The sequence below is a fragment of the Arvicanthis niloticus genome, chromosome 27 (genome assembly GCF_011762505.2).
Source record: "Arvicanthis niloticus isolate mArvNil1 chromosome 27, mArvNil1.pat.X, whole genome shotgun sequence".
NCBI classification, from domain to species: domain Eukaryota; kingdom Metazoa; phylum Chordata; class Mammalia; order Rodentia; family Muridae; genus Arvicanthis; species Arvicanthis niloticus.
The window spans coordinates 16,959,015-17,031,103 of record NC_133435.1 but is presented as its reverse complement, the minus strand read 5'-3'; the positions used below and the strand labels follow the sequence as shown (position 1 = coordinate 17,031,103).

Sequence of the window (72,089 nt, the reverse complement as noted above, 5' to 3'; positions counted from 1 at the left end):
CTTGGTTCTAAAATTTCTGCAACATCACATGAGAGGGAGGACTATTGATAAAAGCTGCCGATGGTTGGAGAGGAGCCAGTAAGGTGGCTTAGTGGGTAAAAGAACTTACTGTTAAGACTGATGACCAAGTTTGATCCCTAGGACCCACATGATAAAGTACTGGTTCCTGCAAGTTATCCCCTGACCTTCACACCTGCACTGTGGCACTCACACCATCCCCAAAACACAAACAAACAATCAAGTAAATAAATAGTTCAAATAATAATGATGATAAAGAGTTCAAGGGGGCTGGAGAGATGGCTCAGTGGTTAAGAGCACTGACTGCTTTTCCAGAGGTCCTGAGTTCAATTCCCAGCAACCACATGGCTGCTCACAGTCATCTGTAATGGGATCTGATGCCCTCTTCTGGTGTGTCTGAAGACAGCGACAATAACAGTGATGGTGTTCATATACATTTTAAAAAAAGAGCTGTGCTGAGTTCAAGAGACACTAGACACACACACACACCATCTGCACAGGCAGGAGAGCTGGCCCTGCAACTTGTCCTCCTTGTGGTGGCATGGGCAAGGGAGTGATGCCCTCTCCTCCTTCACCCTTTGTCACCTGCAGCAGGTGGTAGAGGTATCCCCAGGGTCATGAGAGTAGAAGAGGTGTTCCTTGTCCCTCATTAGCTGCAGCACTTGGGAGAGTAGGCCCTGCACCTCTCTGGTCACTACAGTGGAGCAGAAGGTAGGTACCAGGGGATGGGAAGATGAGTGGGATTGGGATATTTAGTGTAAAATTCACAAAGAATCAATAAAAAGTTAAATTGTATGTGTGTGTGTGTGTGGGGGAGAAAGACTCTAGACTGTCCAGAGATCGCCTTTCATAATTTTAAAAATTATTTACAAACTAAACCCAAATAAAATAGGAGAATTCTGAAACTTATTTGAATATAAAATAAACATATTGAGAAAGTTAACAAAACTACAAGTTGACTCTGAAAAGACTAATTAGAATCAGCAAACTATTGATAAACATAAGAAAAAGAGAAGAAAATCTGATATCAGGAATGAAAAAAAAACTATCTCCCAGGGCTGGAGGGATGGCTCAGTGGTTAAGAGCACTGGCTACTCTTAAAGAGGACCTGGGTTTTGAAAAGGGGGCTGATTTGGTTCCCAGGACCCACATGGAGGCTCACAACCACTTTTAACGCTAGTTATAGAAGACAGTCCCCTGCCAGCCTCCTCATACACGGCACTCACTGAAGCACTGCAGATGCTGCACAGACACACAAGCAGGCAAAACACCCAGAAACATAAAACAAAAATATATTAAACCTGTTTTTAAAAGTTTTGTGCCTTCAGTTGCTGTAGGTTTTAAAGAAGAGATGATATCCTGGACAATTTTATTGCAATACACTTGAGAATTAAGGCAAAGCAGTAACTACATAGAAAATATAACTGACCCAAGAAGAAATAGAAATTTTCTTTACTATTAAAGAAATAAGATCAGAGTTATAAAACTCCAATTTGTGTCAAAACAAAACAAAACTCCCTGCCTGTTACTAGCTCCACCCAAATATTCAAGGCAGACACTCTTTCTGGAAAACAGATAATTCATGTTCTAAACTTGCCCTAATATTGATATCAAAGCCACACTACAAAAGAGCAAAGTTATAGGTCAACCTCACCATTTGAAAAATACAGTTTTGAAAAAAAAATCGTACATGCAATATTCTAAGGATCGTCAGTAAGATGAGCTTTTCCAGGAAAGCAGGACCCACGTAAAATTAGGAAATCAGATCATGAGAGACACAACATGAGCAGATCACAGTAAAGATCATGACCATCTCAGGAAGTACAGAAGTACTTAATAAATGTCAACACCCATTCATCATAGGAAAAAAAAGCAAATGCCTAAGAAAAGGGAAGTTCCTTAATCACAAATGATTGTCTTTCTCTTCAAAAGTACATAGAGTAATCATGACATTTAAGATAAAAAGATGCTTTGTATGGTCCAGAGAATGACCATACTTTTGGTTTGAGATGTGTGAGTTTACTAATATATAGCAAGTCAAAAGCAAAAGAATAAATAGCAAGCACAAGGAAGTAGACAGACAGACAGACAGACAGACAGACAGAGATGATAGCAAATTAACATCAAATTGGATTCTCAAAACAACTAGCAGAAGCTACCTGAAAAACCCTACAAAGGTAGCCAGGGTGTCTGACAGAGACAGTCCAGTCCTGCAGTGTGACTTCCAAGAAAAAGAACAGATAACATTAGCAAAATCAAGCAAGGGCTTAGAAATATCCAGTAGAAACTGACTGGGGAACTGGGGGCAATGGGTTGATGTTCCTGATAGACAGGGCCCTTTCCACTCCCCACAGATGAGCTTCCCATGGCTGAATGTCCAACTTATTTTTCTTTTAATTATAGCCCCCTTAATGTCATGGGGTAAACAATAGTTCCCTGTATTGGAAATGGTTTACCTTCTAGGGACTGGCTTTCAAGGACAGGATGTTTACGTTTGGGCTGTTTTGCTATTTTTTCCCTCTCTATTACTGAGTTAGGGGGAGCCAGCCCACCTCTAGACAAGGGTCCTTGAAGGACACTTGAGACAAAGATGCTAAAAATATGGAGAGAAAGACCAACCCTACTTCCAGAGCCAGCTTCTCAGTGAGTTCAAACAGCACATGATGATTTACCAAAATGGTGTAATCTAAATACTTTATACATATAAAGTTAAACAATGCATTTTTATATATCTGTAGTCATTTATATATGCTATATCTGTTCAGATATACATGCATAACTTAATAAGATAAATATTATGAAATAGCCAAGTGTGAAGGGTCATACTTGTAGTTATAGTACTCAGGTGGTGAAGGCAGGAGGATCGTAAATTTGAGGGCGATACTTACCAAGAACTCGCCTCAGAAAAAGTAATTTTAAAAGTTGTGTGTGCAGCCATGCACAGTGGTGTAGGATTTTAATCTGGCAATCAGGAGCCAGAGGCAGATGGATCTCAGTGAGTTTGTGGCCAGCCAGGTCTGCGTATTGAGTGCCAGAACAGCCAGTCCTACATTCTGAAACCTTGTCTCAAATACATACATACATACATACATACATACATACATGCAAACATACATACATACATACATACATATAAAATGTAATAATCATTTATATTAATTGCATAAGCAATTATATAAGCATTTTTACATCATTTATGACACAAAGTAATGACATATACACATAACTAATTATACACTTTTATTATAGATGCAAATCTCAACAGATTTCTTTTGGTGTACTTGAGTAATTCTTCAACTAACTAGAACTGTCCTCTGGTCTTATTTTATTGGTGTTTCATTTATCATTTCAATGTGAAGGTTCAGTTTTCCACTTATGGAATTTTTAAAAATTCTACCTCTGAATTTTTCTTTTGGTTTCATTTCTTGGGCTTTCTACCATCCAGAGAGCAATCAGACTTATTTTGAATTGTCCTTTTGATTTCCTACTAATTGCTTTCATGCCATATGTGTATGTGTGTGTGTTTGTGTGTATGTTTGTATGTGCACAAACTCTAATTGCTTTCATACCATATGTGTGTGTTTGTGTATTTGTATGTGTGTGTTTCTGTGTGTGTGTATGTTTGTGTGTGCACAAACTCACTATGACTTTTATCCATGCAACCAGTTAGAGTTCTGTTTGGTTCTTTTCATTTCTAATTTACTTGTAAAGACTGCAATGACATTGTTCTGCTCTCCATTTGTGAATTTTTAAATTAATTTATTATTTGATACACATGTTTGTGTGCCTGTGTGAATTTGTGTGTACCACGTATGTGCAAGAGCCCTCAGAGGCCAGAAGAGAGCATCAGATTGCCTGAAAATGGAGTTACAGGCGGCTGTGAGCTACTGTGTGTGTGTATTGGATACTGAACTCTGGTCTTCTGTCAGAGCAATAAGCACTTTTAACCACTGAGCTATTTCTCCAGCCTCTGTTCTTTAATTCTTGAACATCTCATTTGAACCCCTACCATTTTCAAAAGTCATTTCTTCTCTGAATGCTTGTCTTATTAAACTTATTAACCTAGCTTTTAATTTTTTTCTTTTATTTGTTAACAATTACACACACGGGCATGTTGATCACATCCACGCCCCATTTACTAAGTTCTGCTTGAAGCAGTCACGAACCAGCGTCTCTGACTGACTGCACATTCTTCTGAAAAGATTTAGCCTTAGATCCTTGACCTCTGGGGTGTAAAAGTGATCTCAGAGCTGCTGCAGACTTCTTTTCTTTTTTGATATTTCTTCACCCTTGCTACCTCAGTGCAAGAAATGGCACTTAACCCACTTTATGTTTTGCAAGACAGTCCACATGGGGGCGAAAGAGAGCTTGGCTGAGGCCGAATACAGCTTTGCAGAGACTAGCTTGCTCTCTCCCCAGAAATATCATTACATTTAGTTGTAGACAGAATAATAGTTCCTGGAGATACCCCTATCCAATCTCCTAATTTGTAAGTATTGCATGGCAAAGGGGGCTTTGTTGGTGTTATTAAGGTAAAGATTCTGAGGTGGAGAAGGTGCCTGAAGCACCCAGCAGGAATCTTAGAAGATCCTCATGAGGGAGGAATCAGAGGCGGAGGGCCGCGGGGGAGGGATAATCTTGGAGCCATATGCTTTGAAGATGGAGGGAAGGAGAGACCAAGAGTCAAGAGAAGGCAAGTGGCTTCCAGCAGCTGAAGAGGCAAAAGAATTCAGCGTTCCTTGGGTCACCAGAGGGAGTAAGGCTCTGTAGAAACCTTGATTTTAGATTGAGAAGATACATTTTTGGACCATTTCACCCAGAACTGTAAGAAAAAACAATTATGCTGTTTTCAAACCACAAAGTGTGTGAAAGCAGCAAGAACTGTACGCACACAGCTGCTGCTCTGTCTCTTACACCGAATAGTAGTGATGAAAAAATTTTAGGCAGGGTTCCCTGCTCTATGAAGTGAGCTGCTGAGAAGCAGGGCAGGGCTGGGTGCCATTCTGAAATGCCCTAGACTCAAATTTTTGCATATTTTCTTCCTTACCATGAAAACGTTTTTTTAAAAATGTTTTTTTAAGTTAAAGCATAAGGTTATGCTTTCTTCCCTGACTTGTTACTATTGAATATTTTATTCGTCCATCTAATTTTTATTCACATCTTAAAGTATTGGGGGATTTAATGACATAGTTTCTCAAGCTACTATATTTACCCAGAATTCCTTATTGTCTGTTTTTTTTTCTTGAACTCATATTTTTTCTTTTGTTCTTGACTCTCTTTGAAATCATGAATTAGGAATTATTCAAAATTATTTTTTAAAAAATATATCCACATTTTTTTTCTATTTTTACATGTGTGTGCTGTGCATGTGTTATATATGTTTACATGTGTGTGTGGATAAGCAGGTACATACATGGGTGCATATGTATGTGGAGGCCCAGATATGATGTTGGCAAGCATCCTCGTTCACTCTTCCATCTTATGCAATGAAGTAGGGGTATTTTAATCAAATTCAGAGCTTACTAATATGAAAATATGGTATGAACCTCCTTCTTTGCCTTCTGAGGTTGATACAGAGGTGGGTGTCAAGTGGGCTTACATACCCACTTGACATTTACATAGATTCTGGGGAATATGATTCACACCCTGATCTTCAAACTTCATGACAAGTACTTTAACTATTAATTTATCTCCTAAGACTCCCCAAGTCAGCCAGTGTTTACTCTGACAAAAAGAACAATTCTTGTTCTTTTTAAATTAGTAAAATATATTCACAGGACTCTTGTTTTTTTTTAAATATTACTTTTGTTTAAGAGACCTACATTTCCTCACACTTAAAATTTTCAATACAAAGATTTATTTTTATTATTTTTAATAATACCCATGGAGTAGTGTGTATGTATGTGTGTGTGTGTGTGTGTGTGTGTGTGTGTGTGTAGTTATATGCAAGCCTGGCCCAACTGTCCACACTAGGCTCAGTTTACTGTATTGCCTTGATTCTGTAATGGAGACATGAACCAATTCAACCAGTAGTGGGGATCTGTGAGGGGAAACTGGTAGAAAGAGGCATTGGATACAGGATAATTCTGGACATCAAATCTTGAGACAGTGTGGAGAATGGGGTTGGAGTAGGACAAGGCTAGAAGAAGGCTAGACCCATCAGAAGACTCAATTGTCCAAGTAGGAAAGGGAGGAATCCTGGGTTTAACCCTTCACAATGAAGCTAGAGAGAACAGGACAAATTTTAGACAAATAAAGGAGACATACACCACACTCCACAGGCACTATTAAAAATAATAAAAATAAATTTTGTATTGAAAAATTTAAAAGGATAAGAAAATGTATGCCTCTTAAGCAAAAATAATGTTTAAAAAAGCCAGGAGTCCTATGACTATATTTTTAAAAGAGAAAGAATTGTGTAATTATACACTGTGTTTGCTGGAGAGATGAATAATATTAACAGTGTTTTTGTTGAAGCCCCTAGTGACAGCACTCATGGATATGGGGGCACTTGGGGAAGATAACTTCTAAGAAGATGAACTTAGTCTGGGTCGCAGGAGGTTAAAGCATCCTTAGGACATATGTGTAAAGATGTGACCACAGTATCACAGAAGTAAAAAGTAGAGGATATAAGTGATACTGGTGGCTCTCTGTGTTGCCTTGGCTGACCTAGAATTCAGAGATCTGTCTGTCTCTGCTCTCAAATGTTGAGATTAAGGACAGATATCTACCATCATGCCCATCCAACTCAAGAATTAGAATAAGAAGTGTCAAGAGTACAGGAAGTAGCAACAACTCTGCAAAGTCAGTCCTCCCTGTCACAGAGAGGTGGGTAAGAAAGGGGGTACGGAAAAAATCATACACGAAATATTATTTCTAGAGGAAAGATAAATGCAGCTAATACCAAAAGGAGAATTAAGTGGAGGAGAAGACCGTGGAAGGGCTTCCTGTCAATCACAAGCTCCACTGGAGATTCTGAAGAGGAACTTGCGAGGACTTGCCTGAGCACTTTGACCAAAGCCATTCCCAATACAGGGAAAGAAGATTTCCAACTCAACATAAACAAACAACAGCACCCTCTTCTCTGCGAATTACCACTTTCCCCTCTTTGAATATTCCTACATTAGGTTTGGAGAGATCGCTCAGTGGTTAAGAGCACTGGCTGCTCTTCCAGAGAGCCCAGGTTCGATACTCAGCACCCACCAGAGGCTCTAGTTCCAGGGGACTTGGGGTCCTCTCTTGCCTCTGCAAGCAGTGCATATATGTGATACACATACACACATGCAGGCAAATATCCATACGCATAAAAAAGAAATTGATATTTGTAGTAGGAATTCTAGTAGAATGATTGCATCCAGAGTAAACATTAGAATGAAGTGTTTGTTTTCCCATTGTATTTAGTGTAGACATCGGCATGAGTAGTTGTTTTCTACAAGGATTTTGATTTTGAAGAAATCATTGTAGAAAATTGTGATTGTTTTCTGTTATCTATAGAGCTGTTTTTCTAAAGGAGCCTTACCGCCTTTGCATCATGACTTTGGTCACAAGATGTTCCAGGCACAACCTGGAATGTCTTGCATTACTGAGTATTGCAAATAGTGGGCAATAAGGACTAAAGCTACGGGTGTGTTTTTTCTTCACAAAACACATAGATTAGATTAGGGGCTTTGGTATGAGGAACTTGTTTTAAACCCCCCCCCCCATCCAACTTTTGTGTAACAATTAGTAAATATGCTTTTTGCATGGCAGTTTGAGATTCAGACTGCAGAGGCTGGATCTCCCTGCTGTTAGCAATCCTTGATTGACCCTCTTTCTTCGATCAACCCACAAGACTCAACACTGACAAATATTAAGATTTTCTATATTGCTCCTCTTTTTAGTCTTTTCTATAAATGAAAATATCTTTGTTGCCTTGAAGTGATTGAAATAAAAATATTTTTTATCAAGTAAAAGAATTATTCTCCTCCATACATTTTTCTTCTGTGACACAATAGAACACATTCCATAACAGCTGCTGTTGGATGGCAGACAAAGTACAGGCATGAAGGCCACAGTACCTTTAAAAGGTCCAGAATTGGTTTCTGGGTAAAGACATAAGAGAGAATGATCCATTTGGGAGCTCTGTCAAACACTGGGAGCTGTTTATAAGAAACTTTGTTCTCGGAATGTTTACTCCTCTTCTACCAAAGGAGGAATAGAAATAATACATGACATACTCTGAATCAAAGTGACTAAAGTCTTCTTTAAGGAAAATCCTGTAGATGATAAATGATGGGGATTCAATATTACTGGACTGTCTTGATCTGCCAGCTTCCAAATAAGGACATAGAGATTTCTATTTATTTATGAAGCCTAGGCCTTATAGCTTATGTTTGTTCCAGACTGGCTTGTATAACTTAATAACCCACTTACTCTAATCTAAGTTTGCCATGTGGGCTGTTACCTCTCCTTCAGCCCTGGCACCTGTTCCTTCCTCTGTTTGGCTGGTGAATCTCCCACACCTAATTCTTTCCCAGAATTCCTATCTATGCCTGGGTGTCCCACTTTTCCTCTCCTTCCCTGCTATAGGTTATCAGCTCTTTGTTGAATCAATTTGAAGATGATGAAGAAGAATATTTACGAAACACAGAGACAAGTGATGCTTCATAAAAATAACAATACCAAGGTCAGACCTGTACTCAACTCTCTGCGAGCATACAGAAATCAACCTTTGAGTAATACAAATACAATCTTCACATGGTGTACAAGAGTATCCCATTACTTCATACTAGGGAGGGGACTCCAGCAATAGGGAGGCGTGAGGTGAAATAAGAGGATATTCTTGACCCGGCAGCAGTGTGAAGGATGTAGAGTTAGAAGGTGCAGTGTATTAGTAGTGACTTAGCGTGCCCAAACTGGGAGAGACTAGAAATGAGATGAGAGAGATAAACTGAATTTTTTGTTGGCCCAAAGCCTTCAAGGCTGGATGCAGATAATGCACTGAACTGATACGCAACTGATAAGCAAGAGGAAGTCCTCATAAATTTACCAGGAGATTGGCTAGGCAAGAGTGCTGACTAAGAAATAATTGCCTGGATTGTTGGAGAAGACTGTTAAAGACAGAGGCTCTTCACAAATTTGAGGCACGAATTCATGAATTGCCATGGTAAATTGAACAATGGCTCCTCAAATATCTCAGCTTCTAATTTATAGAGTCCATAAATGGTATTTTATAAAATAATAAACTAATAATAATAATGGGGAGTTGCAAATATAGTTAAGTAAAGGAAGCTGGGGAAAGTGTCCTGGATTACCTGAGAGGGGCCAGAGAGATCTCAAGGGTTCCCAGGATAGATATAGTACTCGTCATGGGATATATGACAACATAAGGTTCAAGTCCTGCAGGAGACAGGACATAAGCCAATGAATGTAGCTGCCCTCTAGAGGTTGAAAAAGGTAAGGAGCTTGGATAACTCAAGGGTATGCGGCCTTCTAAAGACCATGGTTTCAGAACTGTAGTGACAATTTTGGTTTCCTTAAAAATAACACAGAAATATCATAAGAATGTGCTTTGGCTTTAATACCAGGTGTGGAATATGGGGCTGCTTCAGAGTGTCTGTCCACAGCAGCTGACTATGATTTTCCTTGCACTCTAGCAGAGGCGTGATTTTGCCAGCTGCAGATAATTTCTGCAAGTGTGTGACATTTGGAATTCTGGGGAGTTTTCAGAGGGTATATAAATGCTAGGGCCCTGAGAGGTGTGGTGGGTGGTTGGTTGTTATTGGTCGCAGTTTGTTAATAGTCAGATGCAAAGACGAAACTACAAGGAATTAGATATCCTGATGGCCAAGGTCAAACTTTCCCCTAAAGAACTCAATGCCCTTAATCAACAGGAACTAGTCTAATGATAATGTTGCTCCATTTATGACCCTTGGCTTTATTCAGGGATCTCTTTCCTTTCCTCTCTCTTTTTTTTCTCTCTTATCAAGTGTTATGGGGTTGAAAGGGTAGAAGAAGAGAGAAGGGTGGAAGAAAAAGGAACCCACCAAATAGCCAAAAAGACTAGTAACAACTGGTGCCTAGATGTGGGGCTAGGCAGAATGGGAAATTTGATTTCAAATGCCATATTAAAAAAAAATGCCAGGGGATGAAGGAATGGATTTTTTTCTTTTTCTTCAAGAGGCCAGCAAAAATTTATCTCTGTTGCAACTGCTGGGATGTCACTCACTTTGTTGCCAGAGGGGATTTTCTGGGTTTTTTCCTTGTTCTTCTTCCTATATTCTGTTTCAAAAAATGGTTGCAGAATTGGTTGTAAGACTGGGAATATTTCGGGTAGAGGAGGAAGGTCTGGGGAGGTGAGGAGCGCTGGAAAAGGGAGAACAAAAAGGCTCAGTCCTGTAACAGAGCAAAAGAACAGGAGTTTCTCGAAGGAAGGAAGAATAAGAAATTTTGCTGGAGAGCCTCAGGTCAGAGATAAAGCAGGACAATCTGATGAAACAGATTAGTTTCAAACCAACCATGATGCCAGAGTGGGAGGAGGGGTAGCCCAGGGTGGGAGAAGGGGTAGCCCAGGGTAATGAGATCACTACCACCAACTTTCCCAGTAGTTGTACAGCTTATGCCTGCTAAAGGTGTGGAACAAAATTATGACAAGATAAGATGGTGTTCTATAGAAATAATAGATCTAAGGCATTTTAAAGAGGCCATAATCTCATATAGGATGCACTTGCCTTATGTGAAACAAACTCTAAATAAGTGGGCTACTCAAAATAGAATTTTGACTGGAAGGGATTAATAACAGTCCACAGTTGCAATGGTTAACATGATGGAGAGAAGAAGCCATGGACATAGAACAGTGAAATAGAGCAAAGGGGATGAATATAGGAAAAGGTCAGTTGCTGGGTAAAAGGCAGTACTCTGATATACAAGAGCAGATTCAATGTGATAACACCACTTAGCAGCTTGGGACAAAGTTGAAAAAAAAATCCACCTTGTTTACAAAGATTATACAAGGCTCTGGAGAAGCCTTCACTGATTTTTTTTTTTTAAAAACAAAGATTAGTCTCAGCAGTAAACAAAGCCACATCAGACCCTGACATAAGATGGATGTTGCTAGAGACAAAGGCATATGAAAATTTGAATATCAAATATAAAAAAGATACTAGACCATTAAAGGCACAGGCAATACCCATGTATGAGTAGATATGAAATATGGACAGTATTGGTTCTAACTTGTACTGCAGATATCATAGGTCAAGATATAGCAAGAGGTCTCCAATATAAAAAATTCCTTTGCTTCAATTTTGGGAAATAGGTAATTGCAGAAAGACTGTAACCAAGCTACTAAAGGTCTTAGATCTCAAAACACTCGGTGCTATAATTGTGGAAAATATGGTCATTTGCCACAAAATTGTGAACAAAGCATCTTTTTCTAACTATAAACCAGAAAGAAGACCTAGGCTCCCAGGAGTGTGCAGGTGATGTGACAAGGGTTGCCATTGGACCAATGAATTTCAGTTCAAGAGAGATAACAGAGAAAATTTCTTACCATCAGGAAACAGCCTTGGAGGCCTGGCTTGAAGCCCCAAAGCAAAAAAAAAAAAAAAAAAAAAAAGCTTTTTGCCTCTTCTCAGCCAGGAAATAACAAGCAGCAGAAAACCCTCAATGAAGTATTGGAGATCTAATTCATGCTACTGCAGGCAGTGCTGCTCTAGACGTAACCACTGATAAGCATCTAACTCTGTCCCCAAAAGTTCAGTGTTATAAATTAACTGGAGTTTATAGTCCTTTGCCCACAGGGACAGTAGAGATAATATTGGGAAGGAGTGGATTGACTTCCCAAGGATTCATTGTGTATCCAGGAGTTATAGATGAAGATTTCAAAGGGGAAATTAAAATTATGGCTTATATAAAAAGAGAAATTCAACCCAACAGGGATGACATTAGCTGAAATACTCACCCAATAAAGGGGAGAGAGAACCTGTAGAGACCATATCCAGAGGTTAGGCACAGCCCCGGGTTGAGGGAGGAACCACCCACTCATCTCAATAAGTTTAACCCAGAATTGCTCCTGTCTAAAGGAAATACAGGGACAAAGAGTGGAGCAGAGACTGAAGGAAAGGTCATTCAGAAACTGCCCCACCTGGGGATCCATCTCATATACAGTCACCAAACCCAGACACTATTGTTGATGCCAATAAGTGCTTGCTGACAGGAACCTGGTATGGTTGTCCCCTGAGAGGCTCTGCCAGATCCTGACCAATCTATATGTGGATGCTTGCACCCAACCATCAGACTGAGCACAGGGACCCCAATGAAGAGAAGTTAGGGGAAGGACTGAAGGAACTGAAGGGGTTTGCAATCCCATAGGAAGAACAATATTATCAACCAACCAGATGCCCCCACCCCCACCCCGAGATCCCAGGGACTAAACCACCAACCAAAGAATACACATGGAGGCACCCATGGCTCCAGTTGCATATGTAGCAGAGGATGGTCTTATCTGGCATCAATGGGAGGGGAGGCCCTTGGTTCTGTGAAGGCTCGATGCCCCAGTGTAGGGAAATGCTAGGAGATGAGGCAGAAGTGGGTGAGTGGGGAAGCAGGGGAGGGGGGATGGGATGAGGGTTTGTGGAGGGGAAACCTGGAAAGGGAATAACATTTGAAATGTTATTTGAAATGAAATAAATAACCAATAAAAAGTAAATAAATAAAAAAGAGATTCGATTTAAAGCAAGTGATAGAAATTTGTAATAAAATAATGTATATTACTTAAAAAAAAAAAAAAAGCAAGTGATAGGGTTGCTTGGCTGCTACTATTTCCCCATTGCAGAGCCAAAGCCACACCAGTAGACAGAGCAAGAGAGGTCTCCTAAAAACCCTGGCCAATGATCCAAACAGTGCTTATTTCATTGAAAATGTCTCTGTTTATAGTTTCCTTCTACACTCAGCACTGTTGATGGCTTGAACAGAAGGGGGGGGGATGTAGTGAGAATTTTAGACACTCAGTTTTCTTAAAAACACAGAAATATTGTAAGAATGTGCTTTTGCTTTTGTTTAATCTCAGGTATGGAATATGGGGCTGCTTCAGATTGTCCACAGCAGCTGACTATGATTTGCCTTGTGCTCTATCAGGGGCATGATTTTGCCAGCTGCAGATTGTTTCTGTGAGTGTGTGATATTTGGAATTCTGGGGAGTTTTCAGAGGGGATATAAATGCTTGGACCCTGAGAGGTGTGGTGAATTGTTGGTTGGTTGTTGTTGGTCATGGTTTGTTAAGTAGTCATGTGTTGGGGTAAATCTCAGACTCAAATAGGACCGATCAAACAAAACACAACTCAATAATTCTGAATACAAACTACTTGCCTAGATTGGGCAGATTTACCACTACCCCATTTTATTCCCTACCTATGAGACCCCCTATAACTTGTGGTTTTTCTAGGCCATGTCCTTCTCCTCCATTGTCCTTCACCTCTCTCTCTCCTCCAGTTGTCTCTCACTCCTCCTCTCCAGTTGTCTCCTCCCTTTCCTTTTTTCTCTCCCCCTTCCTCTTTTTCTCTCCTCCCCTTCCTCTCTTTTTCTCCCAGCTCCACCTCCTCTTCTACTACTGTGAATACAATGTAGCAGAATAAGTATGTCTACAGTCATGTGCAAAGAAGAAATAACATCAAGAAGAAATTAGATAGCATGACGGCAAAGATCAAACTTGCCCCAAGGAACTCATGCCTCTAATCAGCAGGATGTTGTCGAATGGTAATGTTGCTCCCTTTCCGACCCCTGACTTTAGTCAGGAATTTCTTTCTTTTCCTCTATATCTTTTCTTCTTTCTTATCTAGTGTTAGGGAGTTGAAAGAGTAGAAAAAGGGTGAAGGGTAGAAGAAAGACAAACCAAGTATCCAAAGAACCAGATACACAGAATACTTGAAGATACTGATGAAAACAGTTTAAAAGAAAATTGTATTGTATAAATGCATAATGTGTTAGAAATAATAGTAGACATTTTATAAGTCCATTCGCAGTCATCTGTGGGGGCCTTCTAGAGGATATTTGGATCCCATGTTAAAAACGCCTTGGAGCTGATAGGTTGTTTTTAATGTATACTTAATGCACGTAACAAAAAGTCTAGACAGTAGTGATAAGGTGGGGGAAATGGTGTAAATCTGAGTTACTCTAGCAGAGGCTCAATGTGTAGCATGAGAACAAAGTTCTCAGTATTAACTCCAAATTTTAAACCCAGAACAAGAGAACAGGATTGTCAGCCAGAAATGGGTAAGGCGGGGACGGGGGAGAAGGCTCAGTCAGAGAAGGTAAGCACAAGAACCTGAGTTCCAATCCCCAGAATGCACACACAAAAAGGAAAAGCTAAACATGGTGGAGTGTGCTTATTACCCAACCACTAGGAAAGCAGAGACAACGGATTACTGGAGTTCAGTGGCCGGCTGGCTTAGCTACCTGACAGGTTCTATGATAGTAAGAGACCCTGTCTATAAACAAACAAACAGGTAAATAATGGAAGATGATGGACAGCTTATTGGGAACAACACTTGAGGGACAACACTGCCTCCCACATGCATGTACACACATGCGAATAAGAACTTTTACACAAATCCACACCTCCATATATGTGCACTCACCTTCACAAGGAACACCCACATAAATGGAGAAGACAGAAAGACAGACTGGCAAGCTTTCAGGGAAAAGATGGGTTAGAATCCCTGGTATGGCACATGGTATGGCAGCTGCTGTGTGAGATCAGAATCAAATTCCAGGATCTTCCAGCCTTCAAGATCACAGAGGCAGGGTTGGGGTGCGGTTGAATATGAGGAAACCCAGAGACCAGAGGTGAGGCTCAAAGAGAAACTTAAGAGTAGCCAAAGAAGCTAAGGGACCCGCTTTCTCACAGAATGCTTGAAGATACTGATGAAAACTATTAGTTTCAAAGAAAATTAAGTTGTTTAAATGCATAATGTCTTAGAAGCAATAGTAGAAGTTTTATAAGTCCCCTGGTAGTTGTCTATGAGTGTGGCCAAATGTCAGGAGCTACTTTGCTAGCAAGGAAGAAAGTGGAGCCAAAGGGCCTGAGGTTGCATTTCACAGATCCATCAGAAGAGGGTGGAGCAAGCATTCTAAAGGAAAGCATGGATCCAGGTCCTGTAAAACCTTGCCAGAGAGCAAGACTCCTCCAGTATTCTTCATTCCAGGCAAGCACCAAGAAGCCACTTTCCAAGTCTTTAAATACAATGACAAGGCTTGAAACAGGACTCAGCTGTTAAAAACCCAGAGGATGTGAGTTTGAATGTAGATCTTTTGGTGATAACATGGCAAGGCATGTTTCCAGTTTCTAGGAGCTGTGCATGTAACTTTTTTTTTTTTGAGTCTCTTTAATGCCTCCTTTCACGGCATGATTTACCCGACTATAAAGGAACACAGAATGATACTTATGAAATTATTTCTGTGGTGCCTCATCACGCTGAGTGGTGTCTGCATGGGGCTAAAGTAAAACAAGCTTGTCCTATCTAATCTCATCTGCCCTGCATTGTGTATCAAGAGGGCGTTATTCGGAAACTATAATCACTCACTTGCGTGTTGAAACATCTGAGGTCACAATGTTGTCATCCATGATAACACAGAGGGCTGTTTAGAATCTAGAAAAGGTATTGATGGAAAGAAACACAATCATGTGATAGGTACTAAGTATTTATGAATGGTGAGTATATAATTAACCTACTACACAGAGCTGACCTGTAGGGTTTGCATTGTGATAATGTCTTTTGTGCAAATGGGGAAACTGAGGGGCAAAGCTGGTTTCCCTATTGAAAATTTCATAGCTGCTAAGCACTAGAAGAGAAATAGAAAACCAAGGTCTCTAACTCTGGGGTCTTTAAGATCAACACTGAGGGCTGGAGAGATGGCCCAATGGTTAAGAGCACTGACTGCTCTTCCAAAGGTCCTGAGTTCAAGTCCCAGCAACCACATGGTGGCTCACAACCATCTGTAATGGGAACTGATGCCTTCTTCTGGTGTGTCTGAAGACAGCTATAGTATACTTATATACATAAAATAAATAAATAAATAAATCTTGAAAAAAATCAACACTGAACTCTAATCTCTCTCAAAAACAAGGAACAGATCTCCATCACTGCTTGCCCTGAGTGCCAAGTCATGACAAGGAAACTGGTTCCTTTCTTGGGAAGATCCCCAAAATTAATGCTTCAATTGAGCCAAGGTCTGGATCCCCTCCAAAGCAAAGTGATTTGCATGCACAAGTGCCAACAGGAGTAAAACAGGGCTAGAATGCTGAACTGTGCGTTACAAAGGATTTCTGGCGTCTGGGTTATATATGCGAAGGCATAGTTACTGCCAAGATTTATCTGGAAGACAGTCAAGTGTGAGGATCAGGACTAACTATCTAAAGCAATGGTTCTCAATTAGTGGGTCACAGTCCCTTTGGCGAGGGATCGAATGACCCTTTAACAGAGGTCAAATATCAGATATCCTACATACCAGATGCTTACATTATGATCCATAATAGTAGCAAAATTACAGTTGTAGAAGTAGCAATTAAATAATTTCATGGTTGGGAGTCATTACAACATGAGGAACTGTACTTAAGGGCCGCAGCATTAAGAAAAATGATAACCACTGATCTAAAGTAAGAAAAGATTCATAAGGTGAAAACCTGGTTTAGGAAAGAAGAGTATAAAATAGAATTCCAAGATGGAAGGTATCAACTTTGGGAAGACGTATTTTGGACCAGGAAGGAGAACCACAGGTATGGAATATGAAGTAACTCCTTTTTGAAGGGAGTAACCTTTAGGTACAGAAGAAGTTTGGTTGTAAGGTTTTGAGGAGTTGGTAAAGGCAGCCAGTTCCCTGTTCCAGTCCATGTTATCTAAGATTCTAAGATTCCACATGTGTAGAATTTGATGCCAAGGAGGCATGCACAAGTGCCAACAGGAGTAAAACAGCCTCCGTTCACACTGTAAACTGAAAAGCAGGTATCTGGTTATAAGCGAGAGTGAACTTGGAATGTGAGTCATCTTCTAGGACCTTTGTTTCTCATCCTCCCCTCCTCCATTTTTCCCTCCTTCCCTTCCTCCTCTTCCTGCTTTTTTCTCTTCTCTCTTCTTCTCTATTCCCTCCCCTCCCCTTCTCTTCCTTTCCCTCTCATTCCTTTCCCTTCCCCTCCTTCCCCCCTTTTCTTATTTTTTTACTTTGAGTCAGGGTCTCACTATGGACCACAAGGTGTCTTGGAACTTACCCTGTAGACCAGGTTGACTTTGAACTTTCAACCTTCCTGTCTCAGACTTTTGAGAGTCAGGATTACTAAAGTGCCACTTGCCAAGCATGAAGACAACATATTGAGTCTCAATAAACTCCACTTGATTAAAAAAATCTACTTCAGAGGAGAGTCAAATATTTGGTGTGCAGTATTTCTATTTATTCTTTTTGTAAGTTTAATTTGGTTTGATGTACACTCATCAATGCACTTTGGTCACATCCCACCTTTCCCATCCTTTCCCCAAACCCTCCCCTACAAATGTCCTCTCAACTTCACCTTTACACCTCCGTCTTCTTCACCCACTGAGTCCAGTTAGTGCTGCTTGTATGTGAGGGGCTGTGGGGCCATCTATGAGAGCTTGGGCAACCTGATAGTAACCACACCTCCAAGTAAAACTTACTCTTCTTTCCCCAGCTGCCATCAACTGCCAATAGCTACTCTGGTGGTGATGGAGCCCTGTGAGCCCCTCTTCCAGCCCATGCTGGAATGTGGACTGCCTCAGTCAGATTGCGGGCAACCACAGCTGCTGTGAGTTAACGTGTGCAATACCCATGGCATGTGCAGAAGTCCACGTTTCACTCAATACACCTCTCCATCCTTTGACTCTCACATTCTTTCTGCCCCCTCTTTCCTAAAGTTTGCTCAGCCTTGTGTGTATGGGATGCTATTGGTCCTACTTAGAACTGAGAGCTGATTGTAACTAAGAGAATTTTTTTCAGACTTGTAATTAAACTTTTTGTTTTGTTTTGTTTTGTTTTTCGAGACAGGGTTTCTCTGTGTAGTCCTGGCTGTCCTGGAACTCATGCTGTAGACCAGGCTGGCCTCGAACTCAGAAATCCGCCTGCCTCCGCCTCCCAAGTGCTGGGATTAAAGGCGTGAGCCACCACTGCCCAGCGTAATTAAACTCTTGATTACAATGTTTATCATATGTTTGCTGAACTGAACTAAATCAATGGAAAAGACAAAAATAATAAATCACACTACATAAACAACAGAGGCAATACTTCCAGTCGATACATTTGAAGATAGCAGGTCAAAACACTTTTAAGATATTGCTTACAGTTTTCCATGTACCAAATAGAAGTCAGACTTAAAGCTGCAGACAAAAATACTCATGCAAGGATATTTTGTTTACCATTTTGAAGCAAATCGATTATGTTTTCCTTATTGTCCTTCAAAAACACAGCCAACTGTCAACAGTCAAAGGCTTTGATACCATGGAACAAACATGCACTGGAGAACCTTGCTTCATTTTGTCAACATACTTTCCCTTAAACAAATTTTCACTGAGCAAATATTCATCATCTTTGGACCCAAAAGATCAATGATTGAAGCCTGGGGAGAACATGAAAGGCCTGGATCCAAGGATGCCCTATCTGTATGCACAGCAGCTCTGACCGTTCCCCTCAGATGCCTCACTCAAAATGATTTGACTTTTTAAATAGCTTCTTTACTGCTAATATGATCATTAATCAGTGATCTTTCTCTTCATCAATCCAGCTGGGAAATCAGCTAAGTGGGGATTTGATTAATTATTGAGAAATAAATATACCTAGAGTCAGCAGATAAAACCTCCAGCAGCTAAAAATCCTCAAACCTGAGATCCAAGTTCAATCCCCAGGACCCATGTGATAGGAGGAAAAAAACGGACAATGAACGTTGTCCTCTGACCTTCACATGAGCATCATGGTGCATGCTCACACACTCACATCCACATGGACACTAAATCAATAAAATGGTTAAAGAAAAGATGAAAGAAAAATAGACAGAACTGGAGTCTTCAGATTCTGTGGATTAAATGGAAAGATGCAGAGGGGTGTTTTACACAGCATCTGTCCATCAGAAATATGGCATTTAAAGATACACCTTTGACTCTCTCCCAAGGACACAGGTTTTGCTGTCAGTGGTGCGCTAACGTTTAAAAGCTTGTGTTCTGGGATTGTATAAGTGGTTCTTGGGTAAAACGAGCTACATCATATTCTCCTACAGCCACGGTGATCCTAGCAAGGGACAGCCCCTGGAAAATGGGAACATCACAGTAACTGTTATAAGCCACAGGTATTCCATATCTTAGCAATAGAGTTGGCTTTGAAAACCATTCCCAAGTTTGATTTGGGTCCCAGTTATTGTGAAAACATCTCACGCTGTTGTGGTGGTAAAGTTCGTAAGCTCCCACAGTGCAGGTCCACCTGAGTTCTTTAGGTCATACCAAGAAATATCTAAAACAACACTGTTATTTTTGAAGAAACTCAGATCTGAGTGCATTATACACACTGCCTGTATGTACTTGTGCACATGTGGGGCAATAAGGGGCTGGACCTAAGAGCTTCGTGAGTAATACAACTTAAATAAAATTCAGTGTGGGTAACACAGTGGTGAGGCTCTGACGCACAAATAGGTTTGGAAGGCTGGAGAGATGGACGGCCTAGTGGCAAAGAGCCCTAATGCCCAGCTTCAGGTCTGAGCACCCACACCCGGCAGCCCACAACCCTCTGTAACTCCAGCTCCAGGTCATCTCACCATCCCTTATGTCCTCTGTGGGCACCACACTCACAGGCATGCACACCCCAGCACACAGACAGACAGACGTAGCTAAAGATAAAATCATACTTTAAAAAGGCAGGAAATGGCTACACTTCTCAAAAGGTGAAGTGACTAGGGTTTAGACTAGCAGGAAGCTAAGATTCTAGATGAAAAGATATAGCACAGGCACGAGCTTGTAGGCAGAAGTGAGCAAGGCATATTGTGAAATCGATGAGTCCTCTCGGGTGAAATCAAATTTCATATTGAGAATATTGAGATGCGTATTTGTAAAGTTACAGAGGGCTTAGACATGTTGGGTGCCTTTGCCCATATTTTTTGCTGCTCTAACAAAAATATCTGAAAATGAATAATATATAAAGAAAAGGGGTGTGTTTAGCTCACGTTACTGGTGAGAGGCGCCTTACTGCATGATCAGACAGAGCAAGTACGTCACTTTCCCCATAGCCCATTAGTCCATAGCTGGATTCGTTCATTCACCAGGGAAGGCTTGCCATAAACCAGATGCCAGTCTCAGCTCTCAGCATTGCTGCACTGGGGACCACATTCCCAGCGAATGAACTTTGTAGGGACTATCACAGTGGGACATTGTCAGTATGGATGTAGGGATTCTGGTCTTTACCTTATACATAATGGGGAACTACTGAGTTTTACAAAAGGAAAAGGTATAAATAACAGTGTTTTTAAAAGGTTTGTCCTTCAAGCAATAGGATCTACAAGGTGACACTGAGCAGGTTTAGTCCTCAGTGTTATTTCTTCTTTTCAATTAAAAACTAAGGGACTAGAGAGATGACTCAGTTTTTAAGAGCACTTGCTGCCTTCCCAGAGGATCAGAGTCTGTCTCCCAGCGCCCACAATGTTCACCACACAGTCACGTGTAACTCTAGCTACAGGAGAATCTGATGCTCTGCTGACTCCCATGGGCACCTGGGTGAAAATGCACACACCAACACACAGACATGTACATATGTACATAAATTAAAAAATTATAAAAATAAATCCATTTAAAAAATTATTTCTCTAAATATTGACATTTAAAGGGTGGGCTTTGCTTAGTAAAAAGGACAAGACCTTTCCTGTAATGTGTGAGAAGCCACTGAAGTTTCAAGATCTGTTGGCTTGTAACATTGATAACATAAATCATTGTGAAAGAGTAAGAATTTATTAAAAAAATGGTTTTTGTGTGCAAAACTGTATTTACACATTAAGGCTGTACATTATAATGGCAAAAGAGGGTTTTGTTTACTGTGTGCTCACTAACCAGCTTAGCAGAACTCATGCACCTACCTCGAGTTAAACTAAGCTGACTGCAAAAATTCAAAGAGTCTGGAAGATTTCAAATGCATCTATGTTTCTAAAATGACCTTGTACTTATAAATTAAATAACTCTACAAGAGTTATGACCATAAACATATAATGTAGCTCTAATTTTTATTCAACATATTGAAAACTGAGGGGCAAGCAGAAATATAGCAAACAAACACAAAAAATGGGAGTGATAATTATTGTGTGAAGTAGAAGACATAAAATATTTCTTGTTTAAAGGAGAAAATTTACTTTGACAAAAAGCACAGCTTACTGGGAAGTTGTAATGATGATGAAAATTCATACAAAGACAGCTTAGGGTGTAGTGAAGCAAAGTTACCTACAGTGATTTCTCATGTATATAGCTATATATGCAGATATATAGATATATTGGTGTATGTATATATTTATACACATGGACATACAAGTATGCATATCCATACTTATATATGAAGGAATATATTTCAGGAATTGGCCTTACATCAATTTAGGAGGTAAGTTAAGCTGCCTCTGACAGATATATTGCTTCATACCTGAAACTTGAAGTTGGTAGAAAGATCAGGAAGAGGAGATGTGTGGGAGGTGGGGCACATCAAGAGTGGTCTGGAACCTGCCATTGTCACCTGGGGCTTATGAGAACAGACTGATACCCACTGAAACTCATTAGTCCCAATTGCCTCTGACCTTGATGACACAGACAGCCTACTGAAGGTAGGAGGCTTCATTGTGAAGTTCCATATGCTCACACCTCATGTAGGAGTTGAGAAAGCTGAAGGAAGGTGCAGGCAAGGTGGAGAGGCTGCAGGTGTGGATGTGGCCTCATACCAGCAAGGTGAGCCAGCAGGTGAGTGACAACACATGAGCTACAAACAGGTGGTGCTTCAGTCCTGTCCTCCAGAGCTGTTGCAAGCATCTCTCTTGGGATCCACCCTAACAAGAGATCTAGAGAAGGGGAATTGGGAAAAATACGCTTGGCTTAGGCAACACAGCATTGACATAGACAAAAAGTTTACACTGAAGCCAGAAGCACAGCCACCATCTTGGAAGTTTTGAGAATTCTTTCCCTAGAATTGGACAGGTAAAGAGGGGCAAGCAGAATTCAAGATGGCCCCTTGGTTTCACAACCTACTGTACTGTACGTATGTACACACAATTGTTCAACTGGGTATGAGCCTGATTTGGTGAGTCGAATGAGAGCTTGCCTGTGATTGAGTTATAGGAAAAGGCCCAGGGGCAATCCAGATGCAAGGTTCCCAAATCTGTTGACTGTAGTTGATAAGATAATTATTCCCAATGGATCTGGCTAATTAGATGAGCCCTTAAAGTGGACTGAAACCTCCTGGAAGTAAGTAATCATGGTCTGAAAAGATCTGTGGAGGGGTCACATTTTAAGAACCAAAGGACAGCTGCTAGCAACCCACAGTCAATGCTGGCCACACGATGAAAACCTTAGTCTTTCAACAAGAAAAGAAAGTTTGACAATGCCCTGAGGGTGCCCACACACTGACCTTTCTCTGTTCAAGCCTTCCAATAAAGATACAAGCTGGCCAACACCTTGATCTCAGCCTTGTCAGGTCCTGAGCAGAGGAGCAGCTGCACCAGGCAGGATTGCTGGCCCCTTGAATCTGTGCCATGATACATTAGTGCAGATTGGAATTAAGCTTAAAATAATGTTTGGGTACAGATAATTTTGTTATGCAACAAAGAAACTACCATACTAATTATAATAAAGTGGCCCAAATATAAATAATCATGAACTTTGACTATATGAATATATCACTTTGTGCAATGCAAAAATAGACTTTGGACCTTCCTCTTTCCGCCATCTTGGTGCCTGTGGAGGCCTGCTGGGATCAGGGCTTCTAAAAGCAAGCATGTCTGGAAGGCTGTGGTGCAAGGCCACTTTTGCTGGCTACAAGCGAGGTGTCCGGAACCAGAGAGAGCACACGGCTCTTCTTAAAATTGAAGGCGTTTATGCCCGAGATGAAACTGAGTTCTACTTAGGCAAGATATGTGCTTATGTGTACCAAGCAAAAAACAATACAGTGACTCCTGGAGGCAAACCAAACAAAACCAGAGTGATCTGGGGCAAGGTAACTCGGGCCCACGGAAACAGTGGTATGGTTCCTGGCAAATTCCGAAGCAACCTTCCTGCAAAGGCCATTGGACACAGAATCCACGTGATGCTGTACCCATCCCGGATTTAAACTAATGGAGAGTAAATAAAAGTAGATTTGTTCTCTTATTTAAAAAAAAAAAGACTTTGGAAGTTTCCAGAATATTAAAAGCTTTGATCCTATATTAACCCCCAATGACTTTTAAAAGATATTTCAAAAAGCTGAAATCTTAGACAGCACATTTCCTAAATATTCATAAATAAAACTTGGTATTAGCAGTAAAATTTTTTGAATGACTGTTCAAGAAATCACAATGTAGACAGCCGTTTGATCTTGCCCATTTACATGTATGGTATGCAAAGCTATTCAATAGCGAGACATAGAACATCTAATATCTACATTTTAAAATTATATCATATGGGAGCTGGAGCCATGGCTTGGAGGTTAAGAGTTCATTCTGGAAGAATAACAAAAATAATTAGGTTCCTAAAACGTAAATGGTAAATGAGTTGTTATTTGTTCTATACCTGATTTCTCAACTTCTTTTATGTGCCTTGTTTTTAAGAACAATTTCAGAGATTAAATGCTGCTTTAAACTTTGGTACTTTGATTTTGTTAGATTGACAAATATGTTAATGTAGTTAAATTCAGTTTTAAGATACACATTAGTGTATCTACACTAGAGCCAAAAATAATGACTTAATTTAAGTAATGACCACATGTTGAGACTGATTTGACATTTGAAATGATCATCTAATTTTACAATCATTCACAGTGACAGTGTTCCAGTTAACTTTAGGAGTTATACAGTGCTAATTAGTAAAATATTGAGGCCAATATTTACTGCTAACTTGCAAAATTGCAAGTGTTTGTAAATAATAAAGTACATAAAATATGGCTTTAAAAAAAAAAAAAAGAGTTTGTTCTGCCTTTTCAGAGGACCTGAGTTTGATTCCCCAAACCCATTTCAGGCGATTCACAACTGCCTGTGACTACCTGACACTTTTTTTTTTTTTTTTTTTTTTTTTTTGCTTTCAGGGCCATGCCTGTCTCCTGGGATTAAAAGTTTGTACCACCATGTCTGGATTTAAGCTTTTCTTCACCTATAATTTCCACTGTCTCGGGCTGGCTTTAAACTCAAGAGATCTGCTTGGCTTTATCTCCTGGGATTAAAGATGTGTATCACCCACCTGCCTGGATCTAAATTTAGCTGAGTGGAATCTTGCCTCAAGGTCACCACTCCCTTAATTCAATTTAATACACTTGGACACAGGATTCACTTCACCTCCATTTCACTTCCTGGTGCCCCTTTAATATTCGAACCATATATTTTATATTTTTCCTTTCTCAGCTTACTATGCTTGTTCAAAACGCTCTTCATGAGACTTAACCAGAGAACAAAGTTTCTGCTGGGCTTTTTTTTTTTTTTAGATTTCCTTTGGCAATGCGATTAATTAATGCGATTAATTAGTGCGATGGTTTGTATATGCTTGGTTCAGGGAGTGGCAACCTTGGAGCAAAATCCTACTAAATTTAGATCCAGGTAGGTATGGAAATTTTTTTTTTAAACACACTAATATAATGTAAGGTTAGTGAAAGAAATTGTCCACTGAGTTTTCTTTGAGGAAGAGTGAGATGGAGGGAAAGAGGAGACGGGGAGATAGGCAGGAAAGGAGGGAGGAAGAGAGAGAGAGAGATGTAGCGATCTTAACTAGCGCAGGTCAGCGCCTTTGCATGTCTGGTGCCCTGATCTGATCAAGGCAGCCATATCTGGGGATTGGGTGTTTGTTACTGTCGTGATGTTTCTCCTCACAAAGATGAAAGGAAGATGGCGTTCCTGGAGTGATGAGTCCACCAAGCAGAACCTTTCCCACAGGGTGGTTGAGTGACAGATGACTTCCTTCAGTGCGCAGCTTCCCACGTCTGACCAACTCTTATAGCCACGCGCGGATACACGGGAGAGCTCTGCAACTGCAGCAGGATTAACTGGGCACCAAGCCTGCAGAGGTTCCCTTCAGGGAGCCACTGAGGGCTTCAGTTGCTATTATCTTATTGTAGAGAGGACAGGGTATCTGGACAGTCAGTGGAAAAGGAGGCCAGCTGCTGTGTGCACAGCACCTGCACCCAAATGCGTCTTCCTTGGGATACAAGAAGGATGGCTGGAATCATGCCCTCCCCATCCTGGCAGATTGGCGAGCCCCACAGTCAGCATGGGGGAGGAGGATGAGTGTGACGTCAGGCAGTAACTGTTAACAGCCTCCTGTTCCTCCTAGTAAGGGGCGCTGTGGGCACTTAGGAAGTTCCCACAGTTGCCAGGTAAGGGCCTGCTATCGGCATTTCACCAAGATGTTTCAAATGGCGCTGAGAGATTTGGGGCTCCGTTTTAATGAGAGAACTAGAAAATAACCAACTGTTTGCTAAAAGGAGCTTGCTTAAATTATGGCACATTTTTACAAGGGAATATTGCACAGTCATTAGAAAAATGAATTACACACAGGCATAGAAAGGAACAGAATTGATTCTGGAGAGCAAAACCAGTTTGACCTAGTAAATACCTCATTTTTAGGAGGAAAAGCACACACATCTACTAACAAAAATCCTATAGGAGAGTGTTCCAACTCTAGTTATCTCTGAGGCCAGGAGTCATGAGATTTTGACATGTCACTTAAATGTTTATGGCGGTTTTGAGTTAATATGATTTTATATTCAGAAAAGAAAAGGTTACCCCCACCCCCCCACCCCCAGCCTCCAAAATGAGGGAGAAAGTAGAACAGCAAGATGAAAATGGTAATTTGAAGTAAAACAGCTTTGAAAGAATGTGTTCAGCATAAGAGAAACTTGGGCTTGTTTTGGGCCCTGGGATAGAAGCCAGTTAAAGAAAGGGGGTGAGGGGAGTGTTAACGGGCTGGAGTCCCACAGAGCCAGGATTAGGGTGCCAGAATGAGGGCTCACTGCAAGGAGGAGACAAAGGAGAAGACATAGAAACAAAACTGGGACACATTTTTGAGGAGGAACATGAAAAGAAACATAGCCAGTGAACCTTATTTCTTTTTTCTGTGGGATCCCAGGGGCAGAAATCGGCCGTGATGGGAAAACAAGCAAGGGGAACTGAAGAGCCCTTGGGGAGGGATGTGCCTGCTGTGGAGAAGGAAGCAGGGTGGGATCTGGATGGTCAAGTGGACTCAGGACTCTCTGGGGTCCAGTCCCACAGAGGTTAGTCATAACTCCTGGCAAAATCTGGAGTCATCAACATCAAAGGCTAACTGGAAACACACAGCGATACCTAACGCTGTATCATAATTCCCCACCACGGGAAAAATCAATACAATTATATGAGTTTCCCTTGCATCGGCCAGCTGTCTGAGAAGAAAAATCCATGGCCAACCATACCCAAAGTTGGGCTTGGACATCGAGGGTGTAGACAAGAGCCAGCAGCAGGTCAGTGGAACTCAAGATGCAGGTAAGTGCACCTGTGTCATGGAGCCAGGCTTACTCACTAAAAACTAGGTGGGGGAGGGAGGCCGATTTGCAAGAATGATGCTAGGCAGATTTCAGAAAGAGCATGGCTGAAAAAAAAAAAAAAAAAAAAAAAAAAAAAAAAAAAAAAAAAAAAGGAGGCCTGGACCTTTCAATCAGAGATTGTGCACGAGGAACAGTTCTGGGATGTGACCTCATTCCCAAGTGTGACTGGGCAGAGCTGGAGTAGAGCTAAAGCTGAGCAATGTAGGGGAAATAAAAAAAAATGAGGCCAGGGTATGAGGGGGTCCGATTTGTGAACCATTGACGATCTCATGAGTGGGCAAAATTAGGCATGCAGAAAAGAGCGCTGGAGCCAGGGAGGGTCACATTCAGATGGAATAAATGCACGCCAGAGGCCAGGCTTGGACATTAAGTATGGCACTGAGTTAGGACTGTTGACAGCAGGGCGGATCAAGGTGTTGACAAGACTGGAACAGTCTTCCAGGTGTCTGCCGGCGGGGTTTCAGTTCAGTGTACCTCTACTTTATTGGAAGGGGTAGTTCTTTGCAGGACCTTTTCACTTAGACTATTACTCCTTAGCAGAAGAGATCTGTTTTGTTTGTTTGTTTGTTTGTTTGTTTTTAATGCTGTGTCTGATGCATGACCAATATTTAGTGAAATGTTTTCCTGGATGGATGAGAGGGTTGGATGGATAGATGGATGCATAAAAGGGTGAGAAGAGGGATGAATAGAATGGAAAATGAATGCATGGGATATGATGTAAATGGATGGATGGAATGGTATAGATTGACTGATGGATAAATATCATAGATGGATGGATGGACATATAGACAGATGGACTGACAGATGGATGGAAATGGGATGGATTGACTACATGGATGGAAATTACCAGGAGCCCCATACATCCATTTAGAACATTTAAAGGGGAGAGTGTTTCCATAAAGAGCCCTCCCAAGATGGAGGAAGGGCAGAGAGATGTTCACTGCTTATTACCCTCTTAGGGGTACTTGGGAGGTTTTGATTGGTGGCTAGAGACAGCAGTGAGGAGTTATGTCTGATGATGAGCTATGGTGACAGTGAATAATAGATGCTAACCTCATTCACCTAAACATGGAATAAATTTGCCCAATCTCTATTTCTAGGCTCTTGACTCTCTCTCCCGATCAGTCGTAATGGCTTCATTGATCACCTCTCTGAACACAGGCACACTTTGCATGTGGGTCCACACTGCTTCCTACTTCATGTCTCTCCCATGCATGTGTGGTCACACAAGTGGAATTCACAATCTCCACTGCAGTCCTGGGCTTCTCCAGGGCTCCTCACCAGCTAAGGACCCAGCAAAGTACTTTGATGGTTTCTTTTATTTTCTGTCTAACCCACCAACCCTTTCCATTTCAGGACACAAAGAACTCTTTAAAAAAAAGATTTATTTATTTTATGTATTCGAGTACACTGTTGGTGTCTTCTGACACACCAGAAGAGGTTATTGGATTCCAGTACAGATGGTTGTGAGCCACCATGTGGCTGCTGGGAATTGAACTCAGAACCTCTTGAAGAGTAGACAGTGGTCTTAGCCACTGAGCCATCTCTCCAGTCCCTACAAAGGACAACTTCCACTTCTTCACTATGAAAGCTGCCACTCGACATTAGAATCATGTAACACCTCTACATGAATCTTTATGTGTTTATTTAGGGCTCCCTGAATTCTCTCTCCAATTTACAGATTAAATTATCTTTTTTAATTGGTTAAATTTGATCATTGACAGTTTAATGTAAGTACTTAGGGCATTCTGTTTACTCTCACTCTCACCCCTGTCATTCTTCCTCCCCATAGCACCCCAACTTCCCCATAGCACCCCATCTTTGTCTTGTTTGTGACCAGTTAATTTGTTGTTGTTTTGTTTGTTTGTTTGTTTGTTTGTTTCAGGAAAGGGTTTTTCTGTACCCTGACTGTCCTGGAACTTGCTCTTGTAGCCAGGGCTGGCCTTGAATTCATAGACCTGCCTGTCTCTGCCTCCTGAGAGCTGGGATCAAAGGTGTGAGCCAGCCCAATGTGGCTTGTGACCCACTGATTTTAACCAGGACTGTCTGTGTGGCGTGGGTTTAGAGCTGTGCCCTAGAGCCTGGTGGGCAACCATTTGTTGCATACCTGAATCAATCAGTGGCTAGTAGTTTGTCAAGGACAGCTAGAGGAGGATGATCTTTTTAAAAACCCAAAGATCTGATGACCTCATTGACCCACCTAATCTACTCCAGTGATTTATGACACCTGTAAGCTGACATAGAATTTACAAGTCTCAGTATAGTCTTGTTTCTCCCCAGCTCATTCTTCACACTGCTCTTCCTTCTCCCTGGAGGCTAACTACAGTAGGTGTTTCTCTGGTTCTTTGATAGGTGTCATGGTGCCCCCACTCCACCCCTCAAAGCTTTTCACACCCACTTCCTTCCCCATTTCATTCGAGTAGCCCCTGTGTTTCCTGATCTCAGCTCAGACATAACTTCCTGGGAGACACCACAGAGATCTCTCCAATAAGGTGGACTCTGCTTGCCATATTTGCATATAGAAAAACAGCCCCCACCCAGCAGAGCATATGTCCTCGGCTGCAATTGTCCGTTTGTGCCTGGGTGATTGTGTTTTATGTTGGTCTCCATCATACCCAGCACTGTGACAAGCAAGACTGCCCTGTGCCTTCGCTACAGGCAGTGCTTGGCACCCAGCAAGTATGCCATAAATATTTGTCAGGTGAGTGAGCGTGGACTCTGAAGAACATGCTTTGTGTCTTATTAGCTGAAGTCAGAGTAATAAAGTCCTGTTCCTCTGGTCTAGCCACCAGGACTTGGGCATAATGTGGTCATAGGAAACTCTCCAAGACAAAGCTATCCATAATCACCTAACCAGGAGTTAAAGCAAACTTCTGGGTTTCTTATCCACATCCTCACCATGATCATTTAATCAGGAGTTAAAGCCAAAATGCTAGATATTTTTTGTTATAACATGACCTCTTTGGTCCGGACTGTAAACTTTACCTGCAGCTTAGGTATTTGATCCTGCCCCTGGGCTCTTACCCAGCTGCTCTCTTCATGTCTTCTACTCCTCCCTTCCAACCTGCCTCCTCAGCTGGAAATGACTGAGGACCTCCTGCAAAGGTAGGGGAGGGCCCCAGAGAAGATGGGAACTGCACAGGCTGCTCTGTGGGAGGGAAGGAGGAAGGGAGGAAGAGAGGTAGAGAGGGAGGGAGAAAGGGAACATAGCATGGGTTCAAGTGGACTGCCTGGGGGTGTTCAGAGACTACTGCCTTGAATTCCGTCTTTTCAGACAAACCAGCTTTGGAAATCAGGGCTTGCTTTTTGGTCAGGACAAGACAATACTATAAAATGTAGTCTGTTGCCTGCCAGGATGTTAATTCATCGGATTTAAACTAGACACCTTAGTGGGACATAGTTCCCACTTTAGTTCCCCTTTCTTCTTTAATTGGGATGGGATTGACTGGCCAGGGGCTAGAATTCCAGCCCTTTGGTGTGTATTGCTGCTTTCTCTGTCCTTCTGATTCTTGAATCCTTAACTTTGCTGAGCAGATAAGGAGACTACTTCAGTAAAGAGAGAGTTCCCATCTTGTCCCATAAACACCCCCTCTCTCTTTTCTCTTTTCTTTCTTTCTTTCTTTTTTTCTTTCTTTCTTCCTTTCTTTCTTTTCCTCTCAAGACAGGGTTTCTCTGCGTAGCCTCGTAGCCCCAACTGTCCTGGAACTCATGTAGACCAGGCTGGGGCCTTGAACTCAGAGGTCAACCTGTCTCTGCCTCCCAGCCCTGGGATTAAAGGCAGCACTAACCTGTGTCCCATAAACTTACTTTGTGGAACCTTTAGACTGCCCTTCCATATTTCAATTTAGTGATCTCTAGAGCCCTTTTTAGAGACTTCAGCTCTCCAGCAATCACATGAACTCCCTGAGGCACCACTAGGAGACTAGTCTCTTTCCCTTACTCTCTCTGGTTTGGAAGAAAACCTTCAGTAGAGAGTGTTCACAGTGAAGGTATCCATCCTTTATTTAACAATTCTAAATTACACCCAAACTGCCCACTTCCGAGTAGGAGAAAACAGATCATCAGAAGGCTGAAATTGTGTAACACGTAAATCTTTTCTGGACCGAGGCCCATCTCTGGTTTGGCAACACAACCAATGAAACATCTCTTTTCTCATCTCCTGGAGAAAAAAAAAAAAAAAGCCGACAGAGAAAAAGTAGCCAGCGAACAGAGAATGAAGGTAATGGTTAATCTATCAGGTACAAAAAGGATCATTTTGAGAATTTGGGATTATAACTCATTACTTCAAACAAACTGCAGAGAGGGAGGGGCTGAGAGCAGAGGCAGACAAGGATTAAGTCACAGCTCCTAATTGGGACAGACTCTCACACAGTCAAGTAACTCTCTAGTCACCTCCAGAGACATACGGAAATAAGTGGGGTTTTTTGTTTGTTTTTTGTTTTGTTTTAATGTGGTAGTGAAGGCAGGGAACAGAGCAAGCAGACCTTGGTGGAAAGTGTACCTCTGGCAGAAGCCCCAAGATGCCTTCTGAGAAGATCAGAGGCAAGAAGAGCCTCATGCAGAGGCTGGCCCTGAAGAGCCGGATAGCTAAGGAGACACTCTCTGAGTTCCTGGGCACCTTTATAATGATTGTGAGTATTTCCCGAGTTTGATTTCCTCAGTTCTGACCTAACCCCGCCTTCCTGGCTGCCAAGCTTCTGGAGCAGGGCATTTGTTTTTGTTTTCTCTGATTATCAGTTCCAGTCCCTTCTGGGAAGCAGCAAGTTACTTTCTAAATTGCTTGGCTATTTGGTGACCACACCATAAGGACTTCATTTGCTCTTAACATGTAACCAAGACAGTTGATTGGAGTAGGGATGGGGGAGGGGGTACTTCTTCATTTAAAGTGGCTTTTATGATGAAAGAGTGAGTTGCTAGAATTTCTTTGAGTTGAAGAACTGATCTGTGTGCCCAGCTTGCTTCCCAATTGGTGACTGAGTCACCTGAAACAAGCATTAATGGTCAATAGATATGAATAGCATGTAGCAGGCTGCCAAGAGGTGCCTGGCAGTTTTGTTTGTTTGTTTGTTTGTTTGTTTGTTTGTTTGTTTATTTATTTATTTATTATGTGTGTACACGCATGCACACAGGTTATAGCAGCCTGCTGGAGTCAGTTCTCCTTCCACCATATGGATTCCATGGATGGAGCTTAGGTCATCAGACTTGGTGGCAGGGACTTTTATTGACTGAGCCATCTCACTGGACCTACTTAGTAAACCAGAACTTGGGGTTGGTGTGGTGTGTGTGTGTGTGTGTGTGTGTGTGTGTGTGTGTGTAGCCCTGTGTTGGTTTCATATAATTTCCCCCTTTTGATTTAACTTAGCTCGAGCAAATCTCTCAAGGTCTTTAAATGGACAGTTATAAGAACTTCATAGAGATAAATGTGGACAGGCCTAAGAATCTCTGAAGGAGATTTGCTCAGCTGTTAATAAAATAAAATAAAATAAAATAAAATAAAATAAAATAAAATAAAATAAAATGGAGACCAGAAAACTATTGCTAGTTACTGAAGGGGTATGAGCCCTGGCTCCAGGCTTTCTAAGTTCTACCATTCTCTGGACCATTTGTAAAGAGAAAGTTATTGTCATAGGAGAACTATTTATTTTGATTTAATTTTTTAGAAAGCACACATGCTAGAGAGAGAGAGATGGAGAGGGAAAGGGTGGGGGAAAGGAGGAGGAGAGAGGAAGAGGAGAGGGGAGGGGGGGATTAGGGGAGAGGGGAGGGAAAGGAATGGGGAGAGGGGGAGGGGGAGGGGGAGGGAGAGGGTGGGGAGACTCTTACTTCAGGAGTAATTTCAGCTTGTCAGGATTCTAGTCGATTGTCCTTAAGTTGTACATATTATTCTTGGCTTTGGATCATTAAGAAGGAAAGGAGTAGGATGTGTAGGCTGAGTCAGGACTGGGAGAGTTTTTTCCTTCTTACTTTTCCCTGTCTGGAAGCTCTTTTTTTTTCTCACCATAGTCACGGGGTCATTGTCTTGGTCGTGATCGTGATCGTTGTCGTTGTCGTTGCTGTTGCTGTTGTTGTTTAAATAGGGTCTCATTATTTACCTCCAGTTGGCCTAGAATTCACTATATAGATCAGACTGTCTTCACACTCAAAGAGATCCACATGCTTCTGCTTCCAGAATGCCAGGATTAAAGGTGTGCACCTCCAAGCCCATCCTGGGTAATGATGTTTGAAAATCTGACCTTAAAAAAAAAAAAGAGTTGTCGGCACAGTCTGACTTGAGCCTACCATGACTTAACACAGAGACTCGAAGCAGAGCCTGTATCACCTCTCAGTGCAGAAAACGAAGAGGAACGGAGCTCAACTTCCTTTTCTGCAACTGAAAAAGGTTCAAAGCCCCTCCTTGTTTCTTAAGAATCAGTTTCATAATCCCATTGCACATTAAGACGCTGAAAACTGCTCCTAACCCTTCACACCTGAGATCACGAAGTTCTGAGCCATCTTCACTCATGCTCCCATCATCCTGCTTGCTTCCCTAAGGCTGGCCACGGTTACTTGAGGTTGCCTTCCCCAAGGCCAGAAATTCTCAATCTCCACCCGCCCCACTTCTCAAGCTTGCTGTAAAAGAATTTCCTGGAACTAGCCCATGAAATGATAGGTCATAAGACCCTCATTTCAGAAAGACCCAGCCTCATAGCCTGGAAGAAGGAATGTCATTACAGAGAGGGACAGAGAAGAATCTGGACAGACAAGCTTGCTGGCTTCCCACTCAGTGACTTTTATTAACTTGTTTTTCGGTGCTTGGAATCAACCCCAAGGCCTTGTGTACTTGATATTTAGACACTTTCTCCCCTGAGCTATGCCTTCTAGCCCTAACCTAGTTATATAGCCTTAGACAACATTCTGACCATTTCTCCACTTGACCTTCATGCTTCAGTCTTGACCATGTAGTAAGGTCTCCATATAAAGTTGAAAAGACAGCCAAACAGGCACAGGGTCCAAAAGGGTGGATGTGGAACCTGTATTTCTCCTCTTATTCCTCAATCTTCTTTTCCTCTCCACCCCTCACAGAATCCTTTAGAATAAACCTGTAAACTCAGGGTTCCATTGAGTTCTGTGAAATGCACAAGTCAACGAATGGCAACCCAAGGAGAGAGTTGTAGGAATTTTAAATTGGAACCGATCAGTTAGAAACACAGTTCAAACAACCTGGAGTTTACCAAAGGTGTCTGCAATGGCGGAAGGTCACTCTGAGCACTCACCCAGTAGATCCTGATGCTCTCTCCACTCGAACTGTGCCATTGTTGAGTATCATTGATGTCTATTGCAAACTAGACTGTCTGCTTGTTTATGGGGAGCAATTCCATGGATTTGTGGTCACCATGTTCTGTGTTGACTTCCATGAAATGAGAACAGTTTCACCCACACAGACCCACAATTCCAGGCAGAAGCTAGACACAGGATATCTAAATGCTGCATGGTAGAAAACTGAACTTTATTCTGGCCAAAGGCAGTTCTGTCATGAATGGTAAATTCCAATTTACTTCATACAGTTATTTGCTAAAGTAATGCTTGGTATGATCTAGAACCTGAGTTGTCATGTTCTGTTTTGTGTAAGCCTGAAAGAGAAGTGCAGATAAAAAGTATAAGTTTTTAAACAACAAATTCCCTGACAGTTGGCTGACAGATGCTACCCTGGAGAGGGGGGTCAGCCTCATGTAGGGTCCAGTCTATCTAGGACTCTTCCCAAGTGCTAAACTCCCAGCATGCAGCAGCCCCATGGTAGTGTGGTACAGTGAATTAGCCTCCTAAATTACAGGCTCACATGCTGTCTATTAAATCCATGGATCTGCTAAAATCAGGCACCCCTCCCTTTCAGCTCAGGCACCCCTCCTTTCCAGCTCAGATGGCCCTTCCCTCTAAAGTCTATACATGTAAGGCAGTTCTGAGGGTTGTTACTGGATCTCCAGTCCCAGCTTCCCCCACTTAGTGGCCAGCCTTATCAGGAGACATTTCACTGAAATCCATCTCAGCTCATTTCTCCATCAAACCTGGACAGAGTCCTTGCTATGGGGAACACATATTTCTGCTTAAGGTCACCCCAATACATTATTTCAGATCTATCAGCAGATGCAAATCTTGCCTGGCTTTTTCTGGTAATGATTTGTCCCCTTACAACGCCTGGGAGGAGAACTTTGAAAAGATGGCAGAAGCTAGACACATCACGCCCACCTTGTCTGTGATCCTGGGAGTCTGAAGCCATCTCAGAATCTGCTTCTGGAGGGTTCCCCCCTCAAACTCATTCACCCCATGATTGAAATGGCCAAGGAGGCCCGGTAGTGGCCCTCAGGAAAGAAAAGGCTCATGAAAGAAATTGTCAACTGTGACTCAAAACAAAACCAAGCAAGTTATAAGTCAAGGAATGAGCCAGAATCTGGCCTGTTAAACACCGGGACCTTTTAGATATAGGCCTTTTATCCTTAGCAATGTTAGGGAAAGGTTGCCAGTGTGCCTGCCCTCTTGCAGAAGGAAGGTTTAAGCATTTTGAGTCGAAGAAAAGGGAGCATGTGGCAAGTTCACAATGTGTGTCGGGCTGCTTACGTATCTAATTACCAAGATCGCTATATAACATTGTTCATAGTTATGTCAGTAATAACAAGTTGCAGCTAACACTCTCTCTCTTTTTTTTTAATCCTTCATAAACTGTTGAGGAAAGGGAAGGGTAAGGCCTCAAAGAGCTAAATGCCCACACCTGAAAGACATTAAAACAGATTTCTTTCTAATTGTGATCTTAAGTTTACCATTTCACTTTTTAACCAAGGCTAGGGCAACTGTATGGTAGTGTAGACACCCTACTCCTACTTTCACACCCTCTCCCCTTTCTTCAGTGTTTCCAAAGATAGAAGCCATGAGCAGGCATGTGCTTATGGCCATAAGAATTGAATGGTAAATGGATGGCCAGGCTGATGATACTAGGCATGGCACTTGGGACCCAGTGCCTTCACCTCTCCTGTGGGGGGTGCGGGGGAAAGACTGCTTATGTGAGTGGACACATATGAAATGCAGGTAGGAGGTAACCAATGGCAAGGATTGCTTTCTCCTAGGCTTGCAGCATGCGAATAGCAAACTGCAGAAGTTGCATTAGCCTAAGGTTCCCAGGGAAGCTAGCAATGCCCTGCTGCCTCAGGCTGTGCTTCTCCCCTACATTGTGGTCTTAAACAATGAGTTTAGTCTTCCTGAGTCTCAAAAGGAACTAACACCATCACAGAGGTGAGAACTGAGTGCCCATGACATAAAGTCCCTGGCACCAGAAATGGTTCTAGAATTCTGGCTCCTTTTCCCCCTTTCTTGCATGGGGATCAACCCCAACAATCCCCCCACCTCCCCTCCCACCCCTGTCTCCTCCTGGGCATCTGCCAATACCTTTCTTCTGCCTCTTCCACAGAGCTCTGCACAAATACAAATGGGACCCACAAAAAATGAAAATCTCTTTCTCCACTGAACTTCCCAGGACCTGTCACTGTTTCTCTTAGAGGCTGTGGTTGCCTTAGACTCTTCTGTGTACTCGTCTCTCTTCCCATACTTGGGTTTTTTTGATGCAAAGCTCCTCTTACCCTTGATGCTGAGGGGAAGGGCAATTTTTCTGAAGCAGATCTGTGGACAGCGGGGAAGACCCGTAATTCTTTTTTACTACCAACATTTCTCCCATGTTAGAGACCAATCTTTTGGTATCTCTAGAGTAAAAAGATAACAACTGCTTTAAATAAACACAATGCCCTTGATCTGTGCCCTGAAGGAAAATTAAAAGCAATTGTTCTGGAACACAGAATACAGAGGGGTAGGGATGTGGGCAGTATGGACTGTGGATATCACAGATCCCACGGGGTACAAGGGTCCTTGTAGTTGCTCTCCTCCATGACTGGCCCCTCTCTGGGAGCATCATCAGGTTTCATATTCCATTCTGGGCAGATTCTTGGTCAGACATACTAGTCAGAGAAGTTGTTACCATAAAGTGCACGCGTTTCAGATTGCAAGCGCACTTCCTATCAAGGATATTTTCAAAGAGTATGTGGTCTGAGTTTCAAATGAAATCGTCACATTTTTAAGAAATTCAGCCTCCTGATTAAAAGAGACATCCACTTCATAGGGGCATAATCCAATGTAATTCTGGTCTACTAGGTTACTCAGAAACACTGGGTACTAAGATAAGGGTGAATAGGTACGTGTCGATTGACCCTTTTTTGTTGAAAGAGGAGGTGAGGCTCAGCTGATGCAATTCTGTGTTCTTTGAATCTGCCTTAGCCAGCAGCCCAGCCTTAGGCCCCTGGGCTTCCTCTGTGCTTTTTCTTCCTGTGAGCACAGAGCGTACTCATCTGGACTCTGCCTTGTTTCTACCTTTCCTGGAAGACAGAGTAAGGAAACTGACTAGGTCAGTTTGTCTAGATAAAGAAACAGGAATGGCATCCTTAAATCTTTCATCCAGGATTCCCCAGCCCTTGAACACAAGAGCTGGCCTTGATATTCTGACTGCAGCCATTCCTAACACACCACCATTTTTAGACACCAGAGATGTCACAATGATCACTACTCAGAGCAGATATGATTGTGGCTGCGGCACTTACTAAAAGGTCTACTAGCAGTATGGGGACATCTTTGTTTCCTACAAACATACTCTAATGGTCTTGCAACACTTGAGTCCTGAGGTGCTTCAGCCGCCCACCCATCCGTTCATGGCTCATAGGTACCATGTAGTACACAACTTTCTTTTAAGTTTTCTGTTTTCTGGATTCACCTGGAGACCTCTACTCCCGACAGGATCTCACTATATAGTTTTAGTTGGCCTGGAACTTGCTATGCAGACTGGGCTGGAACTTACAGATATCTGCCTGCCTCTGCCTCCTGAGAGTTGAGATTAAATTGAGTGGGTCATGACTCTCAGCATGAGACCTCACTTTTGTCTCATGACAAAAGACCTACTGAGAACTGGATCTCAAAAGACCCTTTACTTGACTCTTGACTCTATATGGCTCAGTCAGAGTCTTTCTGTTTCCTCTCCATATACTCATCCAGTTATTGTTTTGTAAGACCACCTCCGGTTTTGAAGCCTTGAATGATGAAGACTGAGGGTTACAGGAAGCTAGAGCTTCCAGTAGGCCCATGGGGCAGTGAGTCAGAAGTGTCTGCAATCAGCAGTGCACTGACTCATTAAAGCCAAAGATAGTTGCTACAGCTTAGATCTTAAATCTGCCCAAAGCCTGTGTGTTAAAGGCTTTGGTCCATAACCTGTGATGCTATTGAGAGGCACAGGTCCCATGGAGGAAGTTAGGTTGCAGGGGACTCTGGCCCTTTCCTTTCTCGTTTTTGCTTCCATCACCATGTACCACCCCATGCACTTCACCAAAAGCCTGAAGACAAGTGGGCCAAACCATCAACTTAAACTCCTTAAGCTATGAACCAACAAAATAAACCTTTCTTCATCATCCTCTTTCTCTTCCTCTGCTCCCTTTCTTGTTTTGTTTCTGAGACAAAGTTTCATTCATGTAGGACAAGATGGCCTCAGTCGTGCTGTGTAGGTGAGTTGGCCTTGATCTGATCTCTTTTCTAGCTTTCGTTGGGATTATAGACATGTGTCATCGCGCCCGGCAAATCTTGCCTTCTGACATGTTGTTTCTCAGAGATATTTTGTTAGAGTCACACAAAAGCTAGCCCACATGGAGGGTTTGTCTGAGCTGTCGGGATCTTCTGTCCGCAGGCTCCCACATGGGGGCTTCAGTCTGATGTGAGGTCTGATGCCACCATCTTTCAGATGAGGTACCAGAGACCCACAGTCTCACAGAACTCTGCTCTGTTTTCTGCCCCACCCAGCAGGGCATCAGAACTCTCCAAGTCAATTCCACCAAGCTCTAATCATTTTTATTATTTATTTGTGATTTGTGTGTGACACGTGAGGCCTTTGTGTTTCTGCACTTGGGTGCTCTAGACCTTTTAGAAAGCCTAAGGCTTGAACTCCAATCCTATAGAAGATCTAACTGTCCCCCATCCCAGTCAGGGGTGTTTCACCGGGGCTCTAGATGCAAAAAGATGCAGGCGTTCCTCCACTGTGTAGGATAAAGGCAAGAAAGGGTGGAATAAATGGGTCATCGCTTATTAAACATAATTTTTACAACCAGACACGCTTATTAAAAAAAAAAAAAACAACAGTCTCTTGAGGTGAGGGTATTGTTCTCATGATACTAAGGCCCAGTGTGAGTGACTTTCAGTTAGGGCTTAAGTGACTTGCCCAAGCACGCAAACTGCAGAGCCAGAGTTAGAATCTCTGCTTTCCCTCCACTATGCTAAAGTCAACATTCCTGGAGATGCCTTGAATTTGGGCTGCCGTTTCTTCATGCAGTCATCTGTTACTGCTTTGGCCGCTTTATACATGGCGGCGTAGTCTTCCTGCCTTCTCGGACCTGTGTAGTGGAATTTAAGGGTGTTAACTCACCCGTGCCAAGACCTCATGAACTGCTGCTCTCCGCAGGCCACATTCCTGTAGCAGGCATCTTTGTACAGGTCTCCTGTACATGCTTGCAGGCGTTTTCTCGAGTGCGTGTCTAGGTCTGTTGGCTTCTCCAGCACCAGCTTCCTCAACCTTAAGTGAGGTTTTAAGATTTCTCTCCAAAGTGATTTCCTTCAGATTTGTGCTTCCAGTTGCAACCTATGACTCTTTTCCATTTTCCTTGTATAAAGTATGGGTGTGAATGCCCTGTTTTCCTATTTCCCCCCCTCATTCCCTTGAAAGATAGGACAGAGAATTTCAGTAGTAATTTTCTTTTTCTTTTATTGTTTTATTGTTTTTTTCTTTTCTTCTTCTTCTTCTTCTTCTTCTTCTTCTTCTTCTTCTTCTTCTTCTTCTTTTCATCTAGCCTGGTATGATGATCATTTTTGTGCACACTTCTCTGAACCCCTCAGGTTTTTCTCTCCTTGTGAAGACATGTATTTTAGGACATGTGCTCCCTGCTCTTGTCTTCTGACCAATCCTCTTTGGGATTTCAAACATTTTCTTCACAGTTATAGGATGTAGATATTTTAGAACCAGACACTAAAGATATCCTGTGGTTTATCGAGGTCAACTGCATTTTTTTTATTCATATTTAGAGCTCTGAGTTTGTAGACTTTATTTTGATGTGTGTTGTACAATAGGTGTCTGTCATTCCTGTCTGGAAAGATACCCAGCTGGCTCCGCCCCATTTCTGAGCATAGCTTCTGTTCTTCATGGATCCAGATGACATCTTTGTCATCTCCCAGGTCACATATGTGTATATTTCATTTCTGTGTCTACAGCAATCAGTCAGATTGAACAATGTGACTAATGTCCAGACTTGTACTAATGCCACATTTTTTGTTACAAATTACATATTTCTGACAATTTTTTTCAATTGTCACCATTTGTCAGTATTGCCAACCTTTCATTTCTCTATATGAACTGCAGAATCAACTTATCAAGTTCTTCAAGAGAAAATATGAATTAAATTTATGCTTCACTCTAGATACAACGAACATGTTCAAAATGTTGAATTTTCTCATCTATAAACATGAAAATGGATCTATCATTAGTTGTCTTTTCACTAGAATTTTATGTATCAGTCATATACATTCTAAAATAGGGGTTTTTAAAATTATTATTATTTTTTGCTATTGTCAAGGATTTCTCATTTAGAGGTAATAAAGACTTCACTATTTTTTGTTCCTTAAACACTTGATTTCTTCTACGATCACATTTTTGCAGTTTGAACTTCTTGTGTGCTGTCAGTAGAAAGCCTTAGTGATGCTAACACTTTATTGTCAACTTCATGATCTTTTGATATTAAGTAAGTATAATGATCTCTGGGGGATGCTGGAGAATATTGTAACTGCAAAAGAATTCATATTTAGGGCTGATTTTAAAAAATTGGAGTACAATTTCTGCAGCTATTAAGCACATAGATTTATGTAAGCATTTGAGTCTGCTTACATGCTTAATAAACATGTGAGTCTGCATTATCTGCTTTTAAGGTCAATTCTATTGATAAACAATTTTAGCAACAATTAAGCCCCACATTCTTGGTACTAATCTCTAATTAATCATCCTACCCCTTATGTGAAATATTTTATTAAAGATTTAGATAATAGATAATAATTTTAAAAGATTTATCTGTTTTTCTTATATATGTATGAATATGAATGCTTTGCCTGCATATCTGTATGTGTACTATGTACATGCATGATGTCTCCAGAGGCCAGAAGAGGGCATTGAATTCCCTGGAACCGGAGTTGCAGATGGTTGTGAGCTGCCATGTGGATGCTGGGAACCAAACCCAGGTCCTCTGGAAGAGCAGCCAGTGCTCTAACTGAGCATCTCACTATCCCCAACATCGTATTTTCTATATATTATCCTTATCTACTTTTATTACTGAGGTTGCATTGGGCCCCTAAAATGTGTTGGAATTATTTCTCTCCTACCTATTTTGTAAAATGCTTAATTTTTATTTTATTTCTTTATCTTGTATATGTGTGGTCATGTGTGCATGTGGAAGTCAGAGTATATTTTGCCAGTCCTTGCCATCCACCATGAGCATCCTGGGAATTGAACTCAGGTTGTCAGACTTGGCAGCAAGTGTCTTTACCTTCATAGCCATCATCTCACTGGCCCAAGAATACTTTCTATATGGTGGGAGTTATATAGTCCTTAAATACACACACACACACACACACACACACACACACACACACACACTGGAGGAAGGAGGAAGAGAAGAAATGAGGAGAGGAAAGACTTCTTTTTATAAAGTCATAGGTTCAGTTTAGATTTTGTTCTTGATTCCATTTTTAGAAATTGATATATTTATCTAAGAAATCCAGCCAAGTGTGGTGGCACACACCTGCGCTTCTTGTTCTTGAGAGGTGGAGTCAAGAAGGCTCAGGATTCAAGGCCATCCACAGCGCCACGGGTAGCTTGAAGTCAACCTGGGCTACACAAGACCCTTCTCAACAAACAAGCAAATGAATAGCCCCAATAAATTAGAAAAGAAAGGGAAAGAGAAAGACATTGTGTCTCATTTGCTGTTTCACACATACCTTTTCAAAGTTGCTAATCCTTTTAAAACCAACATTTTTTTTGAAAGCAGCAAATTTGAAATGTGTCTACATAGCTTTCCCTGGCTCTTGAGATCTCTACTGAACCTTGCAGCTGTGTCTTCTTTCCAGTTTTTACAAAGGCTTCTTTGTTTTCCGCTCCAGTGGTATCTGCTCTGACCGTCCTGTCTTCCCACTGCCTCCTCACTTTCCTCACCCCACATCTGCCTCCCCCGTGGCCCTTTGTGTGCTATGGGAACTTCGCCTTGTGTGTGACGCTCTTTGTAGTCCTAACTCTGATCATCCGTTCCCTCCCATTAATCCCATTTCATATCTCAATTTCCCATCAGTGTCATTTTTAGTGACTTTAAAAGATAGAACAACTTTTACTTCTCCTTTGATAATTCCATACATGTAAGCAATCCTACACATTCCAGTTTCCCACCTCCTCCCCCAGGCGGCTCCCCTCAAGCCCCTTCTCCTTTAACTCTCTTGATACTATTATCAGTGCAGACTTACTTACATCTACTGACTCATTTTCTAATTTAAAAGAAAAACGAGTTGTTAGTTTCTATTTCATTACAATATTAATAAGATTAAGTTCTCCATACCAACCTGTCTTGTGTGCTGCTGTTCAACGGTCTGCCAGCTTGACAGTGTTCTTGAAGCCTCGGGTCACCAAGCCGTTTCCTTTTGCTAAGCTCTTTCTGCTCTGCCCTCACTCTCTGCATATATACAGTTTATTTCATCGGATGTCATATCTCAGGATCACTTGAGTGATGAGTTGTGCCTGTTCGGGATTTGCTGAGACCAGGCGTGTTCAGAGTATCGTGGCCAGAGCATCCAAGCTCCAGGATTGTCTTGAATGCACATCTCAAAGTGCCACATTGAGAAACCTCCACAAATGTGAAATCTTTGGTCCTTGCTCCTTCCAAAAAGGTAGATAGACATGGGACAAATGTGCCTCCACCTCTGTGTGGATGTGCTCCTTGTTAAATGATCAACTAGTGTCTTTATAGTAGGCAGGCATCTTCCAAGTTTCTCTTGTTTCTGTTTCAGGTCTATTATTAGCCTTTAGGTCCTTAAAAATCTGTATTTCTTTGGTAGATAATATTAGAATTTTAAAAAATGTTAATTCTAAGATTTTCTATTACATGACTGACTATATATTCATTCTTCACCTTCAGTGTAAAGATTAGCCATTTTTGCCAATTGTAGAGAATTAGTGCCTTTGTTACCTTGTCTCTCTTGTGGTCTGTTTTTAGAAATTGACTGTGTGACTTTCACCACCTTTGAGTTTGTTTGTTTGTTTGTTTGTTTGTTTGTTTTGTTGAGATGGGGTTTCTCTAGACCAGGCTGGCCTCGAACTCACAGAGACCTGCCTTTGCTCCCAAGTGCTGGTATTAGTTTGTTTTTCATAGCCACTCCCTTCATCATGAGCCTCGTGTGGTTATCTTACATTGGGCTGCAGCTCATTAACTCCCAATTCCACGGTGTCTAATCTGGGCAACACTAGTCACAGAAGCTTCAGTTTTGTCACTGTATTTTTATTCCCTTAACTTTCCCTTAATTGCCCCTGTGCTTGTTTTATAACTTTGTCCTACTAAAGCCCAGAATATAATAGTTTAGATCCCTTCTATCTTCTCAAGATGTTGGGAGCTGATTGCTTTATCTATTTGGCCTTCCTTCGTGGAGGAGCTTGTATTTGTATCTGGGGGATTACCATTCATAAATGTGTACTAAAAATGTCATAGGGAATTTTCGCTTTCTTTGTGGGGATTTCATAGTCGTCTCATATTGAATAAAGCAGATTTTCTTTTGCTCCTAAGAAAGATTGTTGTGGCCTGGAGCTAGGGCTTAGTCAGTAGAGTGCTTGCCCAGCAGACAGGAATCCCAAAGTCCATTGCATTCCTAGCACCACATAAACTGGTGTGAATTCCCAAGTCCATTGCATCCCTAACAACACATAAATGGTGTGGTGGTCCATGCCTGTGATTTGAGCCCTGTGTAGACAGAAGTTCAAGGTCAACCTTGTTTACCAGTGAGTTTAAGGCCAGCCTGGGCTACCTTAGACTCTCAAAAATAATCCATATATATGAAACAGAAGATGGACAGAAGAAGGAACCTGCTGCAGAACACTGTCCCCTAAAGAACAGCTCTGTGTTTGTTTCTTCTCTCAGGATGGGATGGAGGACCATGGTTAGGAAGTCACCTCATGCTTCCTCTCCACAAAACTGGTCCTGACCAAGTCCTTAGCCCTCAGCCGCCAACTGCTCTTGTTTGCTTTCCTTTGTCAGCCACTAGCGTGAGGGACAGGCTTCTTCCCTGGAAAGGTTCAGTTTCCAAGAGCTTAAAGGGAAAGATGTGTCAGGTGGGCAGGCGAGTGGGAGGGTGGCAGTTCGTGAAGCCGTAGCCTCCAGAGCTGCCCGGAGTCCAGCAAAAAGACCCTGCTTGTGAATCTTGTCTTTTCATTTGGACTCAGAAAACTTTTTGTTGTCATTGTTGACTCTGAAAAGGGAGCTTCTTCTTCTTCTTCTTCTTCTTCTTCTTCTTCTTCTTCTTCTTCTTCTTCTTCTTCTTCTTCTTCTTCTTCTTCTTCTTCTTCTTCTTCTTCTTCTTCTCTAGTTTCCAGAAGTGAGTTTACCTGGTTTTTCTTCGACAGGGTTCCTATTACCTGATAAGAAAGGAGAAGCCGGGGATGAGTGAGGCTCCGGCTCCTCCCTACTCTGCAGTCTGTGGTGAAGATGTGGCGTTTATAAAGACACAGTTTAAATTTTTTAAGTTATATTTTAGGGTGTGTGTGCACGTATGGAAGCATGCTTCATGTAGTGAGCTTGTGGAGGAAGAGAGAACAACTTGGTTCTCTCCTTCTGTCTTTGCCAGGGTTTGTATTCCTGCATAAAACATCATGACCAAGAAGAAGGTTGGGGAGGAAAGGGTTTATTCAGATTATACTTCCACATTGCTGTTGATCACCAAAGGAAGTCAGGAAAGGAACTCAAGCAGGTCAGGAAGCAGGAGCTGATGCAGAGGACATGGAGGGATGTCATGTACTGGCTTGCTTCTCCGGGTTAGCTCAGTCTGCTTATGGAACCCAGGACTGCCAGCCCAGGGATGGCACCACCCACAAGAGGCTAGGCCCTCCCACTCTTTATCACTTTTTGAGAAAGATGCCTTACAGTTGGATCTCATGGGGGAATTTCCTCAACTGAGGCTCCTTTCTCTCTGATAACTCCATCGTGTGTCAAGTTGACACAAAACCAGCCTGCACACCTTATATCAAGGGTCCCTGGGACTGAACTCCGGACATCATCAGGTTTGGCACACAGCACCTTTACCTGCTATGCTATCTCATGCGCCCCAAACATAACATTATTAGTTACTATGGAGAATAAAACATGAGGTGTGTGGGGGGGGGGGAAAGGCGGCAAACTTCTTATGTTTGTACTTTGAAACTTTTTGATTGCTCCTGCGCACTCTCCTTACCAGTTTTCTCCCCCATGAAAGAGCTGGCCCCAGTGGCATGCATCTCTTCCGATATTGTCGAACATTGTTTGTGAAATGCTGTGAATAACAGTGGCTCATGGGTAGAGGAGAGTATGCTGGCCTTTCTAGATGCACTTGTGGGATTGGGGGCTAAAAGAACTCAAGCAGGAATCGGCAGAAGCCTTCAGGCTGATTATAAAGGGGGAAATAGAATATATTTAGGACAGCTAGACCACAGACTTCTCTTGCCCTCAAAGGCTTAAAAACCTCCAAATTAAACCAGGACTTACTCTGTTATTGTCACAGCCCGACCCAGAGCAATAGCATGCACACAGCATATAATGACCAGCCTTTGGAAAGTCAGTGAAAACAAGCAAAACCACTTGAAGCTTTGCAACTTCCCCCTCATCCACATGCGAGTCTATGGTTAGCAGCAACTCAAAAACTATTTCTACAGCCTGTCCTAAGTGTACTTTCCCCGTTTGTTATTGCCAGGAAATGAGTTCATGGTTAAATTCATGGACCCAATTATTTGAATTCACTGGCTCTTAGCTTCCCTTTTGAGTTTACATTGACAACAGTTCCTGCATTCGCATGTATGATCGCCCTTTGCTGTTTAAATAGTGCTTTCATTTGTGTAATTTCATTTGAGCCTTTATTGAAACCCCTCATGAAGCAAGCCTGAGGAATGATTGTTGTCATTTAGTGGAAGGGCAAGCTGAGATTGAGACGCAAATGGGTTCATTTACACCCAACAGAAAAAGCAACAGTCAGATAATCTGACATAAACATATTAGAAACGCATATATTAGATACAAAGGCCAACACATTTAACATGTGTATGCTTTCTTTCTCTGTGTATGCGTGTATAGTGTAGGAAGAAAATAAAAATACAATAGATTCCTTCTGTATGCTATAAAGTTCAGAGTTATCAAAATGGGACAGACTGCCAGGGACATGGTATAGAATTAAGAACATAGACCCTGGGGCTGCACTATGCTTACCTTTTAAACCCAACCAGCGTGCTATGACAACACCATGCAGAAGCCAGTTGTAGGCACTCTGCTCTGCACTCCAAAGCCTCAGTGAGCATCCAGTACCACTCACAAGGCAGACATACAAATGCAAGAACCTCCAGATAATTTCAGTGGAGTAGAAATGAAATGTCCTGTCAAACCTGCCTGAATCTAGGCCCCAAGTAGGAGAGGAAGTCTGTGATCTTAAAACGTTTATTATCGTGGTGGAAAGGGGATGAAGCTGTACCCTGTGTCCTCAGGGTGGGCCTGAGGTTAAATATCTTTTGCAAAGAGGAGGGTCTGGGAAGAAATGCTTAATTGGCTATGCCCTCCAGCCTTTCGGTATCTCATTAATATGGATATCTCTTGAGGCTCTGTGGCCTGTAGTCACACCATCTACCTGTGCTACCTGTGCTGCATGACCTAAGGCTGAAAACCTTTCTTTGGGAGAGGCTGTGGATTAAGTAAAAGGAACCAGGGCCCAGGATCAATGCCAAACACCTACCATCCCATTAGGGTATTATCCTGGGTTCGAGGCCTGTACTCGACCAGGTACCCAGCTGCCTCTCACAGCCCACTGCCCCACAGAATATGGCACCAAGGCCATATTCAAGTCAAAGTCTTATTTGTGATATGCATGTCAAGGGTTTCCCTCCAGAAGCTAAGCTCTTCTGCTTCTCCTAAGTCCATTAATCAGAAAATAAGATGGGTGGATATATCCTTGAACTGGGTACAGTGGGACCCAAAAAACATTGAGTTTATCATCTGTCTTCTGCCTTGGGGGAGGGAGGATAAGCTGAAATCATCCTGTATATATTTATATATCCTCATATATAAATTATATTTCTCCAAGGGGCCTCCTAAGACAACCTCACAGAAGTTTGATTAAACCAGTTCATCACTATCAAGAAGATATTTGTATAAATTTTTACACTCCCAAATTTGGAATCTTCTTTTTTTCATCCCTTTGAGGAGTCTAGACCATGGTGTGAACTTACCTGATATATAAGTTATAAGCAAAATGTTTATATTGCAAACACCTAGTAAGATTCATTCATCTGTAACCTGGATGTAGCCTTGGAGACAGCCAGAACATTATAATTTGAATTGTTTAGAATCTAAAAAAGTTTAACTCATGACTTTATTTAAAGGTACATACACAACTCTGTCACCATGAATGCGTATTGCACTCGGCAATGTCCATGTCCACTTCCTTAATGAGTTATTTTGTCCTTTCTTTCTAGGTCCTTGGATGTGGTTCTATTGCCCAAGCAGTCCTTAGTCGAGGACATCTTGGTGGAATCATCACTATCAATATTGGATTTGCAACAGCAGTTGTGATGGCTCTTTATGTGACTTTTGGTGTCTCTGGTATGCAGTAGAACTCCTTATCACAACTATTAACAACAGTCTCAATGTGCTAGCAGGGTTGGCCACTTTGCATGCTTTATTTATGGCTATTGTCTCAACAATCCTGCAAGAATATGTATTCATCTCCTTTTTATAGATGGTAAAGTTTAAATACCAGCAAATGGTCAGTGGCTTCTGCTAGGTAGGGCTAGCACTCACACCTGAGTCATCCTTGGTGGCTGCAGTGTATTGTCCAGTAATCAGTATTTTTTATTTTATAAATCTCATGCTTGGAAGCCATGTGAACAGCTGAGCAAATGTCACAGCAGCAGAGGCAAGTCCCTGGGCTTTTTTCAGCTACAATCAGAGAAGCTAGGTCTTGTGCAAGGTCAGCTCGTCTTCATGACAGTGTGTATCTGAGCTAGAAAAACATTAACCTAATCCTTCCCTGATAGCTAGGTTGATAATAGCCACCCGCAGGGTTTTGCAAAGCAAAATGCTGGGATCCTATTGAATTTAGTCTGGAAACTGGTCAGAAGAGGGCATTGAGACCCCTTGACATGTTAGACACTGTGCTGAGCATGGGACATCCTTAGTCATCTCTCTCCCTCATAACAACATTCTGTTGGAATGTGTTGTTTTCATATCCTACACACACACACACATACACACACACACACACACACACACACACACACACACACAGATGGGCTGAGAGATAGTCCTTAAATTGCTATAAGTCCTGCATTTGACAAAGAGACAGAGCAAAGTTGAGCCTCAATGGTCTATTAGGGCCAAAATAACTCTGAAAAAAAGTTTCCTTAAGGTGAGTTGGCTGTCTTGTGGTAAATATGCTACTGGAATGCTAAAGAATGATGCCCGGACTCTCTGTAGCCTTGTGGAGTGGATACTGCAAATGTTCCTTTACTGGATGACAACATTTCCATGATTATAGGAAGAAAGCCAGAGTTCTATGTTTGTGATGTGTTTGGTATGAGCAGTGTATCCAGTCAAGTTGTCAAGCTTTTGCTATGACTCCGGCATCATACCACTCACCATAAGGAAAGCATAAGATTTACTGGAAGTTTTCCCTGTTCATGCCAACGCTAGGTTAGTGTTGGGGGACCATGACACCAGGCATGAAATACACTCTTGAAACAGGTGGTCAAGATGTTCCATTTCTATCCCCTACACCTTCTGGCACACTTGGATACATATAGTCTTGACACAATATATTCTGTTATGAATATAGGAACATTTTCAGTCATTTTTTTAAAAGATGGAGACAAGGTATAGAGTATTGGTTCTCAGCCTTCTTAATGTTGCAACCCTTTAATACAGTTCCTCATGTTGTGATGAACCCCAATCATAAAATTATTTCATTGCTACTTTGTTGCGGGAAGTATTAAAATCGACCAGCAGTTCCTGTGCTACTGCCTGCACCAGTGGGCCACATGGCACCAGAGCTCCAAAATCTCTCCACCTAGCTCACTAAGTTCTCACTGGCGGGTCGCTACCATGCCAGTCCCATGCTTTAAAACCCCACAGCCTTTGTGGTGCACGGATGGCAAACCTACCATACCTTTCTCTCTGGAACCCAGTAGAGCAGCAGTGGGAAGGAAACACCACACAAACTTATTTCAGAAACAATGGTAACTCAATCGCTGGGCACAACAACTAGAATCTTAATCTTGTATCTACATTAAATCTAAATCCTCCAGTGGTGAATCCTGGCGGATCCACCATAGAAATCAGGAGACACAAGTAGCTACATCTTGTCCTCATGCTGTCTTTGTCCAAAGAGAGCTTCTCTCTCTCCTGCTTCCTCTCTTCCCCTATCCAACCCGGAAGTCCCTCCTACTTGCCCAGTGATTGACTCCTTTATTCTTTAGGGGATGGCTCACAAGAAGTCACCTGAGTAAGTGACTCACTCCCAGGAAAGCGGAATTAACATCAAAATACAAACAATACCAGGTCCATCCACAACACTACTTTATAACTGTAATTTTGCTACTGTTATGAATCATAACATAAAGATCTGATAAGCAGGATATCTGATATTTAACCCCTGTGAAAAGGTCTTTCAACTCAGAGAGGGGTCGCAACCCACTGGTTTGGAAGATTTTGCCTACATGATACCCTGAGCTGAACAATGACACGTTACCATGTGGGACTTGGATTCTGTCAGGTAGTTGACCCCTGTCACTGCCACTGCAGCTCATGGATCTTTGCTTTCATTGTTATATTTGGGGACTTTGGGAGTCACTGTAAGGGAAAGAGTAGGAAGAACCAGCGGGAAGGATAAGAGGGAATAGGAAGATGGCAAAGAGCTATCCCACCTGGCCTGTGTACTGAGACTAAATCCTTGAGAGTGAGAATCGGAGAGGCTTTGGGTCTGACCAAGCTGTTTATGAGCGACTAAGAGGGTCCCAAAACACAAGTAAAATGGTGGGTGAGCCCAGCTCAGGATAAGGTAGTGTGGAGTTGGAGTGGAGGCACCTATCACGCCTCTGTTTGGAACTAGCATAGTTCATGCCCTGAGGACCTATGACTTGGGCATGCACTCTCCATGACAGCTATGCAGTCTACAGCATCAGTCTTGGCATCAGTGGCCTTGGGAACCAGAGAAGATCATTGTGTGGGAGGTGTCTATCAAGGTGGCTGTACCTAACAGGCTTTGTAGCCACATGGGAAGCCCTTTTTGAAGACTCAAAACCAACCAGTGCATGCTGTACATGATTATACATGTGATTCCATTTTGTGGCCACAGGCTGATAGAGTCAGTGGCCTTTCACTTTTAAGTACAAAGATTCAATTTGCTGTAAAGGAGGTTTAGCATTCTGCTCCATTGTGAATGTGCCAACCAGTCAGGGCTTACCATAACCTGATTATGTAGCATGCTACTCCAAGTATGTAGGCTGCCTGGTGGTAACTATTTTTTTAAAGTGTGTGTGTGTGTGTGTGTGTGTGTGTGTGTGTGTGTGTGTGTGTGCACATATGTCATGGAATGCAGGTGGAGGCCAAAAGTTATCTCCTTTTACCATATGAGTCTCAGGGACTTGAACTTGGGTTGGTGGGGTCGGTGGCAAGTGCCTTTACCTTACCCTCTTAGGCATCTCCGTGGATCATGTTAGTAGCTACTTTTGATGTTGCATTTTGTAAATGAATTAATTGAAAAGGTAGAATAGCTTTGCTTGAAGACAGGATAAATGTAAGATATCTATTTCAGAATTGTGCAAGAATGATGAGAAGGGGTTTTCCTAGAACAGAATCTTAAGAATTCACTTAGCTCGCCCAAGATCTACATCGTGGGCCTGTTGGACTCCAGTTGTTTGTGGATAATATGTTCATCAAAGCAACCTTGGTAGAGCCAATGTTTGAGGGCAGGACTCTCTGACCCTGGTGCTCATGTTCTTTCCACCACACTGCTCTGGCCTTGGCTTTGCAGTAAGCGACTCAGTTCTGGGGGGTGGAAGCTCTGTAGCCCATCTGGACTCCAGCCGTTGCTCCTCCTACATTTGTGAACCCTCTGTTGTCCCCTATCTCCTTCTTCTCATTAGTTTTCAAAGCTTCCTCCTAGACCTACCTCCTCTGACTCCCAAGCAACTGTAGACTTCCTAAGCTTCTGGCATCTGAATCACCTAAACAAAGCCCCTCAATGATTTCATTGGCTTTCTTATCGAAGATGCCTACCAAGTGGCTGACATTGCATGAGACCTGAGACTAATTAGGCTTTCAGGGTGCTTGCCAGAGACCGCAAAGTGTAAACCTACATGTAGGAAACTCTGTCTTCCAAGAGAGCTTGTTCTAGAAGCCTCACTAGGCAAGGCACTCCTGGGGGCTGGTTTTGATCAGAGGTGACTTTTTAGGTATCTCTTGTCCTTCCATAACGAGTGCCTCCAGGCTGTCTGTCTTAGATCGTTGGTTCTGCCCCTTTGGAGAGGATCAACCATGCCCTTTGTCCTGTCTGGTACCTTCACTCATCTGCTATGCTCAGAGATTCAACTCCTCTAAGCTCAGAGACTCCTCTAGGCTCTCCCCTCTGAAGTCTAGAAATGGAAGGCACTTCATTTGGTCTGTAGGCTGTTATTGGATCCTCTGTCTCATCTTCCCTCGCCTGCCCTGTGTTAACTAAAGGACTCTCCATGCAGCCACAGGAAGAAAAGGAACAGATGCAGTCTGCTTCTAGGATTTTCCTATCAGCCCCTGAGTTTGTCCAAATTCATATTTCCAACCTTCCTACTAAGCTGACTTCTGGAGCCCGTAAAAGCAAGACCCCACAGATGAAGGACTTGTAAGGATCCAGGGAGTCATTCGTGCTTTGATATTTTGGAATTTTCTTGCTCATATTCAGAGTTGAATGGCTACTTTGGTGGCTTAGCAACCAAAACCCATTGTCAACCTCAGGCTGGAGACTCGGGAAAAACATGGCTCTCTGTATGGGGGTGGGCTTCCTGAGCCATGCATGACCATTGAGCTTGCTTGGTTCTGATGAGGGCCAAGATTCAGGATTATCATCTTCCTCATAGTCACCATTGCCATCAGGAGCTGGCATCTCTCTCATTGACATCTAACCTGAGCACCCACATTTCAGTGTGCTCACTTTGAGAACGAGTGTGATGTCCCTTCCATGTGAAATGCCATCCATGCTCTTCAGGTTCACCTTATGCATCATCCCTATCCATGTGCTATAAGGGAGTTTTAGCAATCCTGCTCCATTGTAGATGTGCCAACTAACCAATCAGAGCTCACCACACTTAATTATGTAACATACTACTCAAAGTATGTAGGTGGTAACTATTTTTTTAAGTCGTGTGTGTACATGTGTGTGTGTGCACTCGAGTGCAAGCTCTGACCTGTATAAGTGTACACACACTTAGTTTTCAAGGCAGATACATCTTGCTTTTATATTTATTTTTAAGTGTGTATCTGGGGAGAAGGGGAGGATGTGGGTGTGAGTGCACAGACACGCAGAACAGGGCACTGGATATGTTGGAGGTGGAGTTACAGATGTTTTGAGTTACCTACCCAGTTTGGTTACTGGGAACCAACCTTGAATTCTGTGCAATATGAGTTCCCAACAACTGAGGTATCACTTCAGCCCCAAGGCAGAGAAATCTTTATAAATGTGCTGAGGGAAGTCTAGAAATGAATTAGTGGAACTTGGCTTTAGAATTCAGACAGAGTTGGACTGGAATTTTGGTCCCATCACTCACCGACTAGAGAAAGCTCCCGTTTCTCAGTCTGCTCACCAGTTAACGGGGGCAGAGTCCATCTGTTAGATTCTTAAGTCTAAATAATACCACAGCAACAATATCTGGCAAATCACTCAGTAAATATTGCAGCTGAGTCCAAAGCCACGTGGGAACATCTGTGGCGTTGCACAGAGCAAACCTCTCTCTGGCCTTATGAGTAGCTGGGAATCAGGAAGCTGATCTCACTACCCATGGCTTCGGTTGTGTTGAAGGAGCTGTTGCCACATTTCTGTATGAGAAAACACATTGTTCACGCAGAGGGACCAAGAAGGATCCATTCTGACATGGCAGTCACCTCTGAAAAGGCCCTTCTGCCTCTGGGACAGGCACAGAGAGTCCACCAGGACAGCATGCCTTCCTAGTGCTAAGAATGACTTTATAGCCTCTGGGCATGTGCTAGAAAATTTGTTAGATATATATTTAAACCTCAACTGCTTTATCATGTATTCACAGTAATAGTTTGCAACAATCTACTTGCAGTGTTCTTTAACTGATGGCTAAAACTCCACTTTAGAGAAACAGTGAGCAGCTTACTCATACCAGGAGTTCAAATGTCAGCGTTCCTTTTCATACAGACAAATATTCTAAACGGTGTTTGATGATGCACAGATTATTAGTTCTCCCTTGCCCAACATACACCTGTGTCTGTTTCCCTCTCCCCACTCCCACTTTCTGTCCTCCAGGCTTAACTGTCTCCTCTTTCTTGCAGGGGGCCACATCAACCCGGCTGTGTCTTTTGCAATGTGCGCCTTTGGAAGGATGGAGTGGTTCAGGTTTCCCTTTTATGTGGGGGCCCAGTTTTTGGGAGCCTTTGCTGGGGCTGCAACTGTCTTTGGCATTTACTATGGTGAGTACTGAACCTGAGTCCAAAGATTTGGAGGGCTAGTGGGGCACCCCGTGAAAGCCTGAGCTCTTGGTAGGAAGCAGCGAGACAGAGCAGGAGCAGGAAGCACTGTGACAACAAGGCTGAGTTGTCAACGGGGGTCAATTTATGAAGCCCTTTAACAGCATCCACGAATCTGGTTTTTTAATCTAAAGATGTTCATGTATTTTTTTTAACTTGTGTATATGTTTGTGCACCACTTGTGAGTCTGCTGCTCACCAAGGCCAGAAGGAAGCCTTAACTTCCCTGGAGCTGGAGTTACAGGCCACGTGAGATAGTTACCATGAGGGTGTGGGGCCCAAACTCAGATCCTCTCTGGAAGAACAGCTACAGTTCTTAACTGCTAAGCCACCTCTCTAGATGCCAAAATATGAATCTTCAGGAGGGATAGCACAGCTCTCTAAGAGCCTAATTTCAGGCCCACCCTGCACTACAGTATGAACATAGGCAATGTGCCAGTTGCCTTTCTCCTGCTTTCTCTGACTTGATGAGAAAAGTTCTGCCCAGGTGTGAACGCTGTGGTCCTGTAAATATTTAGAGTAGGAATCGGGGAACATGCATTTGAAGAAGCACAGAAGAGACAGGCTGAGTGGGGACCTCTGCCCTTCTAGCAAACAGCCAGGGCGTCTGCTCAGGAGCCCCCAGTACAATGAGCGCCTGGCAATCACAGCCCCAGGGCTGAGCTATGGCCATGACAGTTACTAACTCTGTGACTTAAAGACATCATTTTAGAATGAAGAAGCAAGGTGGCACATGCCTATAATCCTAGCACCTACGTGGTTGAGGAAGGCTGGATGATCAGGGGTTCAAGTCATTCTCAGCTATAGAGCGAAGTCCAGCCCAGCCTGAGTGACTTGAAACCTTGTCTCAGAATAAATAATGAGTAAGTAAATAAATAAGACATCAGACCTTGTAGGTCTCACTTTCCTTCTCTGGAAAACGAGGGACTCCCAAGGTCCTTAAAGCTAAGAAATCTCAGTATTCGGCAGCACCAACTATTAAAATAGGTTTTTTTTGCATACAACACAAGATGAGCCTCAGAGCATTCTGAGTGGCAAACTGAAGACACTGATAATCCAAACCCCAGGGAAACTAATTGTTCAGAGGGGTTCCTCTCCACAGTGTCACTCTGAGAATTAAATGTCTACGGGAGATTTGATGTTGGACCACAAACTCAGGGAGCCAGCAGCTCAAGAAAGAGAAGCCTAGGTGGGAGCAGCCTGTATCAGTGGCTGCTGGTTCCCTGGCTCTGGGGGCTGTACAGCCCACCCATAGCATCTTCATTATCTGGGTACTTTGTCAAATTCTGATATAAACTTTTAGGCACAACGAAGAGCACCCCAGGAGCCATGACTTCCACTTAGCACAAGTTAAAGTCACACTTTGGTTTTAGATCAATTTGAAAATTCCAAGAATCCCCCACACCAACCCACCCAAAGATAATTGGTTTCCAGGACCCTATAAGGATTCTGCCCAAGTTTAGATGAAGTTCCAGGCCAACCGTGGGCTTTCTGCTTCTGATTCATCATCCTGGGGTTCTCCTGGGGGGAGGGTCTCTAAGACTATCTTACCCTAAAGACTGCTTGGTTTCTATTGATTTGCTCAAGACTAAGCATGAGTCTCTGTCCTCCTTTGGTTTCTGTTGCTGTGATAGAGGAGAATGTTCCTTGTAGAGGAGAGTGTTCCTTTCAGCTTGCAGGCCACGGCCCCTCACCGAGGGAAGTCAAAGCAGGAACTCAAAGCAAGAACTTGAAACAGAAAACAGGGAGGGATGGTGCTTGTTGGCTTACTCGCAGGCTCATTTATAGAAACCTTTCTTGTACAGCCTAGAATGAACTCTTCGAGGAATGGTGCCCCCCACCCCAAGTGGGACAGACCCTCTTTCATCAATTAATAAACAAGACAATCCCTCATAGACATGTCCACAGGCCAGTCAATTCTGGTGGTCTCCCAATTGAGAGTCCTTTCTCAGGTTACCCTAGGCAATACCATGTTGGCAATTAAAGCTGAGAAGGACACCCTCCTTCAGCCCTTTCCAGAAATCACTAATGTCCTCGAGCTCTGTCCTCTATAGATGGACTCATGGCCTTTGCTGGTGGAAAACTGCTCATCATAGGAGAAAATGCAACAGCGTTCATTTTTGCGACATACCCAGCGCCATTCGTATCCATGCCATGTGCCTTTGTAGACCAAGTAAGTGAAGGACCTGCTTTTGGTAGAAATACATGCTAGAAAGTGGGGACGGGGATCGGGCATGGAGGAGGACTGGGTGTGTACTGGAGCAATGTATGCCTGTCAAAAGGGAAGGGCTGCATTTCCCAGTTGGTGTTTCTATGAACTGAGCTTTCTTGGCAGTGATTGGACCTTGGAGATGCTGATGCCAGTAGAAGGGTTCTCAGCTTCCTTTTTAACACACATAGTTGTTTCATATTAGTTATGGTCCAGAAAAAGAGTGTCTGCCTGGACTAGAGGCAAATGAGGTCCACTTCACTTCTGGTGTCTCTTGTGCTCATGGTCTAAGGGTGATAAGTACAAGAGATGGCATCTGTATTTATATCCAAGGGCTGTGAAATATGGTGGTGACCCTGGGGACAGGGGGGTCAAGAATCTACTCTGTCTCTCCATAAGCTCTAGCTTCACCTCACTTTCAAGGGGGCTAAGTGTCTTGACTAGATTGACATTTGAAGTAGTGCCTGTTGGATGGGGCCACACACTTGTAATCCCAGCCTCTGGGAAGCAGAGGCAGGAGCATCAGCACAACTTTTAGGCCAGCCTGGTCTATATAGAAAGTTCCAGGTCAACCAGGGCTGGACAAAGGAGACCCTGTCACAAAGAGCTACAACTCTTCTGGTTGGTTTTGAAAAGATCCACATATCCTCACCATTTTCTTTCCCACTTTGATCACAAAGCAAATCAGGACACAAACCTTCATTGATCTTTCCATGGGTACTCAGCCCCATGTCTGGAGCTTGAAGAATTTGTTACTGCATGTGAACCGCAAAATTCCAAGATCCAGAGTCCGAGTACTTGAACTGAAATAACATTCCTATCCCTGACTCTCTGATTGGTTTAAGCAAATTGTTGAACTTTTTTTTTTTTTAAGTTTCTAACTTTTGGGCTGGAAAGATGGCTCAATGGATAAGAGCTACTGGCTGCTCTCACAGAGCACCTGCATGATGGCTCATAACTATCTGTAATTCCAGTTTCAGGTGATCTGATGCCCTCTTCTGGGCTGTACAGGTACTACATGCATATGGGACACCCATGTAAGGCACTCATACAGACAAAAGAAATATATTATTTGCTCATTTCACTTGGATAAATACCACATGGATAAATATCAGCCTTTGTATCAGGTTCATTGTAAGAGTTAAAAATAATATGAGAAATATATACTGTGAACAGTGTCTGTGAAGAAATGTAGAATGTAGTTGAACAGAGTGTCCACGGAACAAAGTGACAGCCAGATGTGGTGCAGCATGCCCATAATCCCAGCCCCCTCCTAAGAGATTCTTTTTTAAAAGAGCAATGTGATCAATTAATAGTAAAACCAGGCTATAGCATCACATTAGTAACACGCAAGGAACCTACATGTCCTAGAACTATAGAAAGTTTTAGTGGGAAAGACAGAGGGACGAAGCTGCCTGAAGAATGAATGTTGTTGCCATGTGCAATAGTGTATGCATGGGAGGCAATGAAGTAACTGAGTTTTAGATTCCTTTCCGGACACCACAGGTCTTGGGGCATGCTTCTGTGACAGAGAGCCAAAGTCGTCTATATTACACATGCAGTGCGGGAAGTCAGAGACCCTGGGCCGAGATAGTTTGGGGATAGTGTGGGAGAAACATGAGAGAATCCTTCAAGGAGCTCACAAACCATCAAGTGGGAAAACAGAATCGGTTTGATGAGTACAGCCCTCCTCCCCCCACTCCCCCCGAGAAACATGATGGACGGTCAAGTGCTTGTTATTCTTGAAGACGTATGTTTGACTGGGCTCTAACTTAGAAGTAGAAGCTCTCAGTGAGGCCAGCTTGAATCTCTTGGCAATCTGTTCCTGGTGCTCTGTGGATGTCTCCACTCTCTTGTTTAAAACTTTGGCACATTCTACAGCCTCCTCCTTAGCTTTCTAATGTATGAGTGCTCTATCTGCATATACACCTGTGTGCCAGAAGAGGGCATCAGATCCCATTACAGATGGTTGTGAGCCACCATGTGGTTGCTGGGAATTGAACTCAGGACCTCTGGAAGAGTAGCTAGTGCTCTTATCCACTAAGCCATCTCTCCAGCCCCATATCCTTAGCTTTCTTGATGTGCTGTCTCCTCAGAGCAGTGTGTCCGCATTTGTGTTGCAGGACACACACAGGACAGGACCCTGAATCTTGGGTGCTTTGGTCCCAGGCTTCTTTCCTTCTTTGTTTAAGGGCTTTCTGATGACATATTGGTAGGCACTGTCTTCTTAAGAGAAATTGAAAAAGCTTTCAGATTCTGCTAGCTCTTTTAGAATCTAACAGTCGAAGTACAGTAGTATCTGTCAGCCCAGGAACATTCTCGTCTCCTTTTCCCCTTTTCACAATAACCAACGTGACAGCACATCCACAATGCACCTGGAACAGACTTGTGCTTCCCCTCTCCAGTTCTCCGTGGTCTATAACAAGAATGCCCTTACTTACTCAAATAGCAGGCATGCTCTGCTGCAGGTCAGGGCGCTTTGCCTCATGGGAAAATCTTACTATTCCCACCACTGATTCAGGGCACACATCCCTTCCACTCCCCACCCAGAGCATCGGCAGCAACTTTTGAGGCCATTCCTTCCTCATAGAAAATACAGAGTTTGTTCCTCATAAAACCTCCATGAGTCTGTGGCCGGGAATGAGATCTCCAGCTCCTTCTTGACAGAGCGCACGGCCCAGGAGCATCACACACATAAGAAGGAATTTTTTTTCCCAAAACTCTGCTTGCAATACAAGAGGTTGGACACAGGACCTGAAAGTCAGGCTTTCCGTCAATGAGCTGCAAAGAATGAATATGTATTAATGAATGGCCGAGTCTACAGACGAGTGAAGTTATAATCGTGCCAAGTTACATCTCATGAAAAGAACTTTTTGGCCCACACTACAACTGAAGACAACAGCCACTGGAAGTAGTTGTTGGAGGACAGCCTGGTAGCCTCTAAATGGTAGGTTATAAGAACTGTGGGAATGATAAACCCTGGATGATGGGCAGCTCTGGATGGACAGCTCTGGACAGATTACCTCTCAGAATCTTTCCATCTCTGAGAACAGATGAGCTATTTGGAAACAAGTTTAACACTAGGGGGCGCTGGAGCTATGTGAAGGGAAGGGGGTCCAGGAGAGCTGTTGCAAACAGCATGCAAGTAAGTATGAGGAGAGAGGACAGAGAGAGTACATTGCTGAAGGCACATTGTAGTCCAGGTTTGGGGTCTTCACATCTCTGATAACAGCAACTACAGAGAGTGAGATGGGAAAAGTTGATCTTTCTAGCTTCAGAGCACTGGGTCTATTGTTACAGCCCCGCCAGGATGCCCATGGCAGTGGGAGCTATTGAACAAGCAGCACCCACAGAACCCTGGAACACCTAACTGTGTATCAGCTAAATCGACAAGGCAACTGGAGTACCCTGGAGTAGACTTTGGGGATGGGTAAACCTGCAGGGTTTCTTGACAATGGCTTGCTGTTCCATCCAGCCAAACCTGTCTTCTAACAAAGATCAAATCAAGCCGAGCTCTCAAAGGACATCAAGAGAGCTCTCCTGTGAAGGTGGCACTATCCCTCTTTGAGCAAGAGGGAGAAATGCTGGCCACTCAGGCTTGGACGTGCACTGGAACCATCTTCTCTGGTCCTTTCCGTCCAGTATCTTGTTTTCCCAGTCATTCTGAGAATCTGAGGAATGAAGTGGAGCCTCTGGCCCCATGAACTTTGGTGCCACAATTCATCCCTCTCCACTGAGCCCTGGGATGACACTCTTTGGCTTCCCACAGACACATCCCATCTCCCTTCCATTCCTGGGATCCCACTGGTCACAGAGGCATCTCTGACACATAGCACCCCAAAGGCACAATAGCAGCATACTCTCTTTAGAAATCCTGCACTGTTCTAGGGAGACCAGTCCGAGCCCTGCTGTTGTTAACCTGTTTGCCCTTGTGCAAGTGAATGCAGAGCTTCTCAAAGCCTTGGCTTAGCCTTCTGGTAAATGGCACAAATGATACCCGACAGCCCAAGGAAATGACCCGCATTTACCAGGCAATCAACAATAGCAATGTTTCTACCTAGGCCATCTCTCCTTCCCTTTCTCTTCACTTCTTATGGAATCTTGTAGAGTTTCCCATATTCTCCTGATTCCTAGGCTTAGGGTGTTTTGTTACGTGCCTCAGAGAATCACTTGGTATCTGGACGGCAGAGACCTGCCTTCACTTAAACTTTCTTTGCTGCATCCTTATCTCAGAGTGAGGTGCTATTTCCCCCCAGGAGTTGTTGCATTTAAGTAGTTATTATACACTGCTAGGTAGAGAGAATAAATATTAGAAATCACCACCGCTCTAACCATTAGCCAATGCCTGAAGGCACTCTACCTTCCTGTGTCTTTAGAAAGCCCAGTAAAATGCCAACATTCAGTCAGCCAGCACCCTAGAGAGCTGCTGGCTGCTCGGACTGTACTTTGAAGCGCTTTATTTCAGTGGTGTTAGTTGTTGAGCTTTGACTATATTCGAGCATAGTTTCTCAGTCTGTGTGACAGACATTACATATTCATCTAGCTACTACATATTTGTTAGACAACTATGACTCCAACATGTTCTTTAACATCCGGGTCAGGTGTTCCACTGGTGAGTGAACAGGTGGTTCGACGTAACAGGGGAAGAAATAATAAATCAAGTTGAAGCACAAGGACAGCCAAGGGTTCCACTCTGCCACAGACAATCAGGAAGGGCGCTGCAGACACTGGAGCTCCCTGGAGGTGTCTTTCAAAACACAGATTCTTGCTGTGTGGTGGTGCCTCACATTTTTTAATCTTTAATCCTAGTACCAGGGAGGCAGAAGCAGGCGGATCTGTGAGTTCAAGGCTAGCTTGGTCTACAGAGCGAGTTTCAGGGCTGCCTAAGCTACCCTGAGAAACCTTGTCTCAAGGAAAAAATACTGACTATGGCTGTTTTGGAAAGCTGATGAAACACTGAAGAGATTAAACTATAAATTCATCTGCCTCATGCCATCCTGAACACCTCATGCCACCCTGACTGACAGGTGCCATCCTGAACACCTCATGCCATCCTGACTGACAGGTGCCATCCTGAACACCTCATGCCATCCTGACTGACACGTGCCATCCTGAACACCTCATGCCATCCTGACTGACACGTGCCATCCTGAACACCTCATGCCACCCTGACTGACAGGTGCCATCCTGAACACCTCATGCCATCCTGACTGACACGTGCCATTCTGACTCTTCTTCATGCCCTTGAGCACTTGCCTCAGCCTCTGTCTACCTAAGTTCTCTCATCTGTGAGGAGCACAGCAGGGCTTACTGCACCGGGATCACTACAACATTTCAGTGAGATGAAGCACACGGACCACAAGTGAGGTGGACAGGCTATGCAGCTTAGAAAAGTAAAACACTGTGTGTGACTGACATTACATATTCAGCAACCCACAGCTGTCATCTAGGTTGCAATGCAGGGATTGCTTAGAAAGCGTAGAAAGTGGAGAGAGCAGGAAACCCCACCACCTCAGAGTGCCTTTAACTAAGTTCATGGTGACAGCTCTATTTTTTTTAAGGTTTTTTTTTTGTTGTTGTTGTTTTTCGAGACAGGGTTTCTCTGTGTAGCCCTGGCTATCCTGGAACTCACTCTGTAGACCAGGCTGGCCTCGAACTCAGAAATCCACCTGCCTCTTCTTTTTTTTAAAAAGTTCTACTTGTGTTTGGTGTATATGTGAATGTGTGCACATGTGCAGGCCACAACACACATGCAGAGGGCAGAGAACATCTTTTGGTAGTTGGTTCTCTCCTTTAACCATGAGGGTTCAGGAGGCTGATTTAGGGGTCAGGCTTGGCAGCGAGCACCCTTTATCTGCCAGGCCATCCCACTGGCGCTGTTTAGAGATCTTGGTGTCTCTGTAGTAAGTCGTGAGATAGACATCCTGTAATACAGTCGCCTTCCTCATTACGAATCTTTGCTTAAATGGCTTCCAGTTTCCAGCATGACAAACCATATATACATTTTAAAAATAATTTCCCGTAGTTTAGATTATTTCTGTGGAATGAGTTTGGCCTATCGAATTATATGCATGAACTTGGATTTTTAAATGCACACTGACATATATCACAGGGTTACCTTTCAGGAATGTGGTACGTGTGTTAAGCTTCACTAGAAGACCTGGGGAGAATGGGTCTCCTCCTCTAACTCTGCTACTGTTTTGGTTTTTTGTTACAAAGCATTTTTCCCCTCTCATTTCATCAGCATGATTTTCCCATTAAGAAACTTCTGTCCATCCATGTTGCTTGTTCATCTGTTGCTTTCCTGCTCGTTGGCTTTACAGCCAGCCAGTCTAAACCAGCCCTCCTTCACGGTCCTACCTTGGCCCTTGGCCCTCTGTGCTGCTGACTAGCAGCTTAGCAGACAGTGTGATAGTTGAGGACCAGTCTCCTCTGGAGCTCGACCAACTGTGTGACCTTCAGCATGCACCCAATCTGCAACGGACAATTTTGTCAGTGTCTGCTTCTAGCATGTCCGTGGAAGGAAAAGCCACATGCCTGTTCACTCCATTGGTGGTCACTAGTGTCACTTTGGTTTTTTTTTTTTAGGTTTATTTATTTGAGGTGGATGAGTCTGTGCATTGCATGCTTGCAATGCTTGTGGAGGTCAGAAGAGGGCGTCAGATCCCTGGAAACTACAGTTAACAGATGATTGTGGGCTGCCATACTGGTACTGAGAACTGAGCCCAGGTCCTCTGCAAGAGCGGCCAGTGCTCTTAACTGTTGTGCTGGCTCTGAGTTTCAGATCTTTGTTATCTTCATCTCTTAACAGAACTTTGAGTGAGCAGAACACAGACTGAACTCTGGGCCATTTTCTCCCTGTCCAGGTGGTGTCTACCATGTTCCTCCTCCTGATTGTCTTTGCCATCTTTGACTCCAGAAACCTGGGGGTCCCCAGAGGCCTGGAGCCCGTTGTCATTGGCCTCCTGATCATTGTCATTTCCTGTTCTCTCGGACTCAACACTGGCTGTGCCATGAACCCAGCTCGAGACCTCAGCCCCAGGCTCTTCACTGCTCTGGCAGGATGGGGATTTGAGGTCTTCACGTAAGTACCAACAGTTGGGAGGAGAGAAAAGAATGGACACTGTGCTTCAGCAAAGAGGACTTGGAGATGTAGAAGCATGTGAACCAGAGAGCAGAGGCTATGGACACGCTGGTTAAATGTCAACCATCTTTATTATATAACTTGGCTACAGATTGACGTTGTGACCAAATCAAGTCTAGAGTCAACATCTTCTGATGTTGCCAAGGGACCCTCCTTCCTGAGTCCTTCCTCCTCTCAGCAGAGTTTTATTGGGCACTAGATATACAGAGTCATTGTGATCAAGAAGGGCATTTCCAAATCAGCCGGCACACTGGGATTTGGGGCAGAAGTTTGGTGTGTTTACAAGACCAACTTTAACTGGTCAAAATTAACTGGGTATACAATACAAGATGAGTTGAAAAAGAGATTAGAAGGGTAACATTCATGCCCAAAGGCATGGCTGCATGTGCCTGTAATCCCAGCACTGGGCTATCCGGAGAGCTTGCTGGCCTCTGGCCAGCCAGCCTTGCTGAAAGGGAAGCTTCCACTTCAGTGAGAGACCCTTCCTAGGCAAAATAAAGCAGAGAACAATGTAGGGAGAGTATCTATATAGGAAACCTTAAATGAGCTCCAGACATACACGCACATGTATTCATACCCTCGCAATTGTGTACACACACACACACGGAGACACACACGGAGACACACACAGACACACACAGACATACACAGATACACACATATATATACACACACATTTCTAGCAGTTCTAGGAACATAGTGTAAATATGCCTACCCTGTGTATGTGTGCAGAGATAGGACCCTTCAGGTAACCAACATCTGAGCACCTCCACTTAGGACTTCCGTTTCTGGCATGATGTGTCTAGTTTGAGATAAAGCAGACAGGAAGATTTGTATCTTTGCAAATATCTTAGACTTACTCAGCTGAGGCAGGCCATGCTCCAAAATGAAACCGTGGAACAACTGAAAAAGGCTGCTACAGAGATAGCATTCTTACTTCCGGACAAGCCTTCTGGAAAGGTCTCTTAGCCCTGAGGAGAAAGCAGCCACCCTTTGCCCATCTCTCACAACAGAGTGCACCTGGATTTGGGATTTGAGGACAGAGGTGGGGTGGGGGTGGGGAAGGACCCTGAGACAGTGGGTCCAGCAACCTCTTGCACAAAGTAAGAGTGGCATCTGGTGGTTGCTGTGCTTTCCCATCCTACCCACGCTGGTAACCAAAGACAGGACCATGTCCCTCCATGTACGCTCATAGTGAACGAAGGCACCGGAGCTCAGACACCTAGACTGCCCAGGGTTGAGATCAGCTCTTCTGGAGACCAGGACTGAGCTCTGGCTTTCTGGTTATGTCCTTTTTTGTTCCCTCTGATCAAAGTCTGCTGTAAACAAACCAACTATGAAGGCTGTAATCCATCAAAGATTGAGGGAAGACTGAGCTCCATAGTAAGTTCCAGGCCACCCTAGACTGCAGAGTCTCAAACAGACAAAATCTTCTCTGAACAAAATGGCCACAAGGGACAGTCTGTGGTTATCAAGCACAGTCGTGCAAAGAACAGGCATGGATTCCTCTAGAATCAGCATGCTCTCCATTACATCAACCAGGAAGGTTTTGGGTTTCTTATGGCTCTGGGGCTCAAACCTCATGCCTTGTGCCTTCTAAACAGGGGCTTTCCCACCGAGAAAAGCCTTTTCCTGTGAGTTCTCACCAGGCATCCAGAATCTAGTCAGAGCTTTGGGAAATCCTCAAAGGCACCTGTCTGCACCTCCTGCCTGCCTGTTTTCCCCATCCTACTCTGAATGTTTGTTGCTCTCCTGATTTTTAGAAATAGTTTTCCCTGACCATATACATCCTTAAATAATATTTTAAAATAATAATATATTTTGTGTTCTTTGTTTTTCCTACGTGATGGTAGAAGTCACTCCTGTGGAGTCGCTTAAATCGATGTTTCTTCCTTAAACAAACCTCACCAGTCAGCCACTGTGTCCTGGCACCACATCTTTGCCAGCCTGTGCAGAATCTCATGGTGGTGGTGGTAGAGTCTGCAGAAAAAGGGTGAACATGGCACAAAGCCTCACAGAGTGAAGCAGGGTCACCCGCTTGAGCTGTGCCGTGAAAGCTATGCACTTGATCTAGCAATATTCAGTAGGTAATTTAGGAGATAATCCACATACCACTTTAGACTGCATTCATTCACTATTTGGTTGTCAGCATTAACTCAGAGTCCTGGGACTCTGTTCATAGTCTGAGTACTTTTTTTTTCATTCATAACCCCCAAGCTTTATTATTTCACAATATAGGAAAGCCAGTTACTGAATCGCCTCTCTAGAGGCCCTCAAAACTTGGCTATGATTTCATGTAATCATATATATCTTTAATGCATTACATTTTACTGGAGGGAGTGTATAGGATGGGGGGGGTGCACACACAGCACTATGCACATATGTGGCAGTCAAAAGACAGTTTGCAAGAGTTGGTCCTTTTCTTCCAACAACATAAGAGTCCTGGGGATGGAACACAGGTCATCAGGCTTGGCAGGAAGCACCTTTACCTACTGAACCATCTCATTTGCCCAAGTACCATGTTCTCTAAAAAGGAAAATAAATGGAGTGCAATCATTCACTGGTGTCATTAGAACAGCAGAATGGGTCCCTGTTACCACGTATACTGGGAGGTCCAGGACAGCAATGGCCATGCAGTGAATAACACCAAGTTCGAGAGATATGGACACAAGAAAGACCTAGTGAATAACAGGATGGAGATACAAAGGTGGCCAAGAAATGTCTCACTGGTTCCTTGTTTGCTTTCAGAGTTGGAAATAACTTCTGGTGGATCCCTGTCGTGGGCCCTATGGTTGGCGCTTTCCTGGGAGGTCTCATCTACATTCTTTTTGTCCAAATGCATCACTCGAACCCTGACCCAGAATCGAAGGCAGAACCAGCTGAGAACAATCTAGAGAAACACCAACTCAGTGTCATCATGTAGTGGCTTGACCAGGTCTAGAGTTACCATTCATCCAGTTCTTTCTTCAGACAAGATGACATCTATGTGCCTGTGCAGACTTGGGGCGGGGGCATCTACCCAGTTTTCTCTAGCTGACTGGGACAAAAAAAAATTTTAAAGGCATCCATGAGAAACTCCACCAGTCACCCCTTCCCAGAATAGCGCTGACTGTTTATGACGGGCATTTGATGGAATGTCCTTTCTCCTAGGTGATTGCTAAGAATTTGGAAACTTGACCATGTGCTCAGCTGGATGACCTCAGAGACCTTTTTTATTTTACCCTGTATGAAATTGTGTCATCAAAGGCTCTGCTTTCACAATCTATAAATACAACATTCTAAAACCGAAAGGCCAAACAGTGGCTGCACTTAACACCTATGAAATGGAGGGCAAAGGGTTAACACTCTACCAAGCTGAGCGCTGTCACTACATAAATACTGATATTCTCCCAATCTAGGGCTATCGGAAGCCGCAGAAGTCATCTGGGAAGAGCTAGGTGGCATTTAGAAGCCTCAGGACACAAGATAAATTTGGGAAACTGAATGGCTTTTTTTTTTTAAATGGAAACCATTTGTCAAATTAATCTTGTGCTTCTCTGCATTTTAGATGACATCAATTAATTTCCAGGTCTTTAAGTATATAATAACCTAAAATATGATTGTAACCTTGGTCAGGAAAAATACAGCACTCTGTCTTTTAGCACAAATGTGTTTTCCTAATGGCTCACTCGAGGAGAGACCTTTTTAATAGTCTGTGGCTATACTCATCCATGTTCCCAGAAGCCCAAATTAAAAGCTAGTGGAACCCAGCCTGGTGGACTAAAGTTGGAGGTGGACAAAGTCCCCGGGACAAAAGGATGAACTGAAGCTTTCTGACTCCCGGAACACTTCCACACACTTTATCCAATTTGATCCCAACAGCAATTGTCTGAGGTGAATGACACAGCATTCTTTTCAAATGAGAATCTCATGTGAATTGAATCCAGCAAGTTGCCCTTTCTTCTGCAGGGCACTTTGAACGGTGCCTTATGCCTTCCAGAAGCTTGCGAGCTGACTGAGGGTGTTTGACAACCCACACAGGCTTTATGTGAAAGAGGGCATCAGAGGCTTCTAAAAGCCGTGTGCTTTGTAGAAACACCACTCTGGACCTTTGGGTGTGTGATTTCCATATGCCATGTTGTCTGTTTCCATTCCCAGTTTTACTGAGGCACAGATGAAGGGCAAAGGTAGCTGTTTGATAATTTTCATTTGTGGAGAAACAGAGGCCTTTCTTCCTTAGCCACTCTCAGTCTCCTTCCCTGCCAGCCCTCCTCAGCCTCTCCTGGAGACATTTCTAACTGATGTTACTCCCAACCAAGGCAAGAATTGTTCTGTATCAAGGGCATACCTTTACTACAACTGTTTAAAAGCCCAGAATTCCTAGATACGGCAAGTTTTCCCAGGTACTTTGCAAGACCAACAACAAGAAATGAATGAGAAACAGCTCTGATATCCTGTGCTGTGCAAGCTTTGGGTATAAAGATTCATTTTCTGAGTCTGAAATTACCTGGATATTTTCTAGTTTAAATAAAATTGGGGGGAGATATTACTGTGTTTAAGGAATTTTTTCCCCATTTGATGGCTACCAAAAAAATAATTAGCTCAGAGTTTGCTGGTACTGTCTAGGAACTGAGTATCCCATGGGAATTTTAGAAAACATTTACACCCACTTAGTCCTTTGTAAGCAGCTCAGGTGACTCCAGCATGCATTAAATGACTGGAAACATAGACTGGATTGAACCTGATGAACCTAAGTTTTCCTTGAAAGCCGTATATAGTTGTCATGATGGGCTTGTTAGAGTTCTCAGTGCCATAGGATCCTGCTGTACTACAGAATGGTTCTCACTAGTGGGAATTTTGATTTCTTTTCCCCTTACTGAAACATCTGGGAACACCTGGAGACGTTGATAGTTTTCACAACTAGAGATGGAGAAAGGGGCTAATGGGTAGAGATGCTGTCAGAGCAAGGCAGTACCAAACTCATGTCAGTGATGCCCAGGCTGAGGGGCCCTGGGGTTCGGGAAGATGAGGAGAGAGAATCAAGAGACTCTGAGGAATCAAGTTCTGTAGGGAACAGAGATGTCAAACAAGACAGAATGGACTCTTGGGGTGGGATTTAACTCTCAGAGCAGAAGGTAATTTAAAATTAGTTTTTAGGGTAGATTGTGAAAACATGACCCATGCAGGTGCTCATTACATATCACTGGATGATTAATGACCAAGATTATGAAGAAGTGTACAGTATTGGAACTCTGCCCCCGGAAGGATATCTTGATGGATAAAGCCCTGTTGTTCTACACTCAGGTCCACTCCTGTTTCAGGTCTACAGTAAGCAGTTTGACCTCTGCAGGGTTCTTCACCAAGAGAATATGAAGCTGTATGGTCTATATCAGAAGTCAGGAGCAAAGCCCTAGGAGCACTGAATGTCAAAAATGGAATTTTTTCTGTGATTTTCCCAACCATTGAGGTCTTAGAGCTCAGTTCTACCCAGCAAATACCCCAGCCAATATTTACTTGTTAGATGTCATTTTGTTGTCTGCCAAGAGGGCAAAGTGGAACTCAGATGAATAGGTTCCACAGGGCTGGGGTCCAGACAGCAGTGCTGGAAGTGTTACAGCCCTCAAAAGAGAAGTGAGGAGGTTTGAACAGCCTGTGCAGGGCAGGTAGCCGAGGTCCTGCTTCTGCAGCAGCAGCGAGAGCCTGGCCAGCCAGGCGGGTCCAAGGCCCAGCAATGAATGCTCAGGGAGACAGAACTCTTCCCAAATAGTTGCAGCTCAGTAAAACAACCACTCACAGACGATCCTTGGTGAAATCACTTGTATGTTCCTATTCCACACTTAGGAGTGGGCTGTGATTTAGGGGTAGGTGTTTCCTATTGGCTCAGTCTGAGATGTCAGTGATGCTCTATTCGCATGGGGAAGGACTATAGTTGTTATTCCCTACTTGGCTGACTGCCACGGTCCTCTCAGTGGGATGTCATGGTTACCATGGTCCAGAAATGAATAGGGAGTGGCTCGACTCCTGCCAATCTCAAGTCTCTGAGATTTCCTGAGTCTGAATTCACTCAACTTTACCGGTTCTTCTCTCTGGTGGCACGGCCCACTTGCCCCACAGTTGGACAGGATAAGTAGAGCTAAAACATTTTTTAATTTAATTCTTAAGACATAAATTATAATTTAAGTTGCTCACACACATCTTGTTATATCCCACACATCTGGTGATATCATCATGGGAAAAGAATTGTAATTTCTGATTACAGAAAATGATTTATTTATTTATTTTATTATTTAGCCATAAAAACAAATGTCCAAAACAATCTTGTGTGGCATCCAAAAATGAGGTGAGGCTGCTATGAGCACAAAGGGGAGAAGGAGTCAAGGAGCTTTTGCCCCAAGAACAGCTCTCCAGGTGAGATGGGGCCATCCTCTGAACACCGTGCCATGGTTGATACGGACCATAGACTTGGTTCGTGTTACCCATAACAACTTAATGAAAGTTTCAAGAACAGAAACTAGCTGCCTTAATTCAAACTCAGGCCAATTTTCACAGACCTCTTAAAAAATGAATTTGGGCAAACAGAATTGACCACCCCACCCCCACCCCAAGAAGCACCCACAACAAAATGTTGTATGTTAACTCTCAAACTGGGAATTTAAATTCTCTGGGGTAACGGGTTTACTAATTACAGACCATGTACATAAATCATGATAATCCTAATGTGAATTACTGTGTGGACCCTCTATGTCTGCATAAAAATAAAAGACAGCTGGTGACAGATAATTGCAGATAGGCAAACAACCAAGGTCTAACCCCTTGATTCATGGATGGAGTAGCTTTTACATGAGATGTCTCTTCTGTGGTAGAGGGCTCAGACCTAGTGAACGCAAGTAAACTGTAGGCATTGGGAGACTCCACCAAGCTATGAGTGGATGAATAGTCTGGTTCCCTCAAGGGCTACATTTTCTTTTGACTAGACAGCAGCCACAAAAAAGAAAAAAAAATCAAAGTGTTTGAAGATTGGAGGTGACAACATGGTGGATTCTTTACATACAACTTTAGGGAAGATTAAAACATTTCGCTGTGTCCTAAGAAAACTTCATGGGAGAGGTGGGGAGGTCCTGTCGAGATGGCTCAGTGGTTAAGAGTGCCTGCTGTTCTTGTTTCTGTCATGTCAAACAGCTCATAACTGCCTTCAACTCTACTTTCTGAGGGACTTAGTGTCCTCTCCTGGCCCCCACAGGCCTCTGCATGAACACATACAACACACACACACACACACACACACACACACACACACACACACAAACACACACACATACCTAAAAGAGTTATGAGCGCTAGGCATTGAGCTTGGTGAAGACTGAGGTGGTGGTGTGGCCTCTTGCTTCCTCCCCAGTTGAGCACCTGCAGGTGTCCCTAGCCTGGTCACACTGCAATCCTCTTGACACTCAGCACCATGCTTGCTGGGAGTGGGGAGGGGTGGCCTTGGATTTCTATAGGCTGAGAAGGACACTTCAGAGTCCAGGTCCTCAGCCATGGTGGCATGCTCATGGCATGGCCTCTCCCCAGGGCAAAGACAGCAGCAAAGTCCTAACACCATTACCTTGGGGAGCCTGTGATGTATTTGTATCAGTCTCTTTGGGTTTCTGTGATGAAATTCCTGACAAAAGCAACTTAAGGGTGCACTTTTGTTCATGGTCTGAGGGTTGTCGTCCATGACATCGACGGAGGCATAGCTGTTGGAGTGTGAGTTAACTGGTCACGTTGCCCCCACTGTCAGGAGGCAGAAAATGATGAATGCTTAGGCTCACCTTGCTTCCACCAGTCTGAGCCTCGTCCTAATAGAAAGATGCCACTCCCATTGAGGGTGGGTCTTCCTACCAAAGCCTAATCTGGAAACCACCTCACAGCTGTGTCTAGGGATTTGTCTCCTAGGTAATTCTAGGCCCAGCCAAGTTGACAATATCAACCATCATACTTGTGTGTGGGTGTGTGTATGTGGTATGTGTGTGTGTGTATGTGGTATGTGTGTATGCATGTGTGTAGTGTGTAGCACATAGCATGGTGTGTGTGTGTTTGAATGCATGTGGTATATGTGGTATGTGATGTGTGTGATGTGTGTGGTATGTGTGTATGTATGTGGTATATGTGTGTGTATGCAGTGTGTGTGGTGTGTATGCATGTGTGTGTGGTGTGTATGTGTGTTTGTATTTGGAATGTGTATGGTGTGTGTGTGTGTATGTGTGTGGTGTGTATGTGGTATGTGTATGGTGTGTGTGTGGTGTGTATGTGTGTGTATGGTATGTGTGTATATGTGTGTATATGTGTGTATGTGGTGTAGGTGTGTGGTGTGTGTGTGTGGTGTGTATGTGTGTTTGTATGTGGTGTGTGTGTGGTGTGTGTGTGGGGTGTGTGTGTGTATGTGTGTGTGGTGTATGTGGTGTGTGTGTATGTGTCTGTTTGTACATGTGTGCCAGTACTTATGGAGGCCAAAAGATGGTGTCAGACCCTTGGAGCTGGAGTTAAGGTAACTGAGCCACCTGTTGTAGATGAGACCGAGCTGTGGTCTTATCTGTTGACCTCCCTCTCCAGCTCCAATAATATCTTCAATAATTATTGTTATATCAAGAAATCCATATTTCATAAAAGGCTTACACGTTAAAAGCTGAAGCACGCCCTGAATCTTTCCCCTCGTGAGACACTGTAGCTTATTATGGTGAACACCTAGAAGCTCCCAAGTCACCACAGCTAGCTGCAAGAGCAGCTACTTCATAGTCACTTATACATTTATTCCCAGGACTTCAGATCTCTGCAAACAAAGCCAGTGCAAAAGCAGCACCCTTCCAGTCCAAAAGCTCGGTGTAAAAGAAAGCAAGGACTTTGCTAACCCTCAGTCGGCT

The 72,089-nt window shown here is 43.1% G+C and overlaps 1 protein-coding gene, 1 long non-coding RNA gene and 1 pseudogene across 3 annotated transcripts; 2 read left to right on the top strand and 1 right to left on the bottom strand.

Annotated features, from left to right (window-relative positions):
- The first annotated feature begins 22,943 nt into the window (after positions 1-22,943).
- LOC143439580 (large ribosomal subunit protein eL33 pseudogene) lies at positions 22,944-23,355 on the top strand (annotated as a pseudogene).
- A 7,385-nt stretch (positions 23,356-30,740) lies between these two features.
- LOC143439739 (uncharacterized) lies at positions 30,741-34,208 on the bottom strand. Of its 2 annotated transcripts, none has more exons than XR_013107784.1 (3): positions 34,017-34,208; positions 32,587-32,996; positions 30,741-30,922 (listed from the first exon to the last, which is right to left on the bottom strand). It is a non-coding gene; the product is annotated as an uncharacterized LOC143439739 (long non-coding RNA). The 2 variants fall into 2 exon arrangements; XR_013107785.1 differs by lacking the exon at positions 34,017-34,208 and adding an exon at positions 33,231-33,631.
- Aqp9 (aquaporin 9) lies at positions 31,022-67,735 on the top strand. Its single transcript, XM_076926235.1, has 6 exons — positions 31,022-31,394; positions 47,594-47,720; positions 53,664-53,801; positions 55,912-56,030; positions 62,933-63,150; positions 65,959-67,735. Exons 1-6 carry the CDS (start codon positions 31,284-31,286, stop codon positions 66,131-66,133), a joined length of 888 nt encoding a protein of 295 aa, XP_076782350.1. The 5' UTR covers positions 31,022-31,283; the 3' UTR covers positions 66,134-67,735.
- The last annotated feature ends 4,354 nt before the right edge of the window (positions 67,736-72,089 follow it).

Coding starts and splice junctions, on each gene's coding strand:
- Aqp9 (XM_076926235.1), top strand. CDS start 31,284: ATGCCTTCTGAGAAGATCAGAGGCAAGAAGAGCCTCATGCAGAGGCTG. Junction 47,721..53,663: donor TGTGACTTTTGGTGTCTCTG/GTATGCAGTAGA, acceptor TCTTTCTTGCAG/GGGGCCACATCAACCCGGCT. Junction 53,802..55,911: donor TGTCTTTGGCATTTACTATG/GTGAGTACTGAA, acceptor TGTCCTCTATAG/ATGGACTCATGGCCTTTGCT.